Source organism: Prinia subflava, unplaced genomic scaffold, assembly GCF_021018805.1.
Source record: "Prinia subflava isolate CZ2003 ecotype Zambia unplaced genomic scaffold, Cam_Psub_1.2 scaffold_52_NEW, whole genome shotgun sequence".
Taxonomy (NCBI): domain Eukaryota; kingdom Metazoa; phylum Chordata; class Aves; order Passeriformes; family Cisticolidae; genus Prinia; species Prinia subflava.
Window position 1 is genome coordinate 509,852 of NW_026961053.1, and position 69,111 is coordinate 578,962.

At 55.9% G+C, this 69,111-nt stretch overlaps 3 protein-coding genes across 11 annotated transcripts in view; 1 reads left to right on the forward strand and 2 right to left on the reverse strand.

The window, feature by feature from the left end:
• Window positions 1-12,422: 12,422 nt before the first annotated feature.
• Window positions 12,423-19,531, reverse strand: BCDIN3D (BCDIN3 domain containing RNA methyltransferase). 9 transcript variants are annotated; one of them, XR_010083929.1, is made up of 3 exons: window positions 19,319-19,531; window positions 15,927-16,781; window positions 12,423-15,566 (listed from the first exon to the last, which is right to left on the reverse strand). XR_010083929.1 is itself a non-coding variant. In XM_063425060.1 (2 exons), the coding sequence occupies exons 1-2, from the start codon at window positions 19,502-19,504 to the stop codon at window positions 16,182-16,184; spliced, it is 786 nt and encodes a 261-aa protein (XP_063281130.1). In that variant the 5' UTR covers window positions 19,505-19,531; the 3' UTR covers window positions 12,423-16,181. The 9 variants fall into 9 exon arrangements, 1 of the variants encoding a protein (XP_063281130.1); XR_010083926.1 differs by having other exon boundaries at window positions 12,423-15,860; XR_010083931.1 differs by having other exon boundaries at window positions 12,423-15,471; window positions 15,831-16,781.
• Window positions 19,532-24,017: 4,486 nt separating this feature from the next.
• Window positions 24,018-46,710, reverse strand: FAIM2 (Fas apoptotic inhibitory molecule 2). Its single transcript, XM_063425061.1, has 12 exons — window positions 46,552-46,710; window positions 44,486-44,666; window positions 40,974-41,077; window positions 40,799-40,863; window positions 40,158-40,211; window positions 36,901-36,951; window positions 35,800-35,839; window positions 35,186-35,223; window positions 34,133-34,220; window positions 33,014-33,109; window positions 29,550-29,603; window positions 24,018-27,438 (listed from the first exon to the last, which is right to left on the reverse strand). The coding sequence occupies exons 1-12, from the start codon at window positions 46,564-46,566 to the stop codon at window positions 27,289-27,291; spliced, it is 936 nt and encodes a 311-aa protein (XP_063281131.1). The 5' UTR covers window positions 46,567-46,710; the 3' UTR covers window positions 24,018-27,288.
• A 16,838-nt stretch (window positions 46,711-63,548) lies between these two features.
• Window positions 63,549-69,111, forward strand: part of AQP2 (aquaporin 2) — a 6,481-nt gene continuing 918 nt past the window's right edge. The window contains exons 1-4 of the mRNA XM_063425065.1: window positions 63,549-64,048; window positions 65,851-66,015; window positions 66,790-66,870; window positions 67,812-69,111. The exon at window positions 67,812-69,111 is cut by the window's right edge and continues 918 nt beyond it. Coding sequence (XP_063281135.1) covers window positions 63,686-64,048; window positions 65,851-66,015; window positions 66,790-66,870; window positions 67,812-68,027 — 825 coding nt within the window. The 5' untranslated portion in view covers window positions 63,549-63,685 and the 3' untranslated portion in view covers window positions 68,028-69,111. The remainder of the gene's footprint in view (window positions 64,049-65,850; window positions 66,016-66,789; window positions 66,871-67,811) is intronic.

Genomic DNA, 69,111 nt, shown 5'->3' on the forward strand with positions numbered 1-69,111 from the left:
CTCAGCAGGGAAAGGAGCTCACAGGGGCTGCTCCTGGCACAGCCCCTGGAGCAGCGCCAGGAATTCACAATGGGAGCGGAGCTCCGCCGCTCCTGCCGCGACCTGCCGTGTTTGCGAGGCTCCGGGCACACCCAGAAATTCAGCGCTTCGGAAAAAAACCCCTCAGAACCTGCGCAGGGGAGGGGGAGGGAGAGGAGGAACCACTTCAGAGCTGAGGAATCCCGGGGTGAGTCAGGCTCTGACGCAGGAAGCAAACAGGGCTGGGAACGGTGGGGAGAGGGTCGGGCAGCGCTGGGAGGGGATCGGGGGTCAGGCAGCCCCTCTGCCCCTCGTGCCCGGGGAGACTCGGACCAGCAGAGTTCATGGAACGTTTTCAGCTGCAGCAAAGCTGCTCCAAGCACTTCCCAACCTCCCGACACACACCTGTACCTGCGTCAGAACCAGCCCCAAGGGTCCCTGAGCCTCCTCTGTCCCAGCGCTTCTCAGGCTGGGGAAATGCCAGTGCAGCACCACTGCCCATGGAGAGGGGATTCACCCTGAAAAAAGGGATATAAAACACCTGGAGCTTCACTTCCAATGCTCCCAGAGCCTCGTCATGGAGCCAGAGGGATCTGGCACTTCTCTGGGCAGAGGGGAAGTAGGGATGAAGACCTCACCGCCGACATGGAGACTTTGGGGGTTTGGAATTGCAAGGGGAGAGTAAAACAGCCCCAGTTCAGTGCCTCAGCTGTGGATCCACTCTGGATTTACACCTCCCTGTCCCCCACACTGGGTAAATCCAGTGTTCCCTGGGTAATTCACCAGAATGACCAATCTGCACCAGTTCATCCCCCAGCATTCCCAGTGGTGACACCAGTTCAAGCCCCAGCTCCTGAAGTGAGGACCTCATGGAATCCCAGCTGCTCTCCAGGTTCAAACCAACAACAGAAAACCCCGAAAAACTGGGACCCCAAACCCAGGCTAAACCAGGGGAAATAAATCTGGATATCTGGATCACAAGGCACTCAAAAAATCCCAGAGCTCATCCAGCCTTGGATTTGCCACAGGGAATCTGAAATTCAGGAGCACAAGACATTTCCCATCTTCAGAGCTCCCAGGGGATCTGCCCTGCCTGAGTTCCCCCTGCCTGCTTTCGGGGGGCACGAGAGGAGCCTGTGGATGTGGGGCTGGGTTCCCCCCATCCCTGCTCCCGGCAGTTCCCGACAGCAGCTCCTGCCACACCCACGGGACACGCTCCGACCTGAGCCGGGATCTGGGACCTGCCCACGCCCGGCCCTGGCAGCAGCTCTGCTCTTACACAACCCAGGGAACAGCTTGGGCAGGATCCGGGGATCCCAGCTGGACCACGGGAGGGACTGGGGGTTGGCAGGGCTGAATTCCAGCACAGACTCTGGGTGACCCCCAGGAATGGGAATTCCCACCTTGCTGGAAGCTCCTCAGCCCACCTTGAGTGGAGGAAGGAGCGACTCAGGGCCGTGTATTTGGCTTTATAAAACAGGCCTCGAGTGGCTCTGGATAAAATCCCAGTCCACAAGTGGGAATTGCCTCTGGGCTGCTTCATCCTCGCTTCATCCAGGGAAGGGGCAGCATTCCCACTCCTTCCCAAAGAGGCTGAGCTGTTCCAGCCAGGGAAGGGCCCCAAATTCTGCATTCAGGCAAAGAACCCCCCCTGCTGCTCCCTGTGCTCGGCTGTCCTGGCGTGTCAGAGTCCAGGACATCCCTCAGGCCGCCCTGGAGGGTTTGGAGACCGGACAGGGGGTCTGGGGTCTGTCCAAGGGGCTCAGGCAGCCTCACACAGAGCCCAGGAGGGCACTGCCTCTGATCCCTGCCATGGCAGTGAATGCCCACAGTGTGTGAAGAATCACAAGCCAAGAGAATTCAAAATAAGCAGTATTTAGTTAATCACAGAGTGTAAATGTAGAATTTAGGATTTTTAGTGTATGGGGTTGAAGAGGCAGGATGGAGGAATTGGGGAGTGGTCCCGTCCTCCTTGTTCTTGTTCTCATCCCCCATTTTCTGCTGAGTTGGATCACAAGGATTGGTTTAGAGTAGAAATGACAGGTTAACATAGGCAGTGAGTACTGGTAAGATTCTGTAAATAAAAAGTTCCTTGTGGACGGTGGTTGGGTCAGGGAATGGTACAAAGGGTCCGGGACCCTCTGACCCGCCCAGTCCTGCCGCGTGTCCTGCTCTGCTGGGGACGCCCTGCAGAGCTGGGACAGAACTGAGAGATGATGAAAGAATGAACAACCCTGGAAACACGGACTGGGGACTCAGTTTGTCTGCTCTGACTTTAGCATGGGACCTTTTGGGCAAGAGAAGCTCGAAAACCCTGCACACCTCAGGGAACAGCAACCTCGAGGAGAATCTGAGGGAGCAGCAACCCTGAGACCTGGGTGCTCCAGCCGCACGTGGAGAAGGCAGGCTCAGCACAGACATACTCATGGTGCTCCCCAAAATCCTGCTGCCCCAGCCCAAGGCCAGGCTGGTCGGGGCTTGGAACAACCTGGGCTGTGGAAGGTGTCAGGAATGGGATGGGCTTTCAGGTCCTTTCCCACCCAAACCATCCTGGGATTCTGGGACTAATCCAGGTGGGCCTGAAGGAGGCATTGACAGCGCTGCCCTTCCCTGCCAGCTTAAATGCAGAATTCCAGCTCCAGCACAAATGGGATGAATCCCTGTGGATTTTGTGGGAGCTGGGCCCCTTTAACAGCCCCTTTGTGCCAATTCCTGTGTGTTTTTTTACTCTGATCTGTGAGTTTTTTACCAACCATCCCAAACACGCCAGGAATGGGGTGGGGATGTTTTGACAGGGAGCCCTGGATCACGTCCAGCTCCCACCCAGCTCCCTCCTCTCACCTCTCCCTGCTCCCCGACGTGCTCGACTCTGGGTGTCAAGAGACTGGAATTTGAGACAAAACAGACCCAGAGAGCAAACACTGCCCAGAGCAGGGGGAAATCCAGGGATATCACCCCAGGATCACACACACAGATCTCTGAGCGTGACAATGCAACATCGGGGGCTAAACCCACATCTGTAAAACACACCTGGGGGAGCAGCCCTGCAAATCCGGGTGCACATCCCTGTTTTCAGTAGGGATCCTCGTTTTTCCTCAGCTGCTGCTGCACCTGGCTGGGAAAGGCGCCCGGGCGGCCCCTCCCAGCCCCGGGGCAGCTTTGGGAGCCGCCGTGGGTGCGTCCCTGGACCCTCCCCAGCCTCGCTCCCTCTGATCCTCCCGCGTCCCTGCCCTGGGCTGGGAACGCCGCGGCTCCGGCTCCAACCCACTTTCGCTGGGTTTTGCACAGGAGGCAAATCCTGGTGCTGCGAAGCTCCCACATCAGCACCTTGGCAGGAGCGGGGCCTCCCCGGCCATCCCGGCACAGAAACGCCAAGGCCGGGGAAGGGAGGGTCCCCTGGAGCCTGTGGAGGTGCCCAGCTCCTGCTCCAGCCTTCCCGAGGTCCCCTTAGGGCTGCTGGGGCTGGGCTGGATCGTCTGGAGGGTTCCAACCGTGGTGGTTCTGTGATTCCACATCTCCCACCCCTTCCCTCTGACCCAGCCACCTCCAGGCCCCCCAGTCCGCCTGGTGTTCCACCCTGGAACCACGGTTCAGATGCCCTGAAAGCGGCTCCTGTCGTGGGGAAAGCGGGACCTTTCTCTGCTCTGGATTTCTGTGATGGGACATCGCAGAGAGGGGCTGGGATGAGCCACTCCCTGGGACCTCCAGGGGATCCCACGGCTCCTCTGGGCTGCCCAAAGTCTTGGGATGCTCCTGCACAAGGTGTTCCCTGAGGGATCGGTGGGTTCAGTGCCCACCCTGCACCCAAATTCAGAGTCCAGAGGAGCCAAGTTCTGCATCAATCAAAACTGTGGCCATCCTCGGGGTATTTCCCAGGGAACAGGGGGAGAATCATGGAATCCCAGAAGGGGCTGGATTGGGAGGCACCTGGAAGCTTCCAGTGCTCTCTGGAACCTCTGGGTGGCCTGTCCCATCCTCTGCTCCTGTGTCCACACCCCCCACTGCATCAGAGGCTTTTTGGGCATTTCCACTCTCACTAAAACATTCCTTCACCTTCCAACTCTGTCAACCCTTAAAAAACCCCCCACAACTCTTCCTTTGGAGTCTGGAGCAGCCCAGCTCCACCGTGGAGCCCAAATCCTCCAGCTCCTCACAAAGCCCTTCCTGGCCCAGCCCGGCCCACGTGAGTCAGCCCAGCACAACGCCCGAGTCAGCACTTCCCACCAAGCAGCTGGAGCTGGGCCTGGAAAAACGCGGGCACGTCCCCAGGAGGGGACCCGCCAGGACCTGCCGGGCTGGCACAGGAATGTGCCGGTGACAGCACCCGCGAGAAACGCGGCGGGAGAGAACAGGGAGCAGCTCTGCCTCCCCCACGGGCACGGCGCCCTGTTTGGGGCACGTCGGAGTCTCCTGGGAAACCTGGACCCAGCCCAGGCCTGCCTGTCCCTCCTCCTATGGCTCCTTTGGCCGTGGGAGCCCCCCCGGGTGGGATTTGCACTGAGGTCACCCAGACCAGGTGAGATCCAGCACCCCCAGCACGACCCTCAGGAGAAGGGGGCTCAGCAGAATTCCTGGTTCCATTCCCAGGCCTCGTCCAGGGTTAGCCAAGCCCGGGTGAGATTCACTTCCAGCCTCAATCCTCAGGAGAATGGAGCTCATGAACACACCGCAGGAATGTTTGATTCCCAAACCTCATCCACACTCAAAGGAGATGCTCCAGGAATGTCCAGTTTGATTCCCAACTCTCATCCTCCTTTCCTCCCTCCCTCCCTGCTCTCCCAAGCAGCTCCCAGGGAGATCCCACAGGATCCCTGTTCCCTCTCACTGAGCCTTCCACACGGCACCTTTTCCACTCAGACCTTCCCTGCACATTCCTGTGCTCCCAGCTGCAGCCCCTCTGCTCTCTCCTGGCTTTTCCATGGAAACCTGGACACCTCTCCCACCTGCCCTGAGCGCCGACCAAGCTGTCCTGGCAGAAGCCAAACCTTCCCCCAGGTGGGATGAGGCTGAGTGGAGCTTCCCAGGCCCCCGTGGTTGCCCAGATCCAAGGACAAGGCTGGGATCCACAGTGGGATTGGGGCAAACCGAAGGCAGCTCTCAGGGATCCATCCCGTGGGAATTCTGAGGAAAGGCCTGAGCCCCACCTGTGCCAGCGATGGGGCAGGTGTGCAGGTAAAGCCCCACCTGAGGAAGGTGCTGCAGGTGCTGCTGCAGGGGCTGGGGGACAGGAAACCCTTCAGGATCTGCCCCAGTTACCCACCAGGAGCTGGCACTGGTCAGGCTGGGAATGTCCAGGCAGAAAACACAGCAGTCACTCCCACAAATCATTCCCAGGAGATCCACGTAGAAAATTCCAAATTCTGTTCTGTCCGTGCCCTGGCCACCCTTGGAGACACCTCCAGGGGAGGTTCCTGCCTGAGGGGATGGATCTTCTCCAGGTGGACATGGAGCCAGAGCAGCTCCCCGGGGCCTTTGGGGGAGATAATCCATATTTGCATATGGAATTTTTCTTCCCAAATTAGAGATTTGGGAAGAATCCCTCATAGAAGGGTTGTCCAGCCCTAAAAGGCTGCTCCAGGGCAGGGGCAGGGTCCCCATCCCAGAAATTGCCCAAGAAATGTGTGGATGTGGCACGGTCAGGGCTGAGCTTGGTGGTGCTGGGTTGGACTTGATGGTCCATGAGGGCTTTTCCAACCTGAACAATTCCACGATTCCTGGCTGAGGCTGCTCTGAGGGGACACCAAGACTGGCTGGATTAGAGTCTTTCCCATTAAACCCTCACCCTCCAGCCTGTTTTCCTCACACAGGGAATGGGAATTCTGCCCAAAATGCCAGCAAGGGTCTCTTCCCTCACAGCAGTTCTTTCATTGAGCTTTTCCCAGCACCATCAGATCCATGGAATGGGTTGGGTGGGAAGGGACATTAAAGCCAATCCAATGCCACCCCTTGCCATGGCAGGGACACCTTCCACTGTCCCAGGCTCCTCCAAGCCCTGTCCAGCCCGGCCTTGGACACTGCCACGGATCCAGGGGCGGCCACAGCTGCTCTGGGAAATCCATTCCAGGCCTCTCCACCCTCACAGGGAGGAATTCCTTCACAATATCCCACCCATCTCTGCCCTCTGGCAGTGGAAGCCATTCCCTGTGTCCTGTCCCTCCACCCCTTGTCCCCAGTCCCTCTCCAGCTCTCCTGGAGCCCCTTTAGGCCCTGGAAGGGGCTCCAGGGTCTCCCTGGATCCTTCTCCTCTCCAGGTGAGCACCCCCAGCTCTCCCAGCCTGGCTCCAGAGGGGCTCCAGCCTTTGAATCCAAGCTGAGAGTGCCTGGAGCAGGGGTGTCCAGCAGGGACGTTCCCAGGGTTAATGGAGATGCAGAGACAGAGCTGGGCCATCCCAGGGCTGGCAGGTTTGGGAGCCTCCCTGTTCCCTCCCTGCGTTTGATCCGTGCAGGATCCCGGGGAGCTGCTTTGATGTGTCAGCCTGCCAGCAGGGCCTGTCCCAGCACGGCTGCTCCCGGATTCCTGCGGGAACAAAGCTGCACCTCAGCAGCTTCCAGAGGCTGGGACTGACCCTGGGGCACAGCAGGGACACCAAGTGACACAGAGGGAGCCCCTCAGCATCAGCTGCCCTTTCCTTCCCAGAATCACACCCCAGCAGCCCAGCAGGACGGGTCATTCTGGGGTTCTGGTGCATCCCATCCCACGGGAATGTCACCTCCATAGGGCCAGGTGTGACCCCTGACCCACCACATGACAGGGGATTAATCAATCAATTATCAATTATCAATTATCCAGTGTGTGACCTGCCATGGAAGCATGGAGCAGATCCCTCCTGAGCTTCCCTGCTCCACAGCAGGGTCCCTGCACCAGTTCAGGCAGCTCCGGCCTCGGAACTTTCTCCCTCCCAATAAAAGCAGCTCCAGGGAGCTCCAAGGACGGAGCAGCTTTGTTAAACATCAGAAGGAAATTCCAGGGGGCTGCCAAGAAGCATTTTATGATCCTGATTGAACTGGGATTGTCAGGTCAGAAAAGATAAGGCTGGGAGCATTTTATAGTCCCTGAAAGCAGATCCCCACCCCAGATCACGACTCCAGCCCCTTCCAGTGGGCCCATTAATTGGGGAAATTAATGTGTGGGAAATTGTGGGAATTAACAAAGTGGGAATTAACTCATTCCAAGGAACTTGAGCCTGAGCTAAGAAATGGTGGCAAAGATTATGCCCATAATGATCCAAGGGACTTCTGTGCCAAGGGGGAAAACAAACCTGCCTCAGTTTGTTCCGTAAGTGAATAAAACGGGAAACCTGAGGTGTTGAAACGAAATCCCAGGGAGGGATTGAAGAGCTCATGAGAAGCTTCCACAATGTGCCAGCTTTTCCACCAGGACCAGGGAGGATGAAGCCTTGGAGACTCCAAGGGACCCTTCCCACCTGGAAATTCAACCTGAGGGTTCATGGCCAGGGCACCTCCATGTCCAGAACTGGGGAAGAGACAAATTCTCCCTGTTTGTAACCCAGTGGAGCAGGGCCTGCCTGCAGCACGTCAGGGAATCCTGGAATGGTTTGGGTGGGAAGGGACCTTAAATTCCACACCATCCCACCCCTGCTATGGGCAGGGACACCTCCCACCATCCAGGCTGCTTCCAGCCCCATCCAGCCTGGCCATGGACACTTACAGGGATTCAGAGTCTGGAGAAATGTCCAGAGTGACCCCGGCCTCACCCTTGGATTTGTGGTTGGTTTTCCCAGATCCCACCAGGGCTCTGCTCCCTCTCCACTTCACCTCCCCAGTCCAACCTTTGCCCCAGAACTGGCGACACTGGGAGGGAAGAGCCAAACTCCCAAAGTGTGTCTGGGTTGGGACTGCTCTTTTCCCAGCTCTCCAGAATCAGATTCCCAGATTTCCACAAGCTGCCACCTCTCCCTTTTCTTCTGCAATTCCAAAGTGACAGGAGGAGCAAGAAGGAACCTGCCCTGAGCTGAGCCAAGGAAATCCAAACCTCTGCCCTGGGACCTGCAGGGACAAGTTCCCAGGCCCAGGAAGCTGCTGCCAACTCCCAGCTCCCAACGTGGGTCCCTCCACTCCTGGGGTGCCTGGATTAAACTGGAATTGAACCAATCCATTTTTTGCCATGTCCCCAGTCAGAAATCATGGGATGGCCTGTGTGGGAAGGGACATTAAAGCCCCCCCAGTCCCACCCCTGCCATGGCAGGGACACCTTCCACACCTTCCCAGGCTGCTCCAAGCCCTGTCCAACCCGGCCTTGGGCACTGCCAGGGATGGGGCAGCCCTGATTTCACATTGACAGAATTGCCATTCGTTTTCCCAGCCAGGAATTCCACGGGGTGGGAGCTGCCCATACCTCAGCATCAAAGCCAAACACAGCTGAACAAACCCTCAGAGAAGCCTTTTATGGGTATGATCCAGCTCTGGCTTGGAGATCCCCTTTGAGGAAGTGCAATTCCATTTGCTAAAATCCAACCCAGTTCTGGGAAGGGAGAGCTCACAGAAACTTCTAAATGTGGTAAATTTGGGAATGAAAACCTGGATGAGCTCTGGGAAAGGGCTGCTGGGGGGACTCATCCCTTCCAGGGCCAGGGGTGGGGAATGGGAAGGAGTCACAGCTGAGTTGAGGAGTCTGAAGAATCCCTCCTGCTCCAAGGGCTCAGGAAAAGCAGCCACAGAAATGGCACAACGACCACAGAATCATGGAATGGCTTGGGTTGGAAAAGCCCTCTGAGCTCATGGAGTCCAACCAAGGCCAGCCCTGACCATGTCCCCAAGTGCCACATCCACACAGCTGTGAAATCCCCCAGGGGTGGGGACCCCTCTCCAGCTGTGTCAGGAGTTCTGGATGTGGAAGGGAGCAGCCCCAGGGCATCTGGTGCTCTCAGGTTGTTTCCTCTGGCCACTCTGCAGTTCCTGCCTGGGCCCCAGAACTCCACACTCCAAATTTTCCCTGGGAATGTGTCCTTTGTACTCACCCCGCACGGGAATCTGGGAGACAGCAAAGTGTCCCTTAGAGGAAGTGACACTGAGTGTCACAGGAGTGTCAGTACAGAGAAATCCAAGAGAAAAATAAAAAAGGATCTCAGCAACTCCAACCCAATCCTGCTTCCTCCAAGGGCTGGAAGCACCTGCAGAACCTCCTGGAAATTTGAAGCTCCAATGTCTGAAGCTTGATGCTTCAGCTCCCCTGCAAGGAAGGGATGACGGACCACAGCAGGGGGGAGGCTTAATGAGTCCCAGCACTTGGCAGGGGTCTAATTAATCCCTGCAGGGATTATTGGGAACAGGGCACAGCTCTGAGCCAGGCTCCAGCTCAGCTCCTCAGGTTTTCCATCCCACAAGTGCTGTGCAGTCACACAGCCACAATTCCCCACCAGGGAATCAAACCCATTCTGGGGATGGGAAAACTGAGGCAAACTGTGCTGGAGGCTGGGAACAGTCCCAGAGCTCGGAGCTCAGGAGCTTCCCCACGCACAGCCAGGTGCTCCAGGGGAGCTCTGCACCCCCAGGGGAGCTCCAGCTCCCTCAGCAGCAGCAACCACCCCTGGCAGGCCCATCCTGGGATCAGGGACATCCCTCTCCTGCCCTGTCCAGGTATCCTGAACCCCACCAGGGTCACCAAGCCCAGGGGTCCCTCAAGGAAACTGGGACAGGTTGTCCAGAGCAGCTTCAAGGAAACCAGGTCAGCTGTGCAGGCAGGGATGGTTGGGATATTGGGAAGGAATTCCTGGCTGGGAGGGTGGGGAGGCCCTGGAATGCATTTTCCAGAGCAGCTGGGGCTGCCCCATCCCTGGAAGTGCCCAGGGCCAGGCTGGATGGGGCTTGGAGCAGCCTGGGACAGTGGGAGATGTCCCTGCCCATGGCAGGGGTGGGAATGGGTCCCAGCCAAAGCATTCCCTGACCCCAGGATCTCCATTTCCCCAGGACTGTTCCTTCTCCATGAAGAACGACCACAGTGCTCTGCCGCTTTCCAAAAAGCAGCCGTGGGTTTAACCTCCAGCTGGAATTTCCCTCTGTCCCACCCTCAGGAAAACTGGGAACACATTTTAGCCAGATGGGAAACGCAGAGTGTTTGTTAAAAACAGACAGAATTCTCCAGATCCTTACTGCAGCTGGGATCCATGGGATCTCCTCCATCACTGTGTCCCAGAGCTGCTCCCACTTCTGCAGTCCCAACACCTTCCTGGCCAGCAGCAGCATGGAGCTGAAAGGAAAGTGAAAGTGATCTTTCCTTCCCTTTGCTGAAGGGCTGACTCCATCTTGAGCTCTGCAGCATCCTGGGATCACAGAACTGTGGAATTGTTCAGGTTGGAAAAGCCCTCAGAGATTATTAAGCCCAACCATCAATGCAGCACCACCTTGGTAATCCCTGACCATGCCCCAAGAGCCACATCCACATTTTCTTGGACATTCCCAGGGATGGGGACTCCCCCACTGCCCTGGGTACCCTCTGCCAGTGCTTTACAACCCTTCCCATGAAGGAATTTTCTCAATATCCAACCCAAACATCCCCTGGTGCTACTTGAGGCCGTTTTTCCCTTGTTCCCTGGCAGCAGATCCCAAATCCCCCCAGCTCCACTGCCAGGGAATTTGGGAGCGGGGGGTACCCCCTAAGCCTCCTTTTCTCCAGGACTTGTTTTGACCATTCTGAGCTGTATTTGTGGCAAAACCCAAAGGATTTGGCTGTGCCAAAGCCAAGCAGAGGGAATTCAGGAGCTGGGCCATTCCTGAGCCACTGGGACAGAGCCAGATCAGCAATTCCAAAGTCCAGGAATGGGAGATAAGGGAGCCAGCACACAGTTACAGACACGCTGGGCATGGACAGCATGGAAAAGCTGGGAAAAGAGGAATGCCAACTCCAACCCACGCTCTTCCCTCACTAAGCAGCCCAGGAGGATTCCCAGGCACACCCGGGGGGGATTCCCAGTAAATCAGGAATGTGAACCAGGGTCTCTCTGAAGGAAAAGATCCTTCCAGCCAGGTGCAGGGAGAACAATTTGGGATGCACCTTCCTAGCAACTCTTCCTAAAATTTTTCACAGGAAGGCACGAAAATCCCCAAAGGAAAAAGAAAGGCAGAAATTCTTTCCCCCTTTAACTGGAAGCAGGGACGGGGCCGGGCTTAGTTCAGAAACGTTTCGAGGTGAAAGAAAACAGCACCAAATATTGACACAAGGGAAGGGAAACATTCCAGGGGGGAGGGTGTGGGATGCACAATCCTCCAGTGCCCCCAGCAGCACGACTGGGAAAGAGCAGCTGGGCAGGAGGAGAGGGAGGAGAACGCAGGATGAGTGACACCCCTGGAGTCAGCAGAGCTTCCCCGGAGCTCCTGGAATGTCAGGGAGCTGCTCCATCCCAAAGGGATTCACGTGCTGCAGGAGCTGCAGGATCCCTGTGGAAGTTTCATTTATGGGAAGGGCCTCAAAGTTCTCCTGCAACCCTGCTCAGCATCCTGAAACCCCCGGAATCGTGGAATGGTTTGGTGGGAAGGGACCTTAAAATCCATCACACCTCGTGCCATGCCATGGGCAGGGACACCTCCCACTGTCCCAGGCTGCTCCAAGCCCTGTCCAGCCTGGCCTTGGGCACTGCCAGGGATGGGTTAGCCTCAGCTGCTCTGGGAAATCCATCCCAGGGCCTCCCCACCCTCCCAGCCAGGAATTCCTTCCCAATATCCCATCCATCCCTGCCCTCTGGCACTGCGGAGTCATTCCCCATGTCCTGTCCTCCCATCCCTTGTCCCAAGCCCCTCTCCAGCTCTCCTGGAGCCCCTTTAGGCACCAGAAGGGGATCCAAGATTTCCCTTCCCTTCCCTTCCCTTCCCTTCCCTTCCCTTCCCTTCCCTTCCCTTCCCTTCCCTTCCCTTCCCTTCCCTTCCCTTCCCTTCCCTTCCCTTCCCTTCCCTTCCCTTCCCTTCCCTTCCCTTCCCTTCCCTTCCCTTCCCTTCCCTTCCCTTCCCTTCCCTTCCCTTCCCTTCCCTTCCCTTCCCTTCCCTTCCCTTCCCTTCCCTTCCCTTCCCTTCCCTTCCCTAACCTAACCTAACCTAACCTATCCTAACCTTCCCAAACCTTCCCCACACATTTGCTTTTCCCCCTACACTCTCCCCACGGGAGGGAACAAGGAATTCCCGCTAAGGACACAGACAAATCCATCCAGGTTTTCCCAGGTCCCTGCTCACCTGGGCAGGAGCAGCGACACACGAGCTCCACCTCCTGGAGGTGACACCTCCTCTCCCTCTGGAACGGAGAGGGAACAAGGTTCGGGACACCCCCGGGCCTCCCTCGCTCCCGCTGGAGCAAGGAAAAGTGGAATTACAACAGAATCACCAGCTCAGTTCCCTGGCACCCCTCAGGTGCTGAAAGGGATGGGAATAAAAACAGGACTAAAAAGCCCAACGCGGAATTTAGGATAAAATTCAGTGATTTTTTTTTTTTATTCCAAGGATATTCTTCCCAAAAGCAGTCACTGTTAGGGATGAACCCCTGTCCTGGGAGAGCTGGGGCAGAGCTGCCGGGTCCAGGGAGGGAACTGTGCTGCAGGTGCCTCACCTGAGTCCTGGGGGGAGTTTTGGGTGGATTTTGGGAAAAGCTTCCTCATCCAGAGGCTGTTGGGCACTGGTTGTCCCCAGGGAATGGTGACAGCCCCAAGCAGCCACAGCTCAGGGTGCTGGGATTTTGGGATCAGTGGGATTTTTGGGTTGTCCTGGGTCAGGAGCTGTAGTTGATCTTCGGGGGTCCCTTCCAACTCAGGGTACATCATGACTCCGTGATCCCTGTGGGTCCCTTTCAACTCTGATTATTCCATAATTCTGGAGGTCAGGGAGTGCTTGGACAACACTTTCAGGCACTGGGTGGTGTTTTGGGATGTCCTGTGTGGGGCCAGGAGCTGGACTCAGTCCAGGTGGGTCCCTTCCAACCATTTCTCTGTGATCCTCGTAGGATCCTTTCATCTCTGGACATTCCACGATTCTGGAGGTCTGGGAATGTCTGGACAACTTGAGCAGATTTTGGGATTTTGGGATCAGTGGGATTTTTTGGGGATGTCCTGCACAGGGCCAGGAGCTGGACTAGAGGATCCTTGTGAGGCCATTCCAATCAGGATATTCTAAATTCCCTTGGGCGTATTTCCCTGTTATTCCAGGGAATATCCTTGATACACATGGAAAGCACATGTAGGAACTCGGATTCCAGAAGCACTTCCTTGAACAACTTCACACCCCACACAAAATTGGTTAAAACTGTCCCAAAAAATCAGTCACAGACATTCCTTGCCTTGGATTCCCATGGGAAGCCAAGGCCTGGTCCTAACAGGCTGTTGGACCCTGGATGCTGAAAATATCAAAGTTTCTGCTCGGACAGGTGCTGACCCTCAGGAGGGCACTGACTTTGACCTTCCAAAACTTGAAATTTCCAAAACTTCCAGACTTCCAAAACTTCCAAAATTTCCAAACTTCCCAAACTGAGTGATGGCACTGGGAGTGTGTGTGTGTGGTTTGTATAGAAGTGTGCAATGGCACAGGGTGAAATCTTTAAGGTTTGGGGTTTAGGGATATAGAAAATGTATAAGGAACAATATGGAGGGATTTGGGTGATTCCTGGGTCCTTCCTCTTCACTTTCTTCCTCCTCCTCTCTGTTTTTGGTGATGTTTTCTAATTGGTCAGTGAAAGCTTGCATTGCAGACATTGAGCAATCTCTAATTGGGTTATAAATAAAAATAACTTGGGTGGCGGGTTTTAATTAGTTTTGCTTATTGTTTAAAAGTCCTTGAAACGAAGTAGAAGTAGCCATTTTCTGTGGGCCTGATATTTCTGTGTCTGAGCGATTTTAGCCTGCTAGCAGCTGCCAACTCTCTTCCCAAAGGAAAATATCTCGAGAAGGCTTCTCCCCAAAACAATCTTGGCAAACAACCATCCTTTCCCAAAACAATCTTTCTCCAGGTGGTGTTTTGCTTTTCTGGTTCTCAGAGAAAAATGTTTTGGCCGTTTCTCCAGTTTAACCAATGGGACTGTTCACCAATCGTGTTGAGTCTGTATCAATGTATAAAATTAGACAATTAAAGCCTCTTTCTGTGCCTTTTGCCTTCTGAAATATTTGGAGTCTTTCATCCTTTTTTCATGTCCTATAGTGACAATTTTCTTGCCTTCATAGGCAGAGCTCACATGTCACCATGAGGTTTCCTAGTTTTCTGAGCGTTCATATTAAAGTAGAAGTTTTCACTTCTCACGCTGTGTTCATGTAAACAAGAGATTGTTTTTGTAAATACTGTCATTGCTTTTGCATTCTTCTCTATGAGAGGAGAGTGTTAACTGACACTCTGTTTGACCATGGTGATTGAGAGGTGGGAATTCCACCCTCCAATCCACGTCACTTTTCCAAAAGTATATAATGGGATGAAAAAAACAAATCTGGGCTTTCTGCCCTGCTTTGAGTGTCCATTTCAGCGTGGCAAACAGCGACACTCACACCTGGTGAGAACGTATCTTAGATAAGAAATCACAAACATCCAAGTCTGAACGAGACACCGTCGTGTCCAGCATCTTCTGCCCAGACCTAGTGAGAGCTAACAACCTCCACAGCAGGGATTCAGGGATTCCCACATGGGAACCAAAAGACTCCAGAAGGAGAAAAAAGACCCCAGAAGGTGAACAAAAAGCTGAGGAAAGGCTGGGAATCTCAAAACTATCCCATGGGAAGCTAAGAAATCAGGAACCAAGTGAATACATTGATATCTATCATAAGGAAAATGAACAAGGGCTGATTGCTGGTTCAGGATGTAAAAGGTCTTTGCAAAAATAGAAAAAGTTTCAGTCTTAAAAAATGAGTTATTGTGTATTGTTTCTTAGGTTTACAGAAGCCTTTTTGTTAATATTAAACCCACGTGGGTCTTTGTCTGATTTGCTAGAGTAATATGACTCTAAACTTCTTCTTGTAAACTGTTGGTTGAGAAAATATCTAGAAAAGGGCTCCACATCAGCTGTGGCCTCATCTCTGATCTGGCTTTACACGGATTCTGTTGTTTTCCTGTGTCTCTTGCCTATTGCTTGTATGATACAGACAGATAATAAATCCTGAGTCTGCGACTACACAGACCCCCATCCTGTTTGTGAGACCCTGACTGATCCAGAAAATGGTGCCCCGTGTTCGATGGGAAAATGGGAAAGTTTGGAGATTCCCGGCCTTTCTTCAGCTTTTTGTCGACCTTCTGGGGCCTTTCTGCACCTTCTGGGGTCTTTTGCTTTTTAGATTCGCACATTCCCACATCTGCCTCCTTGTGACAGGGATTCAGGAATTCCCAGATCTGCCTCCTTACACAGGGATTCAGGAATTCCCAGATCTGCCTCCTTACACAGGGATTCAGGAATTCCCAGATCTGCCTCCTTGTAACAGGGATTCAGGAATTCCCAGATCTGCCTCCTTGTGACAGGGATTCAGGAATTCCCAGATCTGCGTCCTTGCACAGGGATTGAGGAATTCTCAGATCTTGTGACAGGGATTCAGGAATTGCCAGATCTTCCTCCTTGCACAGGGATTCAGGAATTGCCAGATCTTGCACAGGGATTCAGGAATTCCCAGACCTTGCACGGGTATTCAGGAATTCCCAGACCTTGTGACAGGGATTCAGGAATTCCCAGACCTTGTGACAGGGATTCAGGAATTCCCAGACCTTGTGACAGGGATTCAGGAATTCCCAGATCTTGCACAGGGATTCAGGAATTCCCAGACCTTGCACAGGGATTCAGGAATTCCCAGACCTTGCACAGGGATTCAGGAATTCCCAGACCTTGCACAGGGATTCAGGAATTCCCAGACCTTGTGACAGGGATTCAGGAATTCCCAGATCTGCCCCTTTGTGCCAGGGATTCATGAATTCCCAAATCTTGCACAGGGATTCAGGAATTCCCAGACCTTGCACAGGGATTCAGGAATTCCCAGATCTGCCTCCTCACACAGGGATTCAGGAATTCCCAGATCTTGCACAGGGATTCGGGAATTCCCAGATCTTGCACAGGGATTCATGAATTCCCAGATCTGCCCCTTTGTGCCAGGGATTCATGAATTCCCAAATCTTGCACAGGGATTCAGGAATTGCCAGACCTTGCACAGGGATTCAGCAATTCCCACATCTCCCCCCCGGCCCCGCCATCCCGCTGGAGCCGTTCCTCATTGGGTGCCGTGGTCAGGAGGGGCGGCGGTGGATCGGAAGAGCAGCAGGCTGCGGTCCCAGGCGGTGCTGCCGAAGCAGCGCACCAGCTCCATGGCGCACTGCTGCGTCAGGATGCGGGTGACGCTCTGCGCCATGTCCCCGCTGATGCGCAGCGCGCGGAAGTGCTCGAAGTCGCGGCGGCCCAGCCGCCGCAGCCGCCGCGCCGCCGCCCGGTAGCAGCGCCAGGGCTGCGGCTCCACCAGCAGGAAGGTGCAGAGCGAGGCCAGCAGCGCCAGGAACTCCAGCAGGCCGCGGTCGCCGTGGTTCAGGTGGATCCACATGGTCACCGACATGCAGAAGCCGATGTCGAAGGAGGAGCGGCCGAAGCGCTGCAGGAACGAGCGCAGCAGCGGCTCCCTGGCCGCGGGGTCCATGATGTCCAGGCTGGCGAAGGAGATGGAGGCGGGGAAGGGGCTGCTCTGCTGGGCCCTGCGGATCAGCTCGGGGTCGATGTCACAGCACAGCAGCTTCAGCTCCGTCCCGGCTCCCGGCGGCTCCGGGCTGGAACTGCCGTCCTGGAGCCCCAGCAGGTGTTGGTACAGAGCCACGCTGAGCTCCTGCGGGAGGAAAAGAGGGATTGAGGGAGACCTCCCCGGAGCCTCCTCTCTATCCAAGGGAAAATCCGACCAGGACCAGCAAAGGATCTGTGCCAGGAGCCCTGAGCACCTGCAGAGGAGCCACACCGAGGACCTGCTGCAAAAACCAGGGAATCAAAACCAGGGAATGCTCTGGGCTGGAGTGCTGGGAAAGATGAGACAGGAAAGCCTCATAAATACGATTGCTTGGCAAAAGATTTTGAGAATATGAGACCTGTAAGGGAAGCAGAAATGAAAGCAACATTTGAGCTGTAAGATGCCAAGCTGTGAGTTACTGAACAACCAGGAAACAATGGTTTGGCCAGCTGAGGGCAAACTCCTTCTGGATTGAACAATACCCTCAGCAAATTAAGGGATGCCAAGGGTCCAAGGGTCAGGGAGACCCTGCCAGTTTGGCAGAGAAGAAAATAAAAGGGGTATAGAAAGCAGCTTTTAGGGTTTAAAATGTAACACAGTAAGGCAATGGAATAGTTCTAATAGGCTGTATGCAGATTGTACAGGATTTGTGTCTTTTACTGGTTGGATGTCGTAAATTAGAGTATTTGGATGTTGTAAATTAGAATATTCAGCACAGAAACAGAGATAATGTATTGTAAGCATAACCTGAGGGTCTCTCAAGCCTGCTTTCATTGTGACTGGCAGCTTTAGGCTGGCTCTTCTCACCCTGGGCCCAAGACTGCTGTAATTCCATCTATGGCTGTAATTCCAGACCCAAGCCTGCTGTAATTCCATCCATGCAGTAACAGCAGCTTGATGAAGAGCGGCCTGGGAGTGCCAGATCTCTGTCCAGGCTCTCACACTGCAGGAACCCAGCTCACCCCCTTCCCCCCCTGCCATGGGACACCTTCCACCCAAGCAGGTGGCTCCAAACCCCTGGAATTCCCGGCCTGGAGTCTCTTTCCACAGCGTGTACTGATGGAAAGTGAATTAACGAATTAATCCTCAATTAAAGAAGGTTCCGTGGAGCTCCTGGAGCCACAGGCACAGCACAGGCTGGGAATGTCCTCCGGTGCCTCCCACTGACCTGCTCCACAGGCTGAGCTGGGATGGGAGCTGGAATTGTCCTTGGGCAATGCCTCAGGGGGAATCCCAAACCCTGGGAGCCTCGGGATTGTCCCAGTCAGGACAGGGGTTCAGGTGGGATCAGAAATTCACCTGTGAGGCCACACCTGCATCCAGGGCAGGCCTCTGGGGGTCTGGAATGTGTCTGGAGCTGGGAATGGAGCTGGAAAACCCCTGAGGGAGCTGGGGGGGTCTCGGGTGGGACCTCCTCTCGCTCTCCAGCCTGGACAGGAGGTGGAGCCAGGAGGGGTCAGGATCTGCTCCCAGGAATGGAATGAGAGGCAGCAGATCCCAGGGGAGGTTTAGGTTGGATTTTAGGGAAAATTCCAGATGGAAAAGGCTCTCCAGGGCAGGGGGGAGTCCCCATTGCCGGGGGAATTTAACAGATCCAGGACAATGTTTCCTCCCAGTATTCCCCACACCATTCCCAGCCCTCCCCCAATACCCCCAGCATTGCTTGCCCCAGTCCTCCCCGCCCCTCCCAGTGCTCCCAGCACTCCCCACCAGTGCCCACCACGGCTCCTCCATCTCCCCCCGCTCCTGCCTTTCCCAGAACTCCCAGTTTGTCCCACTGCCCTCCTTCTTCATTCCCCACCAGTGTTCCCAGTTTGCACCACCCCAGACCAGTGTCTCATCCTGAGCTTTTTCCATGGGCTGGATTGTCCCCCAGTGTCCCTCCAGTCTGTCCCAGTGTCCCCCAGTGTGTCCCGGTGCCCCTCAACACCAGGAGAGTGCCAATCTGCCCCTGTGTCCCCAATGTCCCCCAGTGCCCCCCTGTTTTTCCCAGTGCTCCCCAGTACCAGGGGACTGCCAATCTGCCCTGGTGTCCTCAATGCCCCCCACCAATGTCCCCCCAGTCTGTCCCAATGTCCCCCAGTTTGTCTCCAATACCAAGAGAGTGCCAGTCTGCCCTGGTGACCCCAATGCCCCCCAGTAGTGCCCCCCAATGTCCCCCCAGTCTGCCCCAGTGCCCTCAGTAGGGGAGTCCCAGTCCACCCGGTGTCCCCAATGTCCCCCAGTGCCCTCAAGTCTGTCCCAGTGCCCCCAGTACCAGGGGACTGCAAATCTGCTCCGGTGTCCCCAGTGCCCCCCAGCAGTGCCACCCAATGTCCCCCACTGTATCCCCCCAGTCTGTCCCAGTGCCCCCAGTACCAGGGGAGTGCCAATCTGCCCCAGTGTCCCCATTGTCCCCTAGTACTCCCCAGCCTGTCCCAGTGCCCCCCAGTGTGTCCCAGTGCCCCCAGTACCAGGATATTTCCAATCCCCCCCGGTGTCCCCAGTGTCCCCCACCCGTGCCTCACAGTATTCCCCAGTACCCCATGGGGCTTCCCAGTCTGCCCCCGTGCCCCCAACCCCCCAAACTGGTGCCTCCCCAGTTGCCCCCACCCCGTGCCCTCCTCAAGGCGCCCCAAACCCGCCCCGTGCCCCCCCCTCACCCCGGAGTTGCAGCCCACATCGAGCCCGAGGAGCGGGCGGGTGGCGGCGGGGAAGAGGCTGCTCAGGAGCCCTCGGGGCAGGAGGCTGACGCGGCCCTCGGGCGGGTGGAACCGGGAATAATTCGGGAAATTCCCGTAGGGAGCAGCACCGGGCTCGAGGCTCTCCCGGCTCATGGGCGCCGCCATTTTCCCGCTGCTCCGCCGCGCCGCCGGGCGGGAACCGCAACTGAAGAGAAACGTTCCGAGGCAGAAACGTTCCGAGCAGGGCGACGCGGGGCGGGCACGGGGACAAGGGACAGCGCCACCAGGGCAGCCACAGCGCCTCTGGGGCGAAAAGAAGAGATTTTAGAGATCTGGTGTAAAAATAAACCCTGTCTGGGCCCTGACAGGCTGCAGAGGGACGGCGCCGGCCGCCCGTGTGTGCGCTTTGAACGCTTCCCCCCGCGTTGCCATGGCGACCCCGGCGGGGTCTCGGGCCTTGGCGGGGTTTCGGTGTTTAAATAACACGTAAATGTTAATTAAGTAATATAAAAATCACATCTTATCATACAAAACACATTACATTTGTTTAAATAAACAGCACGTACATGCTGCTTATATCAACGTTATTGAAAACTTATTGGAATAATATAAACCGATGTTATAAAATGAATAACATAGAAATGTTACACACACAAATAACAAATAAATGCTATTTAAATCACATTTGAACACATGGTTGCGCTGGCTGTGCCCAGGACCGCACAGGCTGCAGCTGGGAGAGGTTTTAAAGCAGAAGGAAATTAAAGTTTAAATTAAAGGGGGTTTAAGAGGAGGGGGGTTCAGGGTTAAGGCCCTGGGCAGGTTTAGGGTTCAGCTGGCGCAGGAGGCTGGGTGGCATTTACTGCTGGGTGGCATTTACTGCTGCTTCAGCCACGGTGTGAGGAGCAGAGGGCGCCTGGAGCCCACAAATGCAGCTGAAATCCTCCTGCTCTGCTCCTGCTCCCTGCATCGGCCCTTCTGCGTTTTCATGGAATCACAGAACGGTTCAGATGGGAAAGGACCTTAAAATCCCATCCCATCCCATCCCATCCCATCCCATCCCATCCCATCCCATCCCATCCCATCCCATCCCATCCCATCCCATCCCATCCCATCCCATCCCATCCCATCCCATCCCATCCCATCCCATCCCATCCCATCCCATCCCATCCCATCCCATCCCATCCCATCCCATCCCATCCCATCCCATCCCATCCCATCCCATCCCATCCCATCCCATCCCATCCCATCCCACTCCTTTGTGAAACAAAAAGTTTTGTTTCATGTCAGGGAAATAAAGAGAATCTGTGTAATTGTAATTGTAGAACACGGCCATGGGACAGTTACAAAGATGAGTTCTAATAAACAACTGAGGAAAGCATGGAAGGAGGGTTTGGAACAAACTTTGCTTGCAGTTACCTATTATAAATCTCAAGCTATTCTGTAATAAGAGTCTTTGAATTTATAACTTTAGAAGCTTGTTTTGTATTAAAGAACTTTAAACTGTAGTTTTAGAATGTAAAAAGGCTTTCTCACAGACTGGTAGAAAAACATCCTGGATATGGAAGAAAATATTTCAGCTTGCTGATTTATGGTTCCTGAAAAAGGAAAACTGAACATCACTATCACAGACTGATAGACCTGGAAAAGAGAAACTGGACCCCACATCTGGAAGCTGGACCCCACCACTGGGGATACAGATCCTGGATGTACATCCTGGAATATTGAAATTTAAATAGATCACAGTAGACTATAGGAATTGAATAGGAACCAAACATCACCATCATCGATTTACTATTGTTAGGTATTGAATAGTGACATTAAAAATTGGAAATAGAAACTGCTGAGAAAAGCTTATGAATATGTATGAATATAGCCAATAAAATCCCAGCAGTTCCAGCAATCGGTGTGCAGAAGGGAAAATCCTTCCACTGTACCCAGTGCTGCCTTTGCTCACACTTTACCATGTTAATTAATCAATTATGAAATTGAATTGCTGCTTGATATATTGGCCGTGTCAAGCATCTCATTTCTAACAGAAGGAACCTTAAAATGCCACCCCATCCCATCCCATCCCAGGTGGACAAAGGTGCCCTGTGTAGTTGTAATTGTGAAATATGTGGAATTGGACAGTTATAAAAACGAGCTTTAATAAACAACCAGAAGAGACATGGAAAGAGGCTTTTGAACAAATATTTTTACTTGCTTATAAGTGGATCATGTAAGCTTTAAATCTTTCCTAATATAAATTTTAGGGTTTTAGTTAATATGAGTTTTATAAGCCTTTAACATGTAAGGTAGAAGAATGCTGAAGTATTATTATTATTTGCTTTTGAAAATAAAATTATCATAAGCTTTAAGCTGCTCTGTAATAAGAGGTTTTGAACTAGAGCTTTAGAAAATACAGGAGGATTTGTAATCACCTAAACAAAGGAGGGACGCAAGTTTATCCCGAGCTAGAATCCTGGAAAGGGAAGCTGGACATCATCATCATCACTGATTTGTGATTCTGAGAAGGGAAGATGGACATCATCATCATCATCACTGATTTGTGATTCTGAGAAGGGAAGATGGACATCATCATCATCATCATCACTGATTTGTGATTCTGAGAAGGGAAGATGGACATCATCATCACTGATTTGTGATTCTGAGAAGGGAAGATGGACATCATCATCATCATCACTGATTTGTGATTCTGAGAAGGGAAGATGGACATCATCACCACTGATTTGTGATTCTGAGAAGGGAAGATGGACATCATCACCACTGATTTGTGATTCTGAGAAGGGAAGATGGACATCACCATCACTGATTTGTGATTCTGAGAGGGGAAGATGGACATCATCATCATCATCACTGATTTGTGATTCTGAGAAGGGAAGATGGACATCATCATCATCACCACTGATTTGTGATTCTGAGAAGGGAAGATGGACATCATCATCATCATCATCACTGATTTGTGATTCTGAGAAGGGAAGATGGACATCATCATCATCACCACTGATTCACAGCCCCGGGGTATAGAAACTCAACATCACAAACAGGAACTGATCAGAATGGATTTATTTTCAACCCTAAGGTATAGAAATCCAACTCCACAACTAGAAACTAGGGGGAAACCACAGAAAAAAAACCTGCTGAGAAATGCTTATGGACATGCCCAATAAATACCAGCCAGAATTAACAGTGGGTGTGCAGCTAGAGGGGAGACCCCACTGCTTCGCTCACACTTTATCATTTCAGCAAATGAATTAATAAATTCATTGTTGCTTGATGCATTGGCTGAGCCAAGCTCCTCATTGATTTCACTCCAAGGCCTGTCCAGCCTGGCCTTGGACACTTCCAGGGATCCAGAGGCAGCCCCAGCTGCTCTGGGAAATCTTGACATTCCTTCCCAATCTCCCATCCCTCCCTGCATCCTGTCCCTCCATCCCTTGTCCCCAGTCCCTCTCCAGCTCTCCTGGAGCCCCTTCAGCCCCTGGCAGGGGCTCTGAGCTCTCCCTGGACCCTTCTCCTCTCAGCTGAGCACCCCCAGCTCTCCCAGCCCGGCTCCAGAGGGGCTCCAGAGCAGCTCCGTGGCCTTCTCCAGACTCACTGCAGCCCCTCCTCATCCTCCCTGTGCTGGGAGTCCTGGCCACAAAAGAAAGGCAGAAAAACCTGCAAAAATAAAGACAATTTTCCCCTTCTCCAGGCACTGGAATTCAGGGGTTTGGGTTTTCCTCCATCTCTCTCTGGCTAGATTTAGGACCCCCAAATTCCTGTTTTCCACAGGCATGGGAAGCAGCTCAATCCCTTCCTCTTTCCAACATCCCTCACACCCTGACAAATCTCCCCCTTATCCTACATCTCCCCATCCTTCCTTGGATGGTCCCACTCTGATCAATCCAAATTTTCGCCCCAGTGTCCAAAAGCCAAGAGCTGAAATTTGTTGGAATCATCAGCCTTTTATCACATCTGTGGTAATTTCAGGGAATGCTGGTGATGCCTCATCCAAATGCTCTTGGACACCTCATTATTTGTGTGGGAATGTTCCACTTCAGTCCTTTTTTTTTTTTTTTTTTCCTACAGAAAATGCAGGAAAATCCCTCCTGGCCACACAGGCTGTTCAGGATCACCTCCCAGGAACCAAATTTCCACATTTTGGGTTTGACTCTTTCCCAGAAGCACAAACCTGCCCCACTGGGATTTCTGTCCTGGACAATCATCCCTTCAGAGCTCATGGAGTGAGATGGGAGCTCACCTCTCCCAGTGCAGGTTCTAATTTCGGGTGGTGAATTGTCCCTGGAAGATTTTTTTTTTTCCTTTTGGGAAAGCTCCAGCTGCTCTCCAGCACTGCAGAAAATTCCCTGGGAGCCGGAGCCCTCTCACAGCTTATCCCCACTGACTGATTTTTGAATCCTGTGGTGACACAAACCAAGTGGGAAAGGGAGAAAATCCCTCACTCCAGGAGGCCTCTGGAGATATTCCTCATCCATGAGGATGTTCCACATCCCTGTGCTTTTTATTGCTCTGTGGGGGATGCTTTCCAGAGGTGACTCGGGCTCCATTAAACTTTTACGCCAGGATCTTTTATTTTTTTTATTTTTATTTTTATTTTTACTTTTATTTTTATTTTTATACATCCCTTTATATTTTAAGGGATGAAGCAGCACCTGCACAACCAAGCACAGGACCAGTTTTGCAATAATTTATTAGCAATAGTCAGAGAAGATACAAAATCCTATTTACAGTGAAATCACAGGAACGGCCGCTCCAGAGGATTGGGATACAGAGCTGGGGGAGGATTTCGGGTGGAGGGGGAGGAGCCCTCCACATCCCACCGCAAATCCTGCATTCCTCAGCCTCCCCCCGAGAAGCTCCAGCTCCCCAGTGCCCATCAGGGCTGGCGGGGGTGGCACCAGGACATGCAAGGGACACAGGGGACAGCAGGACCCCCCACCCGGGTGCCTGGAGCGGGGTCATGCCAGGTGTTCCCAACAGGAGCAGAAAAGCCGGGATATGTCAGCAGCAAAGCCGGGATGCAGCAGCAGCAAAGCCGGGATGCAGCAGCAGCAGCAAAGTGACTCCACACCAGAAGGAAAGAGAACAATCCCAGAGGGGGCTGCAGGTCCGTGTGCTCCTCCCCAGCTCCCAGCAGGGCGGTTTGGAGGAGTTTTGGGATTATTTCAGAGCCACAGCTCATCATGGGGCTCCACACTCCTCCCACCAAGCCTGGAAAGCACAAATCCCTACGGGAAATAGCTGTGAGCAAGGAAAGGCTGCTGAGGGCCACAGAATTCCCTCTTGAAACTCTTATTTCATCCACTTTTGGGGTGCCTCCTGCGCCATTCCCAGTCCTGCCTGCTCAGGAATCCAAGGATTTGGTTCTCAGCAGGGACCAGCAGGGCAGGAACTCCCTGCTGCCATCCCCTCATGGTGTCCTTCATCCCTACAGAGAATTTGGCTTTGGTTGGGGCTTTTTGTGCCTGATTAGGGTTTTTTTTTTTTTATGTCTGATTGGGGTTTTGTTGTCTGGTTGGGGGTGGGGTTGGATCTGTTTGGGAGTTTTTTGATCTGGTTGGTTTTTTTTTTTTTTGCTTGGTTGGGGTATTTTGTGCCTGATTAGGATTTTTTTTGTCCAGTTGGGTTTTTTAATGTCTGATTGGGGTTTTGTCTTGGTGGAGGGGATTGGATCTGGCTGGGTTTTTTTTTTTATCTGGTTGGGTTTTTTGATCTGGTTGGGGTTTTTTTAATCTGGTTGGGGTTTTTTGTTTTGGTTGGGGTTTTTTTGTGCCTGATTAGGGATTTTTGTCTAGTTTTTTGTTTTTGTTTTTGTTTTTGTTTTTTTAATGTCTGATTGGGGTTTTGTTGTCTGGTTGGGGGGTTGGATCTGGCTGGGAGTTTTTTGATCTGGTTGGGACTGTTTTATCTGGTTGGGGTTTCTTGTCTGGTTGGGTTTTTTTAATGCCTGATTGGGGTTTTGTTGTCTGGTTTTAGGGAATTGGATCTGGTTGGGGTTTTTTTAATATGGTTGGGGTTTTTTTTGTTTTGTTGGGGATTTTTTGTGCCTGATTAGGGTTTTTTATCTGGTAGGGTTTTGTTCTCTGGTTGGGGGTGTTGGATCTGGTTGGGGTTTTTTTGATCTGGTTGGGAGTTTTTTGATCTGGTTGTGGGGTTTTTTTTGGTTTGGTTAGGGGTTTTTTTTCTGTCTGACTGGGTTTTTTAGTCTGGTTGTGGTTTTGGGGGTGTTTTGTGGGAGGAAGGTGAGGGTAAAGCATCTCCTGTGCTCACGGAGGGCCTGGAGCATTCCTCCTCCCCACACAGTAACTTTCCCTGGGCGCTGGACACGTGTGGCAGGGGGACAGGACATGTGCAGGGTAAAACCCGGGGCAGCAGGAGCAGGAATGTGCAGCCCCAGCGCTCTGGCAGAGCCTCTCTCCAGCAGCAGGGACTGCTGGAGGCGGCTCCGTGACGCACTCGCCGGCATTCCCAGCGAGATGGGAGATACCAGGTCCTATCTGCAGCAGGGATCACCCCTGGAATGAGAGCAAAAGGGCCCTTATCTCCCCGGGGAGCTTTACAGGCCAGGATCAGCTAGCTGAGCCCCGAAGAGGGAATGTGAGCGCGGCCACGGTGGAAAGTTACCTGAGCACATCCAGAGCCCGTGCGGACACCCCGCTTTGGGAGGGGAGAAGTGGGAAACAGGGAGAGGGAACATTGGTGCTCAGTTCCTCCCTGGGAATAACCCCTTAGGAACCCTAATCTGGAGGAACCAAGGCAGTTCTGTGAAGGTGTCAGATCCTTGGGGTGGGGCACTGGATCCCAGCACATCTCCCACATGGAATGGGAATTCCCAGCATGGAAACTCAGCCTCATCCATCCCTTCTCTGCCATTTCCTGGCAATATTCCTTCCCTGGGATCCCAGCCCCTCCAGTGGGGAGCTACAGTGGGAAGGGAAAGTTTGGGAAGGGAAGGTTTGGGAAGGTTTGGGAAGGGAAGGTTTGGGAAGGGAAGGTTTGGGAAGGTTTGGGAAGGGAAGGTTAGGGAAGGTTAGGGAAGGTTAGGGAAGGGAAGGGAAGGGAAGGGAAGGGAAGGGAAGGGAAGGGAAGGGAAGGGAAGGGAAGGGAAGGGAAGGGAAGGGAAGGGAAGGGAAGGGAAGGGAAGGGAAGGGAAGGGAAGGGAAGGGAAGGGAAGGGAAGGGAAGGGAAGGGAAGGGAAGGGAAGGGAAGGGAAGGGAAGGGAAGGGAAGGGAAGGGAAGGGAAGGGAAGGGAAGGGAAGGGAAGGGAAGGGAAGATGCTCAGCCCCACAGCTGGATGCAAGGGATCCCATGGAATTCTTCCTGCAGTGGCACCAGGGATGACCTCAGAGAGCAGCACATCCTGAACAAAGAGCTCCCCTGTGCCTGGAGCTCTGCAATCCAGCTGTGTGATCCCTCACTCCACATTTCCACCAGCAGGAGCCACCAGGAACAGCACAGAGGCGACCAAGCTCTAAAGGAATGAGGGAAACAGGGCAATGCAAGGATTTCCCAAGGCTCTTCCCTGGGCTCGGGTGCTTGTCCTGCCAGGGTCTAACCAAACGCCTGCTCTGCTGCCCTCACTGTCATTTTGTGGCAGCACTTTCACCCCGTGCTGGGCAGGACTCAGGGGACACCTCCAGCAGCCCCTGGGGCCGGGGAGGCCCCGCTCTCCTGCCCCCAGTGTCTGCACTGGTTCGGGCTGGGCGGGAGCAGGGGGAGCAGAAGGGACACGACACTGAAGCCCTGCTTTGCTCTCGGGGTCACGAAGGCCTGACAGCAAACAGACAAAGCTGCGGGAGGGGCCCGGGGCTCCTCGGGGCATTGGATGGACCAGAAAGGGAGGGACTGGGTCAGGTTTGGACCAGGTTTGGACCCTTCCGCCTCTGCTTTTCAGCTGAACCCCTCACGTTTGCCAGCGCAGGGAGGACCCTGCCCTGCTACCCTCACTCCTGGCTAGAGCCGAAAAACTGCAGGAAGAAGGAGAAGATGTAGATGATGTCCAGGTAGATGTTGAGGGCTCCAAAGATGTATTCCTCGGGGCTCAGCGAGTACCGGCGCGTCCCCATCAGCATCTGCGTGTCCAGGGCCAGGAACTGGAAGGGAAAGGAGGAAACCCCGGGACAGTGACAGGGGTTGGGCCCAGGGAGGCAAGAAGGGCTCTAACGACAGGAGAAGTCTCCAATGCCTCCCTGGACCCAGGACAAAAGTGCAGCCCCTTTTTGTGGGTGTCACCACAGTTTAAGAGCTCAGAACGAGGCACTGAACGAGCTGCAACTTTCCCCTTCCCTCACTTCCCTCCTGACAATCAAACCCCGAGTGTAACTCCCGCTCCAGGCCCTCTTCCCTCAGGCTTCCTCCATCCCAGGGCCAGCTCTGGAGCCTTCCTCCCTCCTCCTCCTCTCCCAGAGCCCACAGCTTGTTATTCCCCCCCTTCCCCCGGGTGGGAAATGCCTGCTGGGGAACGAGGCGGTCACGGGGTGACCTGGACCCAACAGGACACGGAGCAGCACTGCCAGAAATCCCAGGCACGGCTGCATCCACCCTTTTCTCCTTCCTCCTGTTCCTCCTCCTGCCATCCTGCTGTCCCCCATGGGCCCAGAGCTCTCCGGGGCTGCACCACCCTCCAGAAGATGCTGTTTTATCCCCCCAAAACAGATCCCAGCTGAGCTGCCCTGCCAGGGCCGAGGCTCTGGCTGATGTTTATGGGGTAATCATCAGGTGTTGAAGCCTCTTTGTGTTTTAGAGAGGGATCTTGAGCCGTGAATTGGCGCCGAGCTCCCCACGCTCCCTCGGAGTGACTTTTATGGGGGATGAAGGGAATTGCCCGACTGCTCCGGCTCCCCGGTGGGCACTGCCTCGGCTCCCCAGGCACTGCACCCCTGAGCCCCGGCCCCAGGAGCACCGGGCACTCCCAGGCACCTCCCCGGGCTGACCCCGGCACGGCACCGCCGGGAGCTGTCACCAGGGGTTTTCCTTGTTTTCTGAGCGTTCATAGTAAAGTGGAAGTTCTCAGTTCTCACGCTGTGTTCATGTAAACAGGGTTTTTGTAAATACTGTCATTGTTTTTGCATTCTGCTTGAGGAGAGGAGGGTGTTGGTTGACGCTATGTTTGACTAATGTGGTTGAGAGGTGGGAATTCCACCCTCCAATCCACATCTCCACCAGCAGGAGCCACCAGGAACAGCGCAGAGGCCACCAAGCTCCAAAGGAATGAGGGAAACAGGGCGATGCAAGGATTCCCCAAGGCTTTTCCCTGGGCTTGAATGCTTTTCCTGCCAGGATGTAACCAAATGCCCTTTCACCTTCCTAGAAGTATCTAATAGGATGAAATAAATCAGGGCTTTTTGCCCCTGCTCGTCATCCTCCAAAGTTCCAAAACTCCATGTGGTCATTTCAGCGTGGCAAACAGCGACAGGGAGCTGCTCTGGAAGGGGCTCTGGGCAGGGACCACCAGGAGCAAGCCAAGCCTTTCCTTGGAGGAGCTGCCCAGCTCCAGGGCTTTTCCCGCCCGTCTAAACCCTCCTAATGCCTCTTAATCCCCACTCTCAGCCTTCCCTGTCTTTCTGCACCTCTGTGAGCCAAACTCATCCCAACCCTTGGCTCGCTCTCCCAGCCAGCCGTGACTCCACGGTGCGGCCTCATCCCCGGATCCCGTCACTCCCGGGGCTGTGCCGGGCTCGGCTCTGCCTGCTCCTCTCCAGAGGCGCCTTTGGCCTGTCCCAGGATCCTGCAGAGCGATCCAGGGATTGCTCACCCCGAGCTCCGCGGGCCCTGCCCCGGCTCCTGTCCCAGGATCCTGCAGAGTGATCCGGCTGGGATTGCTCACCCTGAGCTCCACGGGCCCTGCCCCGGCTCCTGTCCCAGGATCCTGCAGAGCAATCCAGGGATTGCTCACCCCGAGCTCCGCGGGCCCTGCCCAGCTCCTGTCCCAGGATCCTGCAGAGCAATCCAGGGATTGCTCACCCCGAGCTCCACGGGCCCTGCCCAGCTCCTGTCCCAGGATCCTGCAGAGCGATCCGGCCGGGATTGCTCACCCCGTGTGGCACTGACACCGCGCCCTGCCAGCTCTGCTCCCGCGGGATCGCGGCTCCGCGGCCACCCCGAGCTCCGCGGGCCCTGCCCGGCTCCGGGATCCTCTCCCAGCTGTCCTGTCCCAGTTTCTCCAGTCTGTGTTCCCTGCTGGATCCCGAGAGCAGCCACTCACCATGGTGAAGATCCCGGCGCCGAGCAGAGCGTAGATCGCGTGGAGCCATGGGACCTGGAGGACACGGACACACGGACAGGGACAGGGACACAGACAGGGACAGGGACATGGACACAGGGACACAGACAGGGACAGGGACATTGATAGAGACACATGGACAGGGACAGGGACACATGGACACAGGGGCACGGATATGTGGACAGGGACACAGGGACACAGGGACACGTAGACAGACACATGGATAGGGACACAGGGACACACGGACAGGGACATGGACACGGACAGGGACACAGACGCGGACAGGTACACAGGGATAGGGACACATGGACAGGGACATGGTCACAGGGACATGGACAGGGACACATGGACAGGGACACATGGACACGGGGACACACAGACACATGGACACACGGACACGGGGACAGGGACACGGACAGAAACATGGACACAGACAGGGACAGGGACACATGGACAGGGACACACGGACAGGGACACAGCCATCAGAGCTGACCGAATGGGCTGTGCAGGAATGCCCTCCCAAGGTGTTTGGCTCCCAGGTGGAGGGGGAAATTTGGGAAAGTGCTCTGAAAGCCCAGGCTGGGCTTGCACCACTTCCAGCTTCAAGAGTTTCTTTGGGAATATTTCTGTGGCACAGAGCAGAGCACGGGGCCTCAGCTCCTCCCTCTCGGAGGCCTTTGGCTCCTAAACTTCTCCATCAGCTGTTTGTCATTCCAAACAGCACTCGGGCCCAGTGACTGTCCTGTGGAAATCATGGAATGGTTTGGGTTGGAAGGGACCTCAAAGCCTGTCCAACCCCACCCCTGCCATGGGCAGGGACACCTCCCTCTATCCCAGGCTGCTCCAAGCCCTGCCCAGCCTGGCCCTGGACACTCGTGGGGCAGCCACACGTCCTAGTCCCGGCTCTCCTGACAGGAACATTTTGGAGCACCCCTGTTGGGAAGATGAAAATTCAACAGGAAAGTTTTACAGATATGAATGCTTAGCAGAAGGTTCTCCAGAAATGAAGGCAAGTTTTGATATAGAAAAACAAAAGATATTGAAGTTAGGGATTGCTGAGTTAATTGTTACTGGACAGAGGTTGAGATGAGTTGGAAGGAGACTTTTATGGCTAAGAGCAAAGGATAAGTTTGTCTACAAAGAAAAACATGTTTTTACCAAGTAAAGAGAAATCTCAGGAAAAGCCTAGGCAAAGAAAAACTGTGTTTTTACCAAGTAAGAAGGATTTTCCACTGCAAGAAAACAGAAAAGCAACTTTAAGCTTAAACTGTAACACAGTAACTCGTGTGATTGGATAGTAGTCATCATAATATGGTAATGATAATAATTAGGATAGGCTAGAAGTTATTGTAAAGTTGTTGTGTGTAAGATGCTGATTGGTTATTATATATTAAGATGCTCAGTAAAGAAAATATATAATGTGTTGTGTCCAGAACTAAAGCAGCTTCAGGCTTGCCTATAAGCTGGAGCTGCAGCTTTTAGGTTTGGCTCTAAAGCTAAAGACCAGGACTGTTGCAAGAAACAACATTTTGGAAAAGAGCCGCCTGTCATCCCCGCATCTCTCTTGTCTGGCTCTTACACACCCCCAGAATGGATTCATTTACCCAAACATGGCTGATCCCACTGGAAGAAACTCCAAATATTCCAAGAGCCGGACTCAGCTTTGATTTGCCTGAGGGAACTGCTGGATCTGTGTCAGGGGAGGTTTGGGATGGATGTTGGGAAATGTTATTCCCCCTCTGGAGCAGCTCCCCAGGGCTGCCAGAGCTCCACTGGACAACGCCCAGGTACAAGGTGGGATGTCCTGGGCAGGGACAGGGCTTGGACTGCATGACCCTGGTGGGTCCTTTTCCCTTAGGATATTCCACGATCCTGTGATTAATTAACAGGCACAATTTAAATCTCTTCATCCGTGGGAGTCACCGGTGGAATTTCACTGGAATTGGGACCGAAGCTCAGCCCCTGCTGTGGCCCAGAGGAACCAGGAGAAGGTGCTGGTTCAGCCCGGGGTGGGTTCAGCGAGGCCTGGGCTGTCCCTGCCCCTGCAGGGATTCCTGATGCCTCTCCAGAGCCACCTCCTGCCCCCGGGCTCATTCCTGCCCTTCCTCTCGCCGTGCTTATCTCGCCACGTGTCAGAGCAGGAGGAGCTGCCTCTCCAGTTTCACGGCTCTGCCTCGGCACTGGGAGCTGCTCCAGCCTCACGTTCCCACTGGGGAAAGGAGAAGCCCAGACAGCCAAAATCCAGCCCTCAGGAACCCTGGATTTGTCCAGCACCAACTCCAGGGCTGGCACCAGTGGGACTCTCCTGGAGGTCTCCCCTAGGGAGACTCAGGGCAGAGGAGCTGGCTGGGATGGGGATTTGGGGTCCCAGGAGCCTCTCAGGTGATTTATGGCACCTGCCTGGCCCCATTCCCTCATCCATCCCTGTGTCCAATGGCTCCCAGCATGAGACACCCTTGGGTGCAGCCTAGCCCTGCTCCAGTGTGCTTGGAAGCTGCTCCAAGATTTCCCCTGGGCACAGCTGGGGCCAGGAGCGGCTGAAGAGGCCGAAGGAAGAGGCTGGAGCTGTGTGAGGGGGTGGCAGGCCTTGGGGACACACAGGGGGTGGCACTGTCCCCTTAGACTCGGCTCCTGGGGGTCACCCAGACCTCAGGGTCCAGAAACTGGAGCCTCAAGGTTTGAGCTCTGCAGGTGCTGGGTGTTAGTCCTGAGCCCAGGTCCTGCCCTGGACTTAGGACAGAGTTTAATGAGCTCCTTTCCCTGGTTTTACTGAGGGGAAACTGAGGCCTGAGCAGAGGCACCTGTGCTCAGGTGAGACCCCACCTGCACCCAGGGGGTCCCAGCACAGGGAGGGCAGGGATGTGTTGGAAGGAGTCCAAAGGGAGCCATGGAGCTGCCCCAAGGGCTGGAGCCAGGCTGGGAGAGCTGGGGGTGCTCACCTGGAAAGGAGAAGGATCCAGGGAGACCCTGGAGCCCCTTGCAGGGCCTGAAGGGGCTCCAGGAGAGCTGGAGAGGGACAAGGGATGGAGGGACAGGACACAGGGAATGGCTTCCACTGCCAGAGGGCAGGGCTGGATGGGAGATTGGGAAGGAATTCCTCCCTGTGAGGGTGGAGAGGCCTGGAATGGATTTCCCAGAGCAGCCGTGGCTGCCCCTGGATCCCCAGCAGTGCCCAAGGCCAGGCTGGAGCAGCCTGGGACAGTGGAAGGTGTCCCTGCCCATGGCAGGGGTGGGGTTGGATGGGCTTTGAGGCCCCTCCCGACCAAAATCATTCCAAGATTCCACACCAGGAACAGCAGGAAGCATCCTCAGCCCTGGGCCAGTCCCACTCTTGAGCCACATCTCATGGTCCATGCCAGGGAATGACCCCTGCTCTTCTTTCTCTTTGCAGGGGTTCCCCCCCACCCCTCCCAGTTCATCCCAGTTCATCCCAGCTGGTCACTCACGTATTGGTAGGGCAGGATGACGGCCAGGACCAGTCCCCCCAGGAAGAGCACCATGAGCAGCACGAAGAGCACGCCCTGGTAGGACGTGAAGTCGAACTGCAGACGGAGGGAGGAGTGTCCGGCTGGAGGGGCTGCACCCGGGGCAGCCACAGCCCCCCAAGCTCACCCCGAGCCCACCCTGAGCAGCCACAGCCCCCCTGAGCTCCCCCTGAGCTGCCACAGCCCCCCTGAGCTCACCCCGAGCTGCCACAGCCCCCCTGAGCTCACCCCGAGCTGCCACAGCCCCCCGAGCCCACCCCAAGCTGCCACAGCCCCCCCTGAGCTCCCTCTGAGCAGCCACAGCCCCCCCGAGCTCACCCCGAGCTGCCACAGCCCCCCTGAACTCCCCCCAAGCAGCCACAGCTCCCCCGAGCCCACCCTGAACAGCCACAGCCCCCCTGAGCTCACCCCGAGCTGCCACAGCCCCCCTGAGCTCACCCCGAGCTGCCACAGCCCCCCCGAGCTCACCCCGAGCTGCCACAGCCCCCCTGAGCTCACCCCGAGCTGCCACAGCCCCCCTGAGCTCACCCCGAGCTGCTCCTGCCTCTCCACCCCAGCTGCCACCCCCTGACACGGAGCCATCGCTTCCCAAATCCCCATTAGTGCACCAGGAACCCCAAATCCATCAGGCGCCTTCGTGTCCTTCTCTATCCCACAGCCCGACCCTCCAAAACTCCCAGTTTGCCTCCCCATGGCCTCTCCCAGCCCCACTGACACCCCTGACACATCCCAGTCCTCCAATATTCCCAGATTATCCCCACACATCAGCATCCCATTTAAACCTCTGGCACATCCCAATCCAGAAAAAAAAAATCTCATTTTATTCCCATGTATCCACATCTTCCAGCCCCATTTACACCTCTGGCACATCCCAATCCACAAAAAAAAAATCTCATTTTATTCCCATATATCCACATCTTCCAGCCCTGTTTACACCCCAGCCACATCCCTCCCTAGCGTGTCCTGACCTACTCCAACCTTCTGTGACATCCCCACACCCCCAGGGCTGCACCCAGAGCCTTCCAGAGCCTTCCAGACCCTCCCAGCTGCCCCTTCCCGGGGGAGGCTCCCCCACCCCACCTTGCTCTGGAAGCTGAAGAGGGTGACAGACAGACAGACCAGGGCCGTGATCCCGAGGCACAGCAGCACCGACTTGGTGTTGTAGTAACTGCAAAAGGAGCAGGAAAATCACGTTTGGGTCATTCCCGCAGGGATGGGAACGGGGGATTCAGACAGGCAGGGATGAGTGAGTCCTGTGGGCACTAACAGCACTGGGATGATCAATATTCCACATTAATGTTAAAAAAAGAAGGAGAGAAGGAAGCCTGGGTGGGTTTTCCTGCTGTTTTGAGGACAGAGGGAAGGCAGGAGGATCCATCTGGGACTCCCAGAGCAGCTGGTGGGCTCCACACCCACCCGTGGACAGACAGGGAATGGGGAAGATCCCGACTGGGATGGAAAAAAACCAGGATGACAAAAGTCACTGCAGCACGAGGGGAAGCCACAGGAGCAGCCCCTGCCCAGCCTGGCTTTTGGAAAAGGGCAGGAAGGAGGGACTGGAGCAGGGACAGAGGCTGCAGGCTCAGCCTGGAACGGTTTCCAGGCTGGATCAGGATTTTGGCTGCAGTGCCAGCCCTTGGAAAAGCCAGTCCTGCTCTCCCCGGGGGATTTGTGCAGAGTCACTGGAGTTTTCCCCCCCGGAGCTGCTGAGGCTGCAGATTTCTTTGTCCCACTGCTTCCATCACCCCCCTGGATCACGTCCCACGTGAGCCCAGAGCAGATTCCCCAGCACCAGCAGGCAAAAGGCTGTGGGATACAAATTCCTGAAACTGCTGGAAAAAAATTCCTTGGCTCACTGCAGCCCCCCCTGCCTGGGACCTGCCCAGAGAGAAATGTGGGACTGCTGTGGCTGCCTCCAGCCCATCCAGGGCTGTCCTGCAGGATTTGGGATTTGGGAATCCCCCAGTGCTGCCTCCCTTGGGACAGGCACAACCCTTGGGAAAAAAAACCTTCCTTGGAAAGTTTCCACAGGGCAGCTCCGGCTTCGTGGGGCTGCTGGGAGCCCCAGACAGCTCAGGTACCTCAGGAATGGGAGATTTTTTTCAGGAAGAGGCAGAACAGTGCCCAACCCACCTGGAGAGCATCGCCGTGAGATAGGCCATGGACAGGGTCTGGGGGAAACAGAGCCGGGTTAGTGCCCAGGAAACCCCGCAGGAAACCCCGCAGGAAACCCCGCAGGAAACCCCGCAGGAAACCCCTCAATCCCAGGGAACAGGTCAGGGGAGCCCCTCAGACTTTAGGAGAAGGGACTGGCAGCGTTCAGAACCCTCCAGGGGTTAACAGCCACAGGAGAGGGCAGAGGGCACGGGAGCATCCCCTGCTCCTGCATCCCTGCCCCACAGCACCCACCTCCCATCCCACACCCCTGCTCATCTCAGCTCCCACCCCCATTCCCACTCCAGTTCCCATCCCAGCTCCAATCCCAGTTCCCACCAGACTCCATAGATTATTTTCTGCTTTTTTTTGCCTCTTTTTTCCAATTTTTTTAACAAACAGAGGCTCCTTTTTTTTTTTTTTTTCTTTTTTTTTTTCTTTTCCCCCAGCTTCTCCCATCCCAGTGCAATCCCAGCTCCTCAGCCCAAGCACAGGACGATGAGAGGATGAGATTCCCACATTTCCCCCGCCCTGTGCACGTCCTTGGAGCCACTCTGGCCGCAGGGCAGATGTTGGCCAGGTGTGCTACTCACAAAGATGCTGAGCAGGATCAGGTTCCATGGGAAGTATCTCCTGCAGAGGAAAGAGGGGGAGTCAGAGGGGTAAAGAGTGACTGTGGGGGTAATTAATGACTCTCCTGGGTAATTAACGCCCATGCTGGTAATTAGTGGCCTGTGCACAGGTGCCAGGGGCGGTGCAGGGCACAGCCACCCCGCTGGGAGCCACAGGGCACCTGGGCTCCTCCTGGGCTTGCAGGAGAGAAGCCCCCAGGATGTTCCTGCTCCCCTGGGGGCTGGTGGGAGCATCCCCGGGAGTGTTTCATCCCCAGCACCCAGAGCTGCAATGGGGACAGTTTCTGCTGCAAAGTCACAGCTGCAGTTGGACTCCTGAGCTGCACCAGGGCCTGGAGCAGCTGTTTCCAGCATCTGGAGCAGCTGTTTCCGGCATCTGGAGCAGCTGTTTCCGGCATCTGGAGCAGCTGTTTCCAGCATCTGGAGCAGCTGTTTCCCAGAGAAGCCGTGGCTGCCCCATGTGGGTCTGATATTTCTGGGTCTGAGCGATTTCAGCCTGCTAGCAGCTGCTAATTCTCTTCCCAGGGAAAATATCTCGAGAAGGCTTCTTATCAAAACAATCATAACAAACAACCATCCTTCCCCAAAACAATCTTTCTCCGGGTGGTGTTTTGCTTTTCTGGTTCTCAGAGAAAAACCTTTTGGCCGTTTCTCCAGCTTAACCAACGGGACTGGGGAGGTTTCATTCCTGTTCACCAATCATGTTGAGTTTGTATTGGAACACCTTAGAAAATTAGACAATTAAAGCCTCTTTCTGTGCTTTTTGGAGTCTTTCAGCATTTTTTTGTGTCCTACAGCAACATCCCCATCCCCGGCAGTGTCCCAGGCCAGGCTGGGTGGGACTGGGAGCACTGTGGGACACTGAAGGTGTCCCTGCCCACAGCAGGGGTGGCCCTGGATGGGCTTTGAGCTCCTTTCCAACCCAAACCCTTCCACAATCCCATGGAAACACAGCAGCTGCATCCCAGCGCTGGCACAGCTCCCTCCCTGCCCCAGGACAGGGCTGCAAACCTGAGCAAACCCTTCCTGCTGCATCCCCCAGAGCCCAGAGCCAGCCCTTACCTGGGCCCGGAGCAGCAGGCGAGGATCAGGTAGGTGACGAAGAAAACGGCGCTGCAGGGAGAGAGGGAGAGCTCAGGGAGGAGAGCCAGAGCGGGGTGGAGGGGCAGGGGACAATTCCCACGGGATGGGGACGTTCAGGGACAGCGTTCCCTGTCACCGAGCTCCTTCCTGCCCCTCTCCCTGTCCCTGGGAAAGCTCAGGGCTGGATTCAGAGCAGAGCCACGGTTGGGTTCAGAGCCAAACGTGTTAACGACCAACAGGGCAGGAGCTGGGGTTGTGCTGGCTCTTAGGAAAGCTTTTCCTGCATGGAAAGGGAGGTCAGGGTTTGGAAGGGGCTGCCCAGGAGGAATCCCGTCCCTGGAAGTGCCCAAAGCCTGTGGATGTGGTTGGGATGTGCTGCCCTGTCCCTGGGGCACACGGTCAGTGCTGATGGGGGATTGATGGTTGGACTCGGTGACCTCCAGGGGCTTTTCCAACCTTCCTGCTCCAAAGATTCCCTGACTCTGGGAGTTTCTCACACGGAGGTGTCAGGCTTTGCCCCTCATTTCCAAACCCTTTCTGGCTTGGTGGTGTCGAGGCTGGAGGTTTTAAACCAAAGGCTGGAAAAGTGAGGGGGCTCAGGCAGGGCTGGAAGGGCTGGGCTGGAGGAGAGAGCTGCTCCCATGGCACGGGAAGCTTTGGACTTTCCACCCCTGGAAGTGCCCAAGGCCAGGCTGGACAGGGCTTGGAGTAAACTGGGACAGCGGGAGGTGTCCCTGCCCATGGCAGGGGTGGCACTGGGTGGACTTTAAGCTCCCTCCAACCCAACCCATTCCAGGATTCTGCTGCAGGAGTGCTTGAGGAAGAGCCCAGGGCAGGGAAGAGCCCAGGGCAGGAGAAACTGCTCGGGGCAGGGCTCGGGGACCAGCCCGGGGCAGGAGGAGCAGCTCGGGGCAGGGCTCGGGGACCAGCCCGGGGCAGGAGGAGCAGCCCGGGGCAGGAGGACCAGCCCGGGGCAGGGCTCCGGGACCAGCCCGGGGCAGGAGAATCCTCCCAGCTCAGCAGAGCCTGACATGCTGTGGAGCTGCCCAGCCCCGCCCAGGTCCTGGCAGGTTTTATCTCCCAGGATTTGACCTTTCTCAAAGCACAGAGAGCTGAGGGAGGCTCTCCTGCCCCGCTGGGTGTTTTTCCAGGCTCTGGCAGCCGCTCCGGACGTGCCGATGGCTCCCGATAGCCACTGACCCTCGGCCAAGGCAGGGAGGTGAGGGCAGAGCCCAGGGCCACGAGCAGGGCACAGAGATAAACCCAGGCCCAGCTCTCCCACTGGGAAACAAGGAAAGCCAGGCTGGACACGGCTGAGCAGCTGGAAGGAGGCTGCAGGGAGCCCGGAGACAGCGGGGCTCTCCATCCCCGTCTGCTCTGGGTTTATTCCTGCTGAGGTGCCACCCCAGCAGTGGGGAAACGTCCTGGGGCTCATTTTACAGAGGAGATCCAGGCATGGAGCAGGAAAAGCAATTGGGGACACTGGAATGGGGAAAGGGCTTGGCTCACTGGGCAGTGAAAGAACAGAAAATATCAAAGCGATGGAATGGCCTGGGTGGGAAAGGACTTTAAAATCCATCCCATGCCACCCCCTGCCATGGGCAGGGACACCTCTGTGACTGTCCCAGGCTGCTCCAAGCCCTGTCCAGGGGATCCAGGGGCAGCTCCAGCTGCTCTGGGAAATCCATTCCAGGGCCTCCCCTCCCTCACAGGGAGGAATTTCTTCCCAATCTCCCATCCATCCCTGCCCTCTGGCAGTGGGAGCCGTTCCCTGTGTCCTGTCCCTCCAGCCCTTGTCCCCAGCCCTCTCCAGCCCTCCTGGAGCCCCTTTAGACCCTGGAAGGGGCTCCAGGGTCTCCCTGCAGGGAGCTGAGCCCCCCCAGCTCTCCCAGCCTGGCCCCAGAGGGGCTCCAGCCCTGGAGCAGCTCCGTGGCCTCCTCTGGGCTCTCTCCAGCAGCTCCACGTCCTCCCTGTGCTGTGCCCAGGGCTGGAGCAGCTCTGCAGGTGGGGTCTCACCTGGCCAGGGTGGAAATCCCTCCAGTTCAGAACCCCCCCAGCTGTCCCAGAGTGTTCCCACTGGAAAACAGGAGGGGATAAACCCCACCTGGGCAGGGAGCTGGGAGAGGTGACCCCAGAGGCCACGGTGGGGGCAAAGCAGGGCTGAGCTTCCCCTCCCTGTGCCCTGGGAGGTGACACTGCCTCTCCACCCCCAGCTGCCCCCTGGAGCACCTTTGGTTCCCTCCTGGTGTCACAGAGCTCCCGTTCCTGCTCTTTGGAGGGTTTCCCCAGGTTATATAAGCCGGTGGCTCATCTCCTGATTTGGGTGTGAACTGATTAAAGCTGGGTTCACCTCACACTTAATGAGCAGCACTGACCCCGTCAGCAACCCGGAAACCACGGAGCCAGGAGGTCCCAGGGCTTGGGAGCCCTGAGCTGGGGAACCAAGGGTTGGCATCCCAACCCTGGGGCTCTGGGATGGAGCCCCAGGAGTGACAGCACCACTCAGACACGGCCGGGAACATCCCAACACCTCCAAATCCATCCCCCCATACCCACTGGGTATGGATATCCCTGGCGACCACCTGGCTTCCAAGGGGAAAATCCCCAAATTCAGCCTGCATGGGGCCCTGAACACCCTTCCAGGTGTCAGCTATGGGGTTCTGCAGTGTTCTCCTGGACACTCTGCCAGGAGGTCTTTGGAGCTTCCTAGGTGACATTCTCTAAATCAACTTCTGAGGCACCCTGAGCATCCTTCCAGGCCTCATGGAGGAGTTTCTACACCCTTTCCTGGAAACTCCCCAGTTTTCTCTGGTTTTCTGCAGGAAATACTCAGGCATTCCCTTCAACCCTGGTTTCTGGAGCCATTTTTGAGGAAGTGTTTGGAGTTCACCCCTCCCGTGTCTCTTGCTCATTCAGGTGAGATTTTCCACCCTCTCACCTGAGGCTCACCCATGGCTGTGGGTGCCCCTGGATCCCTGGGAGTGCCCAAGGCCAGCTTGGACAGGGCTTGGAGATGTCCCTGCCCATGGCAGGGGTGGCACTGGACAAGCTTTAATGTCCCTCCCATCCCATCCCATGGTCCCATGACCTGCCCCAGCTGCCCCTGGACACTTTGGAGTGAGTGGTTCTTCCCATGCAGGACAGGGAAGTGTTTGGAAAGTGTTGGAGACCCTTCCCGATCCCCTTCCAGGCTGCCTGGAGCTCACAGGGCTGCAGGAAAAGCCAGGGATACTCACTAGGAAGCCCAGTACCAGGCGGAGTGGGTCTGGATGTAGCCCTTGACCGGTTCACTGAAAGGCAGAAGGAAAAATCCTGAGCCGGGAAAAATCCAACCCCTCACATCTCCCTGCTCAGTGAACCCTGGGATCAGCCCTGGCCTGGGGATTGAAAACCCAGCCCAGGTGAATCCCCTGGGCAGGCTGGAGAGCAGCTCCAGCTGCCAGGTGGGAAGGGCAGTGCTGCTCCCCAGGTCCACAGCGGAGCTCCCACAGGGGATTAGGGAGCCCAGAGCCTCAGGCTGGCACTGATCCATTATTTATTCTGGAGGCAACGTGAGCCACGCACACCTGGAGTGCTCAGCGATCCGAGCTGGAGCGGGGGATGAGCAGGGGAGGGAACCCAGCCCCTGGAGCTGGAGCTGGGAACTCCCACAGGGAAAACGCAGCAGTTCCTGCCCAGAGGATCCCCCAGGATGGATGATCCAATCCCCAGCTGGGTGGGAATGGGAGCAAAAGGGCTGAGGGGCCTCTGAGTGTCCCCTCAGCTTGGCTTTTCCATTGGAATACTCAGGGAAAAATCCAGGTGTGACACCCCGCCCCCCGCAGGCACCTGCCCAGGGCCCGGCTCCCAGCTGGCTCGGGACACACCCAGCACCTACCAGAAGGTGAAGAAAGCCACGATGACAACGGTGACCAGGAGCTGGACCATCAGGATGGCGTAAACCTGCGGGGAGAGGTGACCCCTGGATCCCAGAACCCAGCACAGCTGGGCCCCTCTGAGGGTCGGGGGCTCCAGCTTGGCCAGCCCAGGGGATGGGGGCGTCCCCCCCTCACCTTCCTGATGAACACCCTGCGCACGTTGCGGTCGTCCCAGCTGAAGGTCGTGAGCAGCTCCGTGTCCCCCGGGTACCCCCCGCTGCCGTAGCTGGGGCTGCTGCCTGCAGAGAGCCCAAACACAGCAGCTCCCACCCAGCTGCCAGGACCTGACCCCAGGGAGCAATCACAGCTCAGGTGCCCCAAATTCCCAGGGGTTCTCTGCACCCTCCCCACTCCTGCAGCTCGTTGGGAACAGAGCGGGGAATGCACCCACCAACCACCCCAACAGCAGGGTTAACCCCTGTGTGAGAGAATGTCAGAGTCCAGGATATCCCTCTGGCCACCCTGGGGGGTTTGGAGACCGGACAGGGGGTCTGGGGTCTGTCCAAGGGGCTCAGGCAGCCTCACACAGAGCCCAGGAGGGCACTGCCTCTGATCCCTGCCATGGCAGTGAATGCCCACAGTGTGTGAAGAATCACAAGCCAAGAGAATTCAAAATAAGCAGTATTTAGTTAATCACAGAGTGTGAATGTAGAATTTAGGATTTTTAGTGTATGGGGTTGAAGAGGCAGGATGGAGGAATTGGGGAGTGGTCCCGTCCTCCTTGTTCTTGTTCTCATCCCCCATTTTCTGCTGAGTTGGATCACAAGGATTGGTTTAGAGTAGAAATGACAGGTTAACATAGGCAGTGAGTATTGGTAAGATTCTGTAAATAAAAAGTTCCTTGTGGACGTGGTTGGGTCAGGGAATGGTACAAAGGGTCCGGGACCCTCTGACCCGCCCAGTCCTGCCGCGTGTCCTGCTCTGCTGGGGACGCCCTGCAGAGCTGGGACAGAACTGAGAGATGATGAAAGAATGAACAACCCTGGAAACACGGACTGGGGACTCAGTTTGTCTGCTCTGGCTCTGGCGTGGGACCTTTTGGGCAAGAGAAGCTCGAAAACCCTGCACACCTCAGGAAACAGCAACCCCGAGGAGAATCTCAGGGAACAGCAACCCTGAGAAGGGAACACCAGACCTTCCACAGCAATTGGAGGGCTGGGATCGTCCCTTGCTCCTCTTTCACTGGAGATTAAAGCGTCCCCAGAGCAGCTGTGACTCAGCATCCCCAGCGGGAGCGGGAGGATTCCCTCGCTGCTCTGCTCAGCTCTGCTTGCGTCGTGGCTTTTATCAACAACGCCCTTGCTCCGAGAGCAGCTCCTGGCAGCTCCCTGGGGTCCATCCCTCAATCCCATCTCCCTGCAGGGACTCAGGGAACAGTTAAACACCCAGCCTGGAAAAGGAGGAAACAGCTCCAACGCCACCAGTGAGAGAAATCTTCCCCCAAATCCTCAGATCACCGCACTGCTCTCTGCTCTGCCAGCACAGGAACAGAAGCTCCTGCTGCTCTTTTCCCTACCCCATCCCTGGAAGTCTCCAAGGCCAGGTTGGACGGGGCTTGGAGCAGCCTGGGACAGGGGAAGGTGTCCCTGCCCAAGGCAGGGGGTGTGGGACTGGAGGAGCTTTCAGCTCCCATCCCACCCAAACCTTTCCATGATTCCATGATCATTCTGTGCTTCCCTGGCTGATGTCCCCTCCTGTGTCACCCAAGCCCCCCTGCTGGCTTTCCACAGAAGGACTTTGGTGTGATTTTCCTGCTTTACATCCCTGTCCCTGCCTGGTCCATTCCCATCCCTGCCTCCCCTCCTCCTAAAGCTCAGGGATACCCAAATCCTTCAGGAAGATGCAGCAAAGACCCTCTCAGAGCAGACACCAGGGAAGCCAAACTCAAGGCCCTGATCCTGAATTTCTCCTGTTTTCCTGGTCAAAAGTCCCTCATTTGAAATGCAAGAGCCTCACTCAGGTCACCCCAGCAGGAAATAAGTCCCTGGTGCTGTTCTGTTGTCAATAAATCCCTGGGTCCTTCCTTCCTGCCCCACTGGAGCTGAACCTCCTGAGTGTTCTCATCGGGCACACAGAATCCCTGGGACACTTCCAAGGCTCCTGCACCAGAGCAATCCCAGCCCCTAAACACAAAATTGGCTCCTAAACATAAAATTGGCTCCTAAACACCCAACTGGCACCTCAGTGCCTGGGAGGAACTGAAGGGTTTTCCCCTCCTCCTCCCTCCTGCTGTCCCCACATCCATCCCCTCATCCAAGGCCACAGCTGAGTTTGTCCTGAGCTCATTGTCACAGAAATGACCCCAAACCCACACCCCTTCTCTCCAGGTGCTCCCAGTAAGGTGTGAGACATCCCAGAGGGTGGATTTCCCACCTGGATACCCCAAATACCCCATCCCACCCCCTAAACCCAAAACATCCCATCCCACCCCACTTGGGCCTCACCCACTCGAATTCACCAGGACAGCAGAAAAATCCAGCTGATCCCCAGAGCCACCTGGGGGGGATTTGTCCCCTCTGTTCCGTAGGGAAAAGGCTGAGAAACCATAGGAATATGCCAGCACAGACACACCAGGGGGAGTTTTCACTCCTTCTCCAAGCATCCCTTCCCTGCAGCTGGATGGAGCAGGCAGGGCTCAGGAGTCCCTAAATCCCGTCCTTCCAGCATTTTCTCTGGCTGGAACTGTGCTGAGCAAGCACTCAGCCACCCCAGGGTCCCTCCCCAGCCACCCCAGGGTCCCTCCCCAGCCACCCCAGGGTCCCTCCCCAGCCCCCCCACCCCGATCCAGCCCCACGTGCCAGCCTGCAGCCGTGCCCTGGGCACAGCCAGGCCTGTGTCCTTCTCTGCGGCCCAGCAGAAGCTCCAGGGAGCTTCCAGATGTTGGGAAAACTGTTGGTTTGCCCAGGAATGGCCACAAGGATGCTGGAACCATCCAGCCTGGCTCTGCCACCAGCTGCCACGAGCCACACTCAGGGCTGTGACACCGATTGTGCCACCTCAGCTGCTCTGAGAGCTGGGGCTGAGCTGGAGGTGCAGGAGGGGGCGGGGGGATCCCTGCAGCTGCTCCAGGACTTTCCATCCAGCCCCGGGAGCTGGGATCACCCGGGGCAGCGAGCTGGGAATGGGGTTTCTCCCACCATGGGACTGGGAAGGAGTTTACTCCCAGGTCTGGAAGGGGATGAGGTTTTGGGATGGCTGGAATGGCTTTTATTTACAGATACAGACTTTTATCTGCAGATGGAGACTTTTATGTGGAGATGGAGACTTTTACACATTGACAGAGACTCTCCAGTGCAGAGAGAGGCACAGGGCTGCAGCTCTGCCCTGGGCCAAACTGGGCACCACATCCCTGGTACCCCTCTCATCCCTGGCCCTCATCTCATCCCTGGTCCCCCTCTCATCCCTGGCCCTCATCTCATCCCTGGTCCCCCTCTCATCCCTGGTTCCCTTCTTATCCCTGGTCCTCTCCTCATCCTTCATCCCCCTCTTATCCCTGGTTCCCCTCTCATCCCTGGTTCCCATCTTATCCCTGGTTCCCCTCTCATCCCTGGTCCCTCTCTCATCCCGGTTCCCCCTCTCCTCTCCCACCCAGGGGGGACCTCTGCCCCTCTCCCAGGGCTCCCCAGTCCAGCCCTGGGGTTACTCACTGGGATCCACGTACGCCCAGCTGGGGTGGAGCGGGGCCGCCGGCGGGGCGGGGAAGGCCCCGGCTTTGATCCCTTCCCCCGCTGTGGCCTCCTCGTAGGACGGGGGAGCTGGAGGGGCGGTGGCATTGTCCTTCTTGTCCCCCTGCCCCTCAGAGCTGGGGGGTTTGCTGTTCACGGAGAGCTGCACAGAGAGGGCCAAACACGGAGAGGGATCTGAGTGAAATCATCCCAGGAACCGCCCTGAAGGAGAAGCTGGCACGGAGGGGTCCTGGAGGAGGGCTCAGGGGCTGGGGGACACACAGAGCTATTTCTGGGGACTGGACACGTGTCACTATTGGACACGAAATGAAAATGCTCGACTCCGGTCAGGAGGCAGAAGAGAATCAGAAGGTTTAATTTACAATTCCTCAGCCTTTTTATAACCTGCTGCTCTAAAAAGGCAAATTATTGGTGCATAGGGTGGACACCTCTCTCAGTAACACAAACAACACCTGGGAGAGAGGTTGTTGTGGGAAAGGAATATTGTTTACTTAGAAATGTTGTGGGAAAAACAGTTATTTACACAAAGGTGCTTGGGGAAGGAGAAAATTGCTGGAAATTTTCCCTTGGGAAAGGCAGCAACCCTCAGGCTTCAGAAACATCAGGCCCAGCCCTGCACCCCCGGGGAGGGGCATCCATGAGTGAGGGGAGAGGGGAGAGCCCCTGAGGTGTCTCATCCCTTCTCATTGGGATGAGGAGTTCCAGGCAGGGAGCTCTGAGGGGAGATACGGAGCCCCCACAGTGCCTCGGGCCCAATGTGACACCAAAAACATCCCAGGAATTCCCTGGTTCTCATCAAACTTCCTACGTTGCTGCTTAAAATTGGGCAGAAAACCCTGAGCTCTTCATTCCCATTTACAGCCATTCTGGGGAGGTGCTCCCAGGAATGCTCTGGTTTGGCCCTCTGGAATTTTCTCCTGCTCCTTCCTCCCTGCCTCGGGGAGGCTCAGCTGTGCCCTGCGCTTGAAGGACTTGGGATCGAGCAAGGAGCCAACCCGGGGCCACCTGAGCCTTGGGAACTCGCCTCTCCTCGGGAACACGATCCCTGTAACCTTCCAGGGCAGCCTGGGATGAGCTGTCAGCCTGGGCTCCTCTGCTGCCCACAGAGAGCACCACAGAGAGCACAGCCCCGGGAATGCCCCACAGACCCCAGGGATGCGGGGCTGGAATCCCAGCGAGCCCCAAACCGAGCAAAGGGAGAAGGGCTTCAACTGGAGGGGTCACAGGCCCTGAAAACGCAGGAGGGGCCAGGCTGGGATGTGTCCCACGAGCAGATCCAGCTGTGCCAGCTCCCCTGCCAGCCCCACGGACTGTCCTTCCCTGTCCTTCCCTGTCCCTCCCTGTCCTTCTCTGTCCTTCCCTGTCCTTCCCTGTCCTTCCCTGCCCCTTGGGTTTAGGGGGCCGAGATCATGCAAACCCCCTCCCCATCCCCCCCCCTCCCCAGATATCCAAGGAGATCCAGAGGGATGCAGCTGCATCCAGAGCGTTGCCATGGTGACCGTGCATGAGCTGGCAGAGGATGCACAACCCCCCCTCCCCGGGCTGAGAGCATCGGAGAACCCCAAATTCCCCCAAAATCCCCCAAATCCCCCAAATTCAGAGGCCCTGGGCCAGGCAGGAGGTGCTGCCAGGTGGGGACAGGGATGGGGCAGCACAAACCCCTCCCGGAGCCCCCGGGATGGGGGTGGGAGCGGAGGAGGAACGGCCTCAGGTCCAACAGGGTTTGAGCCATGCATCCATCACCCCTAAACCAGCCCCAAATCCACAAATCACCCCTAAACCAGCCTCTAACCCCCAAATCACCCTAAGCCAGCCCCCAAACACCCCTAAACCGGCCTCTAACCCCCAAACCAGCCCCACCGTCCCTTCCACCCCCCAGCCCCCTCGCCCCCACGGCGGGGTCCGTGCCTCGGTACCCAGCTCCCCTCTCCACGCATCCCTTTATTCCCGAATCCCTGCCCTCCTCCGCCCTTTCCTGCTCCGAACGCGCCGTTATGCAACAGGGACGGGCTCATCCTCCCTCCTACCTTTCCCTGGGTCATGGCTGCTGCCCGCACCGCGGCGGGGACCGGCACCGAGCTGGGCGCGGGGTCCCTGCAGCGCTTCTCCGGCGGGTGTCGGGGCTGGGTACGGCCCCCGCAGCCCCCGCAGCCCCCGCAGCCCCCGCAGCCCCCGCAGCCCCCGCAGCCGCTGCCTTCACGCTCCGGCGGCGTTCCCGGAGCAGCGGGCGCTGCGGGCAGGGCGGAACCACCGCGGGCACGGGGGAGCCGGGAAAGGCGGCCGGGAACGGGGATGGGGAGGATGGAAAGAGGGTCGGGATCGTGGAGAGGCGGGGACGGGCTCAGGGATGGGGAGGATGCAAGGATGGGGTGGGAAGGATGCAGAATTAGGGAGGATGCAGGGATAGGGAGGATGCAGGGATGCAGAACCTGGAAGGAGGATGGGATGGGATGGGATGGGATGGGATGGGATGGGATGGGATGGGATGGGATGGGATGGGATGGGATGGGATGGGATGGGATGGGATGGGATGGGATGGGATGGGATGGGATGGGATGGGATGGGATGGGATGGGATGGGATGGGATGGGATGGGATGGGATGGGATGGGATGGGATGGGATGGGATGGGATGGGATGGGATGGGATGGGATGGGATGGGATGGGATGGGATGGGATGGGATGGGATGGGATGGGATGGGATGGGATGGGATGGGATGGGATGGGATGGGATGGGATGGGATGGGATGGGATGGGATGGGATGGGATGGGATGGGATGGGATGGGATGGGATGGGATGGGATGGGATGGACACAGCACCCAGGAGGTGAAGGGTTAGGGAGGGTGCACGGACAGGGAGGATGTGGGGATTCAGGGAAAGGGATAATCCAGGCTTATGGAGGATGTGGGGATCCAGGAACGAGGATGATCCCGGTCCCACCCCACAGCTGCCCCAGAGCTGCTGAACCTCAGGACTGGGATTTGCAAAGGGAGGGAGGCTCTGGGGAGCCTTTGCTGCAGCCTCTCTGCCATTGCTCCAGAGCAGCTCCCAAATATCCCGGGGGTGCTGTGGGGGTCTGGGGGCTCCAGCGGGACAAGGGGGGATGGAGGGCAGGAGGGAGGAGTCCCACACTGGACAGAGCACGGAGAGCACACGGCTCCTGTGTGCCACCCTTGTCCCCTCGGGGGGCCCAGGGAGGGTCTGGGGGTGCCCTGGGCAGCCCCACCCCCACAGCAGGTTATTGATCCGTGTTATTGATCCAAGCCCGGGGGGAATGGGGCTCTCCCAGCCCAGGGCCCATCCAGGGGAAGAGGCACGGAGGAAATCGGGGGTTTCACTGCTGTGACAGGGCCTGGGGGGTAAATCCAACCTCAGGGCACAGGGAGATGGGGACATCTGCTCTTGTGCCACAGGCAGCTGGACACAGGAAAAAATTGTCCCTTTTGAGGGGTGAAGGGGTTCCCAGGGGCCCAGGACAGAGGAAGGGACAGTGGGAATAGCCCAGGCTCCACCCGGCCCCCAGGAGAGGGGCTGGAGGGGAATGGGAGCTCTCGGCAGAGCAGCTGCGCTCTCTGCTCCCCAAAACGGAACAATTCGGAGCTGGGAGCCTCCATCCCCCCTCCCGTCCCTCCCCAGCCCTTTCCAGTCACTCCTGAGTTTGCCAGGTCGATAACAGAGGTGCATACAATAAATCAGCTGTTCTGAGCACTGCCCCGGGGAAATCAAAACAAAACAACACCACCCCCCCCAAAAAAAAAGAATAAAAAAAAAAGAACGTGACGAACTCCAGGCTCCTCAGGCTCAGCGCAGAGAAGGTGAGGAATCTTCACAGGAAAACAGTGCAAAAACCATCCCCATTCGCGGATTCTGCGGAGGAGCCGGGCAAGGAGGGGTTAAAAGGAAAGCACCAGCTGGAAGGGCAGGAATGCAGCCAAGCAAAGCAGCGCTGGCATCCGCACAGACCCAGCCCCAGCCATTGAGTCGGAAAGGGGCGATTCCGCGGGACCTGTCAGGATTATTCCGAATCAGTTCAGGGCCGCTCAACCAGCGGCTCCTCAAGGGCTTCGTTCTCCTGGGGCTGGGCAGGTGCCAGGGGAGGGAGGGGACCTGGAGCCGGTGCTGGTTCCTGAGTGCGGGGGTGAGGATGGACAAATAACCAAGAGCAAGGACGGGCGAATAACCAGGGGTAAATAACTGAGCACAGGGATGGAGAGAGAACCTCCAGCACGCTCACATGGTCACCCTCTCAAACAGGGGCCTGGCCGGGGGGTGAAGGGCTTGGGAGCAGAAATTCCGGGTGCTTTGTGACACCTCAGGAACCGCCGGGGCTCCGCTGCCCAGCCAAGCCAGAGGGCCTGGAGCATCAGCTCCAGATCCCACACGCTCCATCCCGGGCTCAAAAAGGCTTAAAGAGGTGAAAGGTTTGGCCTGGGAGAGGAAAAACTCCCAACAAAGCAGCTCCTCCTGGATAAAAACAGCAGGGAAGAGACTCCAGCCCCTGCCCTGCTCTGTTCTGAACATCCTCGGTGGGAAGGGACCCCAAGGATGATCCAGTCCAACCCCTGGCCCTGCACAGACACCCCAAAATCCCACCCTGTGCCTGAGAGCGCTGTCCAAAGGCTCCTGGAGCTCTGACAGCCTCAGGGCCCTGACCAATCCCTGGGAAACCTGGGGGAAGAACCTTTCCTGATCTCCAGCTTAGCCCCCAGCCCAGCTCCAGCCGTGTCCAGAGCCCACCCCCACCCCCAAGTACCCAGGGGATCCCCCCCTTCTGGCACCAAATCCAACACCAGCAGCCCCCGTGGGGCTCTGAGGAACCACCACATCCTTCCTGAGCAGGAAAACCATGAAAACCATCTGGGGGAGCCCTCAAGGCTCTGCTGGGTCTTGGACAAGGGCAGATCCCTCAGGCTTGCAGGGACCATCCCTCCCCCAAAAGCTGCTCCAAGCCTGGATCCTTGTTCTCCTGTTGGAACTGGAAGTTCCCAAATGTGCCAGAGTCCTCCCAATGTGTCAGCTGTCCCCAGGGTCCCCTCCCCACAGGAGGAGATCCCAGATCCAGGGGTCTGGAACCCCCACCTGGCTCCAGCCCAAACCCAACTCTGGCCATTCCCCTCCTCACTCTTCCCTCTAACACTCAGGCTGAGAAATAATGGTAATAAAAACCTCTGTCCAGGCCCCACCCGGCCAAATCCAGCAGGGATTTGCAGGATTAAAACAACTTTGCTGAACACTCAATCACATCAAAAACAAAGGAAAGGGAACCTGATGGGATAATTAAGGGATTTGCTGCACCAACATCCACAGTGGCACACCCAGAAGCCCTCAGTAAATGCCCTCTCCCCCATCCCAAGAGGGAAAAAACCCCATGGCAGTGAAAGCTGCACCGTGGACTTCAAAATAAAACATTAAAAACTCAGGAATTTACCCCAGGCCATTGAATTATCCATGGATTATTAATGCTAAATCTCTAGTCCCTGGATGGGGGATTAACACGCAGGCTGGGAACATCAGGGAACACACGGAGAGGGGTTTGGAGGATAAAAGAAATGGAAACCTCCTTGTCTTTGTGAGGCAGAGCCCTGCCAACATCCCAGGGAGCTTCCCAGGACTGCCAGCCTTGGAGTTTCAGCTCCATGAGAGAAAGAAACCTGGATAGGAGAAGGGAGAATGGTTTGGAACTAAATCAGGGAAGATTTAGATTGGATGTGAGGAAGGAATTCCTCCCTGTGAGGGTGGGGAGGCCCTGCAATGGATTTCCCAGAGCAGCTGGGGCTGCTCCATCCCTGGAAGTGTCCAAGGCTGGATGGGGCTTGGAGCAATCTGGGAGAGTGGGAGGTGTCCCTGCCCTGGGACTGGCTGGGATTTAAGATCCCTTCCCACCCAAACCATTCCAGGATTCCCTGCTCCCCTCTCCCTTCCCAGCCGGCTCCTGCTCCAGCTCTCACCAAGCACCCTCCAGCTGAAACGTCCCCTCCTTCCTCCCCAGGATGTTCCTGAAGGATGGGACAACACCCCCTAAACACACAGGAGAAGGAGCTGGGTGAGCCTGGCCCCTCTGGGATGGGAATGCTCTCCTGGGTTTGTGCACTCAGGCCTGGAGAGCTCCTGCTGGTGCCTGAGCAGAACCCGAACCCCTCTTTAAGCACCCCCTCTGTGCCTCCAGTTTTCCACAGCCTGCAGGGAAATCCCACAAACTGAGCTGTCCCCCCCGATCCTGGGCTCCCAGCTGCCAGGGAACATTAATTAGAACCCTGAGCAGACCACTTTAATTAATGAGGGCTTGGCCTGCCGTGGTGGGCAGGACTGGCAAGGAGGAAGCTCCTGGTTTATCCCAGCACTTCACCCGTGCCTTAGGACCATGGCAATGGCAGCATTTGGGTGTTTGGAGAAATTTGGGCCTGGTTTATCTCTTTAAACACCTCCAGAGCCGTGGTGTGAGATTCCCATGGCTCACAGGGGACGGTGGGGACACGGAAGGACGGACGGAAGCCAAATCCGCGCTGGCGTCACGGCAGAGCAGCTCTGCGCACTCCCGAGCAAACAGCGAAATCCAGCCCGGCTCTGCCCAGGATTAAACCGTGCAGCTCTCAGGCCTTGGCAGCCCTTCCCTGCCCGCTGCCAGCAGAGCCTGTCCTGCCCCCTGGGGCTGCTGGAGGGCAGGAATTGCACAAGAGCGCTGAGTCCCGGCTGGGAGGGGGAGCAGAACAGGTTTGGGGACACCGGAGCGACACCGACACCGAGCAGTCCCTGCTCCGAGCTGCTGCGAGGGGACTTTTTATATAACACAGCCCAGGGGATGTTTGACATTCCTCCTGCTCCAGGAGTGACGGTGGTGGGGACATGGCTGCGTCATGCCTGGCAGAGGAGGTGGAGGAAGGACTTGGATCATCCTTGTGGGTCCTTTCCAACTCAGGTTTCACCTCCTCGCAGCTCCAGAGCCCAAATTTCCAACAATTGGCTCAAAATCCGAGTTTGCTGGTGTTTTGCTTTGTCTTTGGTCTGGAAGCCCAAATTCAGAAGTCAGGGCATTTCCCACCTGGCTTAAGGATGTCCCAGGAATGGAACCACAGAATCAGGGAGTCCTGGAATGGTTTGGGTGGGAAGGAACCAGGGCAGGGACACCTCCCTCTGTCCCAGGCTGCTCCAAGCCCTGTCCAAGCTGCCCAGGGATGGGGCAGCCCCAGCTGCTCTGGGAAATCCATTCCAGGGCCTCCCCACCATCACAGGGATGAATTCCTTCCCAGTATCCGAACTAGGCCTCTCCAGGATTTTGCAGCAGTTTGTGAACCAAGCCCGTGGCTGATGCCTCCCTGACCTTCACCCCCAGCACACAAAGACCTCGCTTTCCTCCTTTGTGTGGCCCCACACATCCCAAAAGCCACCTCCTCCTTCTCTTCCCTCCCCAGAGCCCACCTTTGCCGTGACATCCCTGCACTCACGTCCTTGCTGGGTCAGGAATCTCTGCCTGGAAAGCTCCTTCAGCTCCTAAAGGGGGGCAGGTTTCTCTCCCTCTGTTCCACCACAAGGGAGCTGCTCCATCCCTCCCTGGCTGCCCCCAGGTCTCCCTGTCCCACACTGTGACCTTTACCCCCCACACCTCCAGGCAGAATATTTTTAGTCCTAGTTTGTGCTCTGTGGGTGGATTTTCCGAGGTTTTGGGGTACAGCAAAGCTCCTCCACCCCAGCAAGGCCCAGCCCCTCTTGGATTCCACAGCAGCAGATTCACGAGCTCCACTGGAGCAGCAGAATGAAATTCTGAGCTCCCTGGGCAGCTCCGTCCCCACCCAGGAGAGGATTTCAGAGCTTTCCTCACGCTGGACTGGCTGGCACGGCCTGGAGGAGCTGCCAGGGCTCCCCAAGCCTCGGCACAGCTCAGAGAGGCGAAGCAAATCTCAGTGACAGCGGGGCCAAATCCCATCAGCACGGGCACGGGCACGGGAGGCAATCAGAGCCACAGCCCAGATTTAAAAACAAAACTCCTCCAAAAGTCTCTGTACCGTGGCAGGAGGGCAAATCCCAGCCCAGGCCTGACCGCGCCCAAACCCCACTGAAATGCAGTCACCACAAACAAAAATATCCCACCTGAGCCCTCCCCTTTCTCCTCCACAGGGGGAAGGACACAAAGGTTTTACAGCCCACCTTGATCTTCTCTCCATTTCAGCCTCAGTGTTGAGGAGGGGTCTGAGAAGGCCTGGAAAGTAGAAGGAGAAGGAAGGACATGGAGGGTGGAAGGTGAAGGAGGTGACGAAAAGAGATGGAAAATAAATGGCTCTTCCACTGAAAACTGAAAAGGAGGAGGTTGGATCTCCTGTCTGCACCTCCTGTGTAAAACCAGAAGTTTTGGGAGCACTTTTGGAGCCTGTCCCAGCCCTTTTCCCGCTGTTGATCACATGGAGACCTCTGCAGAATTTGGAGTGGTGGGAAGGGCTGCAGCCAGTCCTGACAGCTGTGGAGGCCTTTCCATGGGGGTGTCCAGCCTGTGGAGCTGCTCTGCCCTTTTCCCTGCTTTTCCCACCACTCCAGACCCAATCTCCGTAGGAGAAACTTCCTGAAGCCACATAGGAATCATGAGAAGCGTGAGGGTTTCGTTTGCTGCGTCTGGAGGTTGCCAGAGCAGCTCCCAGAGGCAGCTGGGTGGGATGGAACACTGGGAACTCATCACAAGCTCCCAGCCTTGCTCCTGATGCCATCTCAGAGCCCAGGAATGGCTTCCAAACCCTTCCAGCCCCAGGAGGGACAGCTCCAGGCAGGGGGCGACTGCTGGATGTCCACAGGAACCGTCCCTGTCCTCCTGGCTCTGGGCCAGCCCCGGCTTCCCTGGATCCCATCCCGGGTGGGATCAACCCTCAGTGATCAACGGGTCCTGCACAAACCCCACTGGACTCGGGAACCCAGCACTGGGAATTCTGGGGCTGTTCCACACCCCGATTCCAACTCCATACCCAGATCCCAATTCCATACCCACATCCCAGCTCTGTACAGACTCCATACCCAGATCCCAATTCCATACCCACGTCCCAGCTCTGTACAGACATCCCAGCTCCATACCCAGACTCCAGCCCCAAATCCATGCCCGGGTCTCAACTGCAACACCTAGAATCCAACTCTATACCCAGATCCCAGATCCACACCCCAATCCCAGCTCTGTACCCAGATCCAAGATGCACATCCAGATCCCAGCTCTGTATCCAGATCCCAATTCCGCACCCAGATCCCAAATCCACATCCAGATCCCAACTCCACATCCAGATCCCAGCTCTGTACCCAAATCCACACCCAGATCCCAGATCCACACCCAGATCCAACTCTGTACCCAGATCCCAACTCCACTCCCAGATCCCAGATCAACACCCAGATACAACTCTGTACCCATATCCCAACTCCACTCCCAGATCCCAGATCCACACCCAGATCCAACTCTGTACCCAGATCCCAACTCCACTCCCAGATCCCAGATCCACATTCAGATCCCAGCTCCACCGTCCCCCAAAGCAGAGGCAGAAGCAGCTTCTTACTGAGGAACTGATTTGAAAATATTCCATGGAAAGGCCAGGAGGGATTGAATGCAATCAAACATTTTCTCCAGCTTCTGATTCTGCATCTCAGCCTGCAAATTATCCCTCTTTTCTTCCCCTGTGGACCCCAAAGTTCCCTGCACTGCCTCTGCTGGGTGTGGCTCACGAGGGCCATGGATTGACACTGGGCTCAGGTAAGAGAAGCCCAAACCCTTTTTCTTTCTGCCTCAGTCCCAGCTGGTTTTTAGAGGGGTTTTTCTTTCCTCTTCTTTCCCTGCCCATCCCTGCACCTCCTCACCAGGAGCAGCTCCCCAGGAAAGGCGCTGGCACAGGGATAATGTGCAGGGGACAGGACAGGAGAGGACAGGGAATGGGAACGAGAACCTTGGATCCCGGGGGATGGAGGGGACAGGGAACACGGGGCTGCAGGTGAGGAGGGGAGACGGGACAGCATTCCTAGAGCCACCACCAGCACCAATTCCCAGCAGCATGTAACGCTGTTTTTAATTTTCTGTTTGAACTCCGGGGTCACCTGGAGCTGGCGTCTCCCCAGAGCTCATTCCCTTCCACCCCATGCCCAGGATTACTGAGATTTACATAAAACCAGGAAACCCGAGCTCGGCCCGGCACTGCCCCGTGTCACTGCTCATCGCTGCTCCGTGTGACTGCTCGGTGTCACCGCACGATGTCACAGCCACTCCCCAGTCCCACCCGCTCTTGTGGGGCTCTTTGAGGTTCTGCAAACAAACCCCGGTGGAGCCGAGCCGAGCCCTCCTGCCCGGCTCTGTCACCAGGGTCGTGTCCCACCCTCCCTGCTCCTCACTGATGTCACATTCCTGCCCAGGCAGGTGGCAGAGAGCTTCCACCACCCGGCGAGGCCGTGGGGGCTCCATCTCTTGGGACTCTGCTGGATTCTGGGTGTTCTGGAGTCTGGCTGGAATTGTTTAATGGATTTCAGAGAAAAGCATTCATTATTTTCCTGTAAATGCTTATGTGCCCTGGCTTGAACTTCAGCACCAAAACATGGGAAGAATGTTCTCCTTTCTGCCCTCTCTTAGGAGGGATTGAAGGGGGGTCCCAGCTCCCATCTCTGATGTCCCAGGATGTTGGGAATGGCCAAATCCCAGAGGACTGTGGCTGTCCCATCCTTGGAAGAGTCCAAGGCCAGGATGGACAGGGCATGGAGCAACCCAGGACAGCAATGGGGAGGTGTCCCTGCCCATGGCAGGGGTGGGACAGGATGGCTTTAAGGTCCCTTCCCACCCAAACTGTTCCATGATTCCTGCTGGGCCAAAAGGCTCTGTGGTCCCACAGCCACGGGAGTGTCCCAGTCCTGGCAGGATCCATGGCCTGGCTCTGGCAGCACCAGTCTTGCTGTCTGCCTGCACTAAAGCCTGGGCAAACATTCAGGACTGAACTTGCAAGTCCTTCAGATGGGATAAAGAAACCAAGCAAAGCCTCTGAGGCGGGTTCTGCTCCTGGCCCGCGCCCAAGGTCCCTTTGGGAGGCACTGGAGGGAATCGGGGCTGCAATAAATCCATGTGCCTCCCCAAGGAACAATAAACACAGCCAGAGCCAACGGAAGCTTTGTGTGAAAAGGGATTTAGGACTTGGCCTGAAAGGCAGAGGGGGTGGGGATTCTTCTTCTGCTTTGCTCCCCTGGGTGAACATCCTTTGGATGGAATTGGGCAGTGGGAGAAAATCCCTTTTCCTGATGGTCACCAAAAGGGATTTTAACCCCTTCCCTCACTGTGCCACGGCTCCTTGCTGGAGAGGGGCTGGGGACAAGGGATGGAGGGACAGGGAATGGGTTCCACTGCCAGAGGGCAGGGGCAGATGGGAGATTGGCATGGAATTCTCCCTGTGAGGGTGGGGAGGCCCTGGAATGGATTTCCCAGAGAAGCTGTGGCTGCCCCTGGATCCCTGGAAGTGTCCAAGGCCAGGCTGGACAGGGCTTGGAGCAGCCTGGGACAGTGGGAGGTGTCCCTGCCCATGGCAGGGGAGTGGAATTCAATGGTCTTTAATGTCCTTTCCAACCCAAACCAGTCTGGAATCAGGGAGCAGGAGCCGAATCCTGGAAAAATTGGAAAAACCCAGCTCAGGGGACATTGAGGGACCTGAGTGTGTTTGATGCTGTCCCTGCTGAGGGACCCCCCTTACAGCCCCTCCCATCTGGGAATTGCCCACCAGGATCCAGGGTGCAAAGGTCCCTGGAGCCAAACTGCTCCAATTCCCACATGGAATCCAGGCCGAGGGGTCTCTGCCCCTGCTGACCCCAGCACAAAGGAGCCCATCCCTTCATTCCCATCTGCTTCCCAAGCCCGTGGCTGCCATTCCCCACACTCTGCTGGGGAACAGGATGGGACCAAAGCCTCCAGCACATCCATTTCTCCAGGCAGCCAACAGGGAGCCTCAACCAAGGACAGAATTTGTCACAATACAAGAACTTAATCTTTTTCTTTGAAGGGTTGCTCCCGGAGAACTCTCCAAGAGAGGATTTCAGTTTTACCCATTCCAGTTTTACCCACTCCAGTTTTACACATTCCAGTTTTACACATTCCAGTTTTCCCCCTTTTTTGTGGGACAGAAATCTTGCATTTCAAGGAGCAGCAGATCCAAAGCCATCCAAGTTCGTACAACATTTTCTCCTAAGCCTTATTCCAGTGGTGGATTCTCCAGTGTGCAGTGAAAAGGGCATTTGCTGCCACGAGAAGCAGCAGCTCAGGCTGTCCCTTAGGCTGTTTTAGAGGAGGGGGAGCTGCCTGCAGGTGCTCCCTGCCCCCAGGAAAGAGCAAAAAACAGGATTTCCAGCGGGGTCTGGGCAGCACGTGGGACTCCCGTGACAGGTCGGATCCAAGCAGGAAAGCTGCACGTTGTTTATGCAAGAAGTGTTTTTGTGGCTCCGAGGTATTTCAGATGGAATGGAGATACCTGGGGATGTTTATACTTTCCTGGAAGCCAGGGGAGCAGAGATATCAGGGCCATCTAAAGCACTGGAGGAGCTCCTGGTTGTGCAAGAACCGTTCCCTGCCTTGCAAAACGTTCCTCAAAACACGGCACCTGCAAAACCTTCTTGGAAACGCCGCACCGGGAGCTTTCCTGGGGTTCCAGGCATGGACACCAGCACGGGGTTCAAACACGGGGAACACAACAGGATTCCAGACACAGGGAACACAACAGGATTCCAAACACAGGGAACCGACACAAGATTCCAAACACAGGGAACACAACAGGGCTCCAAACACAGGGAACCCACACAGGGCTCCAAACACAGGGAACACAACAGGATTCCAAACACAGGGAACACAACAGGATTCCAAACACAGGGAACCGACACAAGATTCCAAACACAGGGAACACAACAGGATTCCAAACACAGGGAACACAACAGGGCTCCAAACACAGGGAACACAACAGGATTCCAAACACAGGATTCCAAACACAGGGAACCGACACAGGATTCCAAACACAGTGAACACACACAAGATTCCAAACACAGGGAACACAACAGGATTCCAAACACAGGGAACACAACAGGGCTCCAAACACAGGGAACACAACAGGATTCCAAACACAGGGAACACAACAGGGCTCCAAACACAGGGAACACAACAGGATTCCAAACACAGGGAACACAACAGGGCTCCAAACACAGGGAACCCACACAGGGCTCCAAACACAGGGAACCCACACAGGGCTCCAAACACAGGGAACACAACAGGATTCCAAACACAGGGAACACAACAGGATCCAAACACAGGGAACAGAACAGGGCTCCAAACACAGGGAACACAACAGGATTCCAAACACAGGGAACACAACAGGATTCCAAACACAGGGAACACAACAGGGCTCCAAACACAGGGAACACAACAGGATTCCAAACACAGGGAACACAACAGGGCTCCAAACACAGGGAACCCACACAGGGCTCCAAACACAGGGAACCCACACAGGGCTCCAAACACAGGGAACACAACAGGATCCAAACACAGGGAACACAACAGGATTCCAAACACAGGGAACACAACAGGATTCCAAACACAGGGAACACAACAGGGCTCCAAACACAGGGAACACAACAGGGCTCCAAACACAGGGAACACAACAGGATCCAAACACAGGGAACTGACACGGGATTCCAAACACAGGGAACACAACAGGATTCCAAACACAGGGAACACAACAGGGCTCCAAACACAGGGAACACAACAGGATTCCAAACACAGGGAACCAATACAGGGAACACAACAAGTCACCAACACAGGATTTCAAATACAGGGAACCCACACAGGATTCCAAACACAGGGAACCGACACAGGATTCCAAACACAGGGAACACAACAGGGCTCCAAACACAGGGAACCGACACAAGATTCCAAACACAGGGAACACAACAGGATTCCAAACACAGGGAACCAATACAGGGAACACAACAAGTCACCAACACAGGATTCCAAATACAGGGAACCCACACAGGATTCCAAACACAGGGAACACAACAGGGCTCCAAACACAGGGCACCAAACATGGGGAACACACACTGGGCACCAATGCAGGGTTTCAAACACAAGGTACCAACACGGAATTGAAATACAGGGCACCAACACCACATTCCAAACAAAGGGAACACCAACACAGGGTTCCAAACATGAGGTACCAACACAGAGTTCAAACACGGAGCACCAACACCAGATTCCAAACACAGGGAACCCACACAGGCACCAACACAGGGCTCCAAACACAGGGTTCCAAACACAAGGCACCAACACGGGGCTCCAAACACGGGGTTCAAACACAGGGCACCGACATGGGCTCCAAACCCTGGGCACCAGGATGAGGCACCAATAGGAGGCACCAGCTTGGGGTTCCAAACACGGCCATGCAACATTGCACACCAGCACACAGCTCCAGTCAAGGGGTTCCAACACAGGGCACCAAAATGGGGTTCCAGATACAGGGAACCCACATGAGTTCCAAACATGGGGTTCCAACATGGGACACCAAAACGGGGCTCGAACATGAGACACCAACACAGGCACCAACATGGGGTTCAAACACAGGGCACCAACACAACTTTACAAAGACAGAATCCCAAACACAGGGCTGCAAGCACTGCACACCAGCACGGGGTTCTAAACACAGGGTTCCAACATGAAGCACCAACACGGGCACCAACCTGAGGCACCAGCTCAGGGAACCCACACAGGGCACTGTGGGCCTGACATTGGTGTGAATTTAGGCTCCAGGCTCTGCCAGTGTCTGTGTGAAAGGCAGGCGAGCAACTTTCTCATGTTAGCATGAGAAATCTAAAGGAGGAATTCAAACAAACCTTGGGAAGTGAGAAACCATCCGCAGGTGGTGTTTTTCCAACAATGTTTACTGGCAAAAGAAATGTTTACTAAAGGGTGTAGACGCTGAATAACCAATCAAGTTCTTGATATCGAACTACTCTATAAAAGTAGAATTTAGAAGAATAAAGTTTGCTCTCATCTTTACCATCATGGAGAGTCATGTTGTTATTTCTGCCCCATCTGAAATCCGTAACAACAGGGCACCACTGAGGGGCTCCAAAGATGAGGTTCCAACACGAGGTTCCAACATGAGACATGAACACGGGGGATCCACACGGGCTCGAACAGGGCACTAACACAAGGTTAAAAACACGGGGCTCCAACGTGGGGCTCAACCCTGAGGCACCCACATGAGCACCAACACAAGGTTCCAAACACGGGGCGCCAACACAGGGCACCAAAATGGGGTTCCAAACATGGGACACAAAGATGAGGCACCAACACGGGGCTCCAACACAGGGCACCAACACAGGGCTCCAACATTCTCAGGGTTGCTGTTCCCTGAGATTCTCCTTGAGGTTGCTGTTCCCTGAGGTGTGCAGGGTTTTCGAGCTTCTCTTGCCCAAAAGGTCCCACGCCAGAGCCAGAGAAGACAAACTGAGTCCCCAGTCCGTGTTTCCAGGGTTGTTCATTCTTTCATTGTCTCTCAGTTCTGTCCCAGCTCTGCAGGGCGTCCCCAGCAGAGCAGGACACGCGGCAGGACTGGGCGGGTCAGAGGGTCCCGGACCCTTTGTACCATTCCCTGACCCAACCACGGCCACAAGGAACTTTTTATTTACAGAATCTTACCAATACTCACTGCCTATGTTAACCTGTCATTTCTACTCTAAACCAATCCTTGTGATCCAACTCAGCAGAAAATGGGGGATGAGAACAAGAACAAGGAGGATGGGACCACTCCCCAATTCCTCCATCCTGCCTCTTCAAGCCCATATACCAAAAATCCTAAATTCTACATTTACACTCTGTGATTAACTAACTACTGCTTATTTTGAATTCTCCCAGCTTGTGATTCTTCACACACTGTGGGCATTCACTGCCATGGCAGGGATCAGAGGCAGTGCCCTCCTGGGCTCTGTGTGAGGCTGCCTGAGCCCCTGGGACAGACCCCAGACCCCCTGTCCGGTCTCCAAACCCTCCAGGGTGGCCAGAGGGACGTCCTGGACTCTGACACAACATGAGGCACCCACATGTGGCACTCACATGGGTTCCAGCTTTCTGCAGATTCCAACCCACTCCTCGAGATCATTAAATTTGCAGCTGGTCCCAGGGAAGGCTGATAACACTGCCACACTCCGGGGCTGGGGTTAACAGGTAAAATAAAGCGCTTTCCCCAGCTCGGTGGATTCCCTGCAGGGCTGGGATGCTCCTGGCTGCTCACACAGCAGCCACACACCCGGGGTGAGGTGGAAAGCCGCATTTCCATCACCTCCAGCAGCTCCAGGATCCCCTCCTGGACACAAGCACAGATTCACCAGCCCATTCCCAACCCTTCAGCTGGGGGGGTCTCTCATTTTTCACAGACACGAGGCAGTGCCTGGCTGTGCTACTGCCAGGAACCCTTGGCGCTGACGGTGCCTGGAGTCAGCAGGGTCTGGGTTTGTGCCGTGGACGGATTCCTCTGTAAAACCAGTGGAATTACAGTGCTGGAGGTCTCTGGGGAAAGCTGGGATAGGCTGGAAAACACCATGGGCTGTTCTTGCTGGAAAATCTCACAGAAAATGCCACGAACACCACAACAGCTGGTCTCAAAACGCAGCTCTGAGCCTTTCCCCACAGTCCAGCACCACAGAAACCTCCCCAGCCACGGCACAGACTGCTCCAAGTTCAAATCAAACCTCTCCAGTTCCAGCACAAACATCTCCAAGCTCAGTGCAAATGAGCTGCAGTGAGTTTTGCATCTCCAGACAAAAGTCAAGACCATGAGGTTGGACTTCTAAGTTGCTCAGAGCTAATCCTGCTGACTTCTCCTTCCTTTTAATTAGTCCTGAGCACTGAGACATCCCCACGCTCGCCACAGGTAACCACTAATCAGGCAGGGTATGAGCTGCGGTAATTACCCGGATTTGCTCTCCATCCCTGCAGTAATTGCAGCCCTGCGTGGCTCCTGCCCTGAGCGGGGCTGAGCCCTGTGCCAGGCACGTGGAGCACGAGCCTGGCCAGGAGCACCCAGAGCCCTTCACCTCCAAACCTGTTCCACAGGAGCGGCTCCGCTGATGGAGGCGCCGGGGCAGGACACGGTCCCAGGGGAGGATTTTGAGGGGAAAAGATTTTATTGGGGCAAAATCCCACCTGGGAGAGACTCAGCCGTGGGTTGAACTTGTTCTTCCCATGGTCCCTCAATTGTTAAGAGTGACATTCCCAAAAACGGAGAGGAGAGGAGAGGAGAGGAGAGGAGAGGAGAGGAGAGGAGAGGAGAGGAGAGGAGAGGAGAGGAGAGGAGAGGAGAGGAGAGGAGAGGAGAGGAGAGGAGAGGAGAGGAGAGGAGAGGAGAGGAGAGGAGAGGAGAGGAGAGGAGAGGAGAGGAGAGGAGAGGAGAGGAGAGGAGAGGAGAGGAGAGGAGAGGAGAGGAGAGGAGAGGAGAGGAGAGGAGAGGAGAGGAGAGGAGAGGAGAGGAGAGGAGAGGAGAGGAGAGGAGAGGAGAGGAGAGGAGAGGAGAGGAGAGGAGAGGAGAGGAGAGGAGAGGAGAGGAGAGGAGAGGAGAGGAGAGGAGAGGAGAAGACGAGGGGTTCCATTGGAAGGGACCTGGCTCTGCTCCACCTGGGAGCTCTGTTCCCCACCTGTCATGGGGAAAAGAACCTTCACATATCCCCTGGGTCCCTTCCCACCTGGGATACCCCATCCTTCCACAATATAATTCCAGCAATATGGAATATCTGCCATCAGTCCCATGGCACCTGCACAGCTCCTCTGGGAAGGACAAACACTCAGTTTGTTGTAGAGCAAAAGCCTTTGCTAGAGCCCAAAAATGGACACTTGCTCCTGGTGCTCTGCACCCCCCTGGGGTGAAATCTCCTTCCAGCTACAGCCGGGGGAATGATCCCACCACAGAGTCAGCTCTGGAAAGGAAAAACCAGCTCCTCAATTTCCAACCCCAAAGACAAGGTGAGGAAAAGGTTTTACAGACATCCCTCAGGAATGGGAAATGGAGAAAAGGGAAAAGAAACTTTCTGGGCAAGGAGCAGATGGGAAGAACCAAATCCCAGAGAAGAGATTCCCACTCTGGGATTGACACCAAGAACTAAAAAGACATTTCTCAAGAGCTGAGTTGGCCAAAATGGCCATAATTAGGGGACAGTTGCTGCTCCAGCACTGGGGTCCCATTTTCACATGGGAATTTCTGACAGGGGTTGACAGAATTTGCTTTGGGGTTGGTTCCCAATTTTCTGGGTAGGAAATCTGTGCCCAGACTGCAAAATTCTGCTACTCTGAGGAGCTGAGCTGTAGTGAATCACTCTTGTGCCTCCCCTGCACTCACTTGTCATGGAATCATGGAATACCCTCAGTTGGAAGAGACCCTCAAGGATCATTGAATCCAACTCCTGGCCCTGCACAGGACACCCCCAGGAGTGCCTCGATGTGCCTGGGTTTTTCTGGTTGTTAAATCTCAGCCCACAGCCTGATTTTCAACCCAACCCGACCTCAGCTCCAGCTCCACAAGATCTCCTATTGCTTCCTGCCCTTTCCCTGCTCTCGGGGTCCAGCTGCAGCAGCAGCTCCAGGGAGGAAAAACAAGTTCCAGGGCCGAGTTCCATGAGTGGATGAGAAATACGGAGTGCGAGTCCAAAATCAGGGAGAGCCAAAGGAGATTTTTGGCACCAGTAAGAAAAGAGATCCCAGGCAGAAGAAGTGGCTCAATGGGAAATGCTGGATTGAGGGTAAGGCAGCCCGGGAGAAAGGGAGAAAGGGAGAAAGGGAGAAAGGGAGAAAGGGAGAAAGGGAGAAAGGGAGAAAGGGAGAAAGGGAGAAAGGGAGAAAGGGAGCAGTCCTCCCCAGCCCTGCTGATCCGTGGGGCTGAGGCTGATCTCTGACCTCCTGAGGGTGGCGAGCACTGCATTCCCCGGCTTTAATAGAAGGGGCAGGATCTGATGTTCCCTCAGCTGGAACACGGAAAAGGAAAAAAAGCATCAGATTTCCTGGGACCACGATCCCATCCCCTTCAGCAGCTGATCCTGTGGGGCCCCCACCCCCCTCCAGATATATAAATGTTGTCCCGGGTCACCCTCGGGGACACAGCAGGAGGTGGCACCGAGGGCACCGCTGGCGGGATCGTCCCCAGGAGCCTCCACCATGTGGGAGCTGCGCTCCATCGCCTTCACCAGGGCCGTCCTGGCGGAATTCCTGGCCACGCTGGTCTTCGTGCTCTTCGGCCTCGGCTCTGCGCTCAACTGGCCCTCGGCGCCGGCCCCCAGCACGCTGCAGATCGCGCTGGCCTTCGGGCTGGCCATCGGCACGCTGGTGCAGGCCCTGGGCCACGTCAGCGGCGCCCACATCAACCCGGCCGTGACGCTGGGCTGCCTGCTGGGCTCGCAGCTCTCCCTGCTCCGGGCTCTGTTCTACGTGGCGGCCCAGCTGCTGGGAGGGGTGGTGGGCGCTGCCATCCTGCACCAGGTCACCCCTGCCGACTGCCGCCAGGGCCTGGCCCTCAACAAGGTGAGGCCGTGGCGCGGGAGGTCGGGCAGGGGGTGTGTGGAAGGTTTTGGTCTTTGGGAAGGGCTTTGGAAGGGCTGAGGGGTGGGAGGAAGGGGCTTGTGCCCAGCAAAGACCCTCTGGGGTGGGCGAGGAAGGCTCTGAATGGAGCAGCCCAGCACCAGGACCCTGCTGCTCCAAGGGTCCTGGCAGTGCTTCCTCCTGCAGGCAGGACTCGTCTTCCTCCTCTGGTTTTAGGGCTCAAATTTCCCGAGGTCGGTCAAGTATTTCCCATTGAGCCCCTTCTTCCACCTGGGAGAATTTTCCTGTTTTCATCTTGGTGCCAAAATTGTCCCCTGTTGTTGGGGCTAAAGTCAAAGGATGCAGCTGGCCACAGACACCTCCCTTGGAGTCACAACCATCTCATTTTTCCCTGGGATTGTTCTGGGGGGCTCTTGGATTCTGGGGGTCACAGGGGTTTAAGGAAGGGCACATCCAAAATATCACCTCTGCATTCCTCTTGTGCCAATCCCAATTTCCCCTCTGGTGGGTACAGGCAGCCTTTTCCTGGCTCTGCTTCGGCAAATCCACAATTTCCAGGTTGCTGGGGTGGTGGGGAGAGGAGAGATTTGGGTCTAAATCCCAGGTTTTCATTAGACTCAGCTCATTGCTTCTCATTGTGAAGGGATGGTGACACCAGATCCAGCTGGTTCATCCCAAAACCCAACACAGGGATTCCCTAAATCTTCACAGAGCTCTCAGACTATTTCAGACAGGGAAAAAAATAAAGCCAGGGAAGCTCAGGAAGCCCTGGGGGATTCTCCAATGGTACCCGAGCCTCCAACACCCCCTTCCCCACTGCTGCACATAACAACAGGAGGGGGAAAAGGAATTTAAGCCCAGGGATTCACTGTCCCCTCTCCATGCCCACCGCCCCAGGTGGGATCAGCATCACCCAACCCCAAGGGAGGAGCAGGGAGCTGGGTTGGGAAGCAGCACATGGAAATCGCCTCTCCCACGGCAGGGAGGCACTGCCAGGACTCGGCTGCACTGCCAGAGTGATTAAGAGGGTTAAAAAGAGGGATTGTGGTTTAATCTGAACAAGGGGATTTAGCCTGGTAATGACCGAGGGTAATAAAAGCGGGAGGTTTAAGGGAGACTCAGCCTGCTCCAGCTTGGTTGGTTTACAGCTTAAACCACCTAAAAGTGAGAACTGGGGATTTCAAGATTTTTTTCCCCTGTGGGCTGTTCATCGTGTGGCTGCCTGCACAGATTATACCTATAAAAAGGGAGGGAATTCTGGGGAGGAGAATGAGGAAGATCTGACTCTGGAGCTCAGGCAGGAGGGCAGGGATTAGATTTGGGAGAGCAAAGGGAAATAAGGGATTGAGTTAGAGGAGAGGGGGTGCAGCCAGGAACAGCTCCAGATCAGACCTGACAAATTCTCTGAGTCAAATAAGTGCGGAAAGGGAATTTTTTTTTTTCTTTTTTGATGCCAAAATATTTCTTTTCCATGTCCTCAAAATGCAGCTTGTAAAGTTTTCCAAAAGGCATTTTGAGTATGAGGAAAAGGAAAAAAAGGGGGAAAAGGTGGGGGGGGGGGGGGGGGGGAGAAAAAAAAAAGAAAAATACCCCAAAAAAAGCCAATAAAATTTCCTGACAGGACAACTAAGCATTTCCCATTGAGCCACTTCTTCTGCCTGGGAACTTTTTTCTTACTGGTGCCAAAAATCTCCTTTGGCTCCCCGTGATTTTGGATTCATACTCTGTATTTCCCATCCACTCACGGAATTCAGCCCTGGAACTTGTTTTTCCTCCCGTCCCAGCTGAGCAATGAGACCACGACGGGGCAGGCGGTGACGGTGGAGCTGTTCCTCACCTTCCAGCTGGTGCTGTGCGTCTTTGCCTCCACAGACGAGCGGCGTGAGGACAACCTGGGCTCCCCTGCCATCTCCATTGGCCTCTCGGTGGCCGTGGGGCACCTCCTCGGGGTGAGTGCATGGGCCAAGACTCGGCAGTTTTGGGGTTCTCGTTTTGTGAACCTCCTCGGGGTGAGTGCATGGGCCAAAACTCAGCAGTTTTGGGGTTCTCGTTTTGTTCATGCCTTAAGTCGGTTTGGCTGCATCTCCAGGCTTGATGGGGGATTTGTAACCTGTGGTTTTCCAGTAGGGAGAAGGAAAAATCCCACTAAAGCCATGGGAGAGCTGTGGCCTGAGCTCAGTGTTTATTTGGCATGGAAAATTTGGTTTTCTGGACTCTGCCTCTCCTTGAGTCCCGTGGGGAGTTCCAGGGATCCGTGGGCTCTCTCCTGGAGCGAATGTATTGGCAGCTGGGGCTCTCAAGAGCATGAGGAGATTGTTTGGGATTTGGGATGGACACTCAGGGAAATCCCCCCTGGGTGAGGGTTCAAAGCAGCCCCCACACCTCGTGCCCCCAGGAAAACGCTGTTGGTCACACCACACCTTCCATCCCCAACGCTCCACCAGCCCCTGTGTCCAGGGGACCCTTCCAGAGGCAGGAGAGGGAATTTCCTGTGGGACTGGGAGCTCATTCCCGCAGTCCCTGGGCTCGGGACACGCCAGCTCCGACACCCCACGGTGTTGACTCAGGTGGTGCCGGCTCCTGGAATCTCTTTCCCTGGAACGGGAATGCTGGAGGACGAAGCAGCAGCCCAGGGGATGAATCACCCCAACGGCACCCCCAATTTTTTTTAAAAATGTGGTAAAAAGGCTCAATGCTGACTCGGGCCTTGGTGCTCCCGGCAGATCCGTTACACCGGCTGCTCCATGAACCCCGCCAGGTCCTTCGCCCCTGCTGTCGTCGTGGGAGACTTCAGCGACCACTGGGTGAGAACTCCGGGGCTTGGGTGGGGTGAGGCCCCCAGACTGCCAATATTCCTCGAAACTCACCAAGCCAGACGAATTCCCTGCGTTTCCACACCAGCTCCCAGCTGGAGGAAAGATGGAGAGATTAGGAGCAGGAGGTGGGGCTCCGGGTGCTTAATTGGCTTTTCCAAACTCCAAACTGGGAGCGTTGCAACAGGGTCAGGGTGTGAGGCGTGCTGGCATGACTTAGCACACGGAACAAAACCAATGGAGCTGTCGTGGGGAACTTTCCTGGTTCCTGGATCTAGGGAACACTTTGGGAACACTCCCCGGCTCCTGGATCTGGGGAACACTTTGGGAACACTCCCTGGCTCCCGGGAATGGCCATGGCTCGGAGCCTGCCAGAGCTCCAGGAGCGTTTCAGCAACACTCTCAGGCACAGATTGCTGGCCACTGTCCTGAGCAGGGCCAGAGCTGGATTTTGAGGATCCTCGTGGGTCCTTTCCAGCTCAGGAGATTCCATAACTTTATTGTTTTCCTCTGCAAAGAGCCCAGCTGGAGGCAGAGCTGTGGTGGTTCCTGATGTGTCCCAAGGTGTCTGGCCCAGGCTGGTGCTGCCACCGCCGCCTCCTCCTCCTCTTCCTCCTCCTCCCACAGCAATCCATGAGTGTGTAGGAAAATGCTCCTCCGGATGATGCCACATCACTCAGCACATTCCCAATGGGCCTGTAATTAATGCAGAGTCTGAGCACAGGGGGAATGGAGGAGGATGGCTGGGAATATCCAGGCACTGGAGGGGAGCTCAGATCCCCACCAACGGCCAGAGCAGAGCTGACTCCGTGTTTTGTCCCCAGGAAGCAACCCAAGCCCCCGGAATGCCCCCCAGAGATCCCAGACCCTCCCCACCCTCCAAAGCCAGGCTGAGTTTTGCTCACCCCACTCTTCTCCCCTCTCCTCTCCAGGTGTTCTGGGTGGGCCCCCTGATCGGGGCTGCAGCAGCTTCCATCCTCTACAACTACGTCCTGTTCCCGCAGGCCAAAACCTTCTCGGAGCGCTTGGCCATCCTCAAGGGCTGCGAGCCGGAGCCGGACTGGGCCGAGCGCGAGGCCCGGCGGCGCCAGTCCGTGGAGCTGCACTCCCCCCAGACCCTGCCCAGGGGGATGTCCGAGAAGGTGTAGCCAGACCTCCCCATGGGCCCACAGGGGAGCTGGAAACCTCTGGCGTGGTTGTAGTGCTCGTCTAGAGGAGCATCTCACCTCTCCCCTCTCTCTTTGTTTCTCCTGGGGCACTGAAGCCGACTCCTCTCCCGGGGAGATGCTGCGCTGGTCCCACCCACCTCCTGTCCCCAGCTCTCCCCATGCCCGGGTGGTTTCTGATCCGGGGGAGAGCCAGTAAATCCCGACCCCGCAGGAACACAGGAGCCCCCAGGACTCCCTCTTCCACGTCCCCCTGGCAGGACACGGAGCTCGGCTGAGGCTGTTCCCTCCCGGGGAGCTCCGGGGAGCCTCAAGAGTGTTCATTACCCTGGGTGTGGAGGTTGCCACCCGATGCCTCACTGCTGCTGAACTCTGCTCCCGTCTCCGGTCCCTGCTCAGCTCTTGGCTCACACACAGGAGCAGGAGCAGGAGCAGGAGCAGGAGCAGGAGCAGGAGCAGGAGCAGGAGCAGGGCAGGAGCAGGAGCAGGAGCAGGAGCAGGAGCAGGAGCAGGAGCAGGAGCAGGAGCAGGGCAGGAGCAGGAGCAGGAGCAGGAGCAGGAGCAGGAGCAGGAGCAGGGGCAGGAGCAGGAGCAGGAACAGGAACAGGAACAGGAGCAGGAGCAGGAGCAGGAGCAGGAGCAGGAGCAGGAGCAGGAGCAGGAGCAGGAGCAGGAGTGCTCACTCTGAGCCATGAGCGCCACACACGACAGGTTCTGCTGAGAAAGGGACCAAAGTGCCACTTCCCACCTGCCACCAGAGGTGTTCCCACAGGGGCTTTCCTGGGAAGATTGCACCGGGAGCGTGGCCGTGAGTCCCTGCAGGCCCTCCTGGAGCACTGGCAAATCCTCCTGTGAAACGACGAACCCGGGTCACAGCCCAAACTCATCCCCACCTTATTACTGCACCAGGGCTGTCCTTCCTCTCCGTCCCTGGTTTTCCCTTCTCTCATCTGGTCCTGTTCCCCTGGGACGCTCAGATCACCTGGAACACACAATGCAGAGGTTTCACACCCAGCGTGTTTCGGGTGTGAAGAATCCGAACCGTGGAATGGGTTGGATGGGAAGG

Bases quoted from the DNA above. Each gene is read 5' to 3' on its own strand.
- BCDIN3D (XM_063425060.1), bottom strand. From the start codon at position 19,504: ATGGCGGCGCCCATGAGCCGGGAGAGCCTCGAGCCCGGTGCTGCTCCC. The intron at 16,782-19,318 runs GTGAGGGGGGGG...TTCCTCCCGCAG, and splicing joins ATGTGGGCTGCAACTCCGGG to GAGCTCAGCGTGGCTCTGTA.
- FAIM2 (XM_063425061.1), bottom strand. The intron at 36,952-40,157 runs GTGAGTATCCCT...CTCTCCCTGCAG, and splicing joins GCCTGGTACTGGGCTTCCTA to CGCCGTTTTCTTCGTCACCT. The intron at 35,224-35,799 runs GTGAGTAGCACA...TGTTTCCCCCAG, and splicing joins TGATCCTGCTCAGCATCTTT to ACCCTGTCCATGGCCTATCT.